We start from the raw sequence: 72,089 nt of genomic DNA on the forward strand, positions 1-72,089 counted from the left end.
AACATTATTGGGTAAGCTTTTGCTATTTCATGATCCATGCATCCACTTGGCCATTGTTTTCATCCCGAATAAGTTGTAGATGTTTCTCAGTGTACCGTGACATCAACTCCACCTACTGCAGAACACTATAGTGTGCCATCTCCACTTCTTTGTAACTTACATCAATGAAGGTTTCCCTTCCCTCGTGCCTTTGCCTGCTAGCCTACCAGGATAACGAGAGGCAACTAGACCAATACCTTTCTTATCTCGTAAGTAACCCTGGCAATATTCCACGACTTCTTCAGTACAATATGCCTCTATCATGGAGCCTTCTAGACATGCATGATTCAAAACATAGAAGTTTAGAGTCGACATGAAATGCTCATATGTCCACATTTCATGAAGGCCTAATGCACAAATTCAATCAATCATGTGTACTATTATATGTGGCATTATGTCAAAAAAGGATGGAGGAAAGCACATCTCAAGTTGGGCCATAGTCTCTATTATGTACTCTTGTGGCAAATCTAATTCATCTCTATTGATCACCTTGTGTGAGATCCTGTTGAAGAAGTAACTCATCTGAGTTATGATCATCCTCACGTATACTAGCTTGATACATCTCATTGCAATTGTCAGGTACACCGTCAACATCATATGGAAATCGTGAGAGTTGGTCCAATTAATCGTCAAATCTTTCAAGGACACAATCCTCTTCATGTTAGATGGGAACCCATTTGGCACTTTCAATGCTCGTGAGGACTGGCATATGCCTTTTCTTTCTGCAAGTGTCTAGTTGTAGCTAGCTGCTAGAAGACGAAGTTTACCGTTGCCATATTCTATCGAATGCAGTTTATCCCTAATTCCAAGTTTAACCAGACCTAGTCGATACTTAAGACCATCATTTGTCTTTCCCAGCATGTCCATGATTAGACCAATAGTGCTTTGACAAACATTTGTGTTCACGTGCATTAGATCGATGGCATGTGGATCCTCAAAATCCTTCCAATATGGTAGGTACTTATACAAGATTGACATCTTTTTGAATGGCACGCCTTCTATGTTTCTCTTGTTCTTGCTAGACTTACTGTAAAAGACCCCTTATGGTTTTAACCATTTCAAAAATGTGTTGGCCATCATATCTTCTCCACGGTGCTGATTCCAACTCTGCCTTCCCATCAAAGTGGGTGCTAAACTTAGGCTTACAGTAACAATGTCCTTTTTCCTTGTAGTGTCTTTACCTTAGGTAGACGACCATTCTTAATCCATCGATGAATAGATAGGGTGTGCCATCCACACATACTAACATCATGTCTTACCCTTGATCTATCCATTTAACAAGGAGGTAGCTAGGTAATCGCTACTAGTTGTGATGATGATTCCTCGAAGATAGAAGGATTGCTTCATGTACTCATCCCATATCCATTGACCCTCCCAAATCTTCGCCAAGCCTTCCATCAATGGCTCAAGAAAGACATATATATCTATGTCAAGTTGTTTAGGGCCTTGTATTAAGAACCATAATAAAAGGTACTTCCGCTATTGGCTTAACCATGTTGGAAGGTTGTATATGGTCAACAACATGGGCCATGCACTATGTGTGTTGAACCGCTAACCAAAAGCATTCATCCCGATAGTGCTGAGTGCAAACCTGTAGATCAATTTACCATCTAATTCTACCATGAAAGTCAAATTGGACATAGGGAAAGTGTAGGCCTTACCTCAAAGGTCTTGAATGTCCAAGGAAAATATGAGCAAAACGTTCCCTCCCATTTTTTCAATTTTGGGATACCATTCTTGGCCTTCAAGCCCCGCTCGAAGTACTATGTGATCAGTCCTGAGTAGGAAAAAGGCACATATAAAAGAATAGCACAAATACTAGCTAGGATCGACCCGAGGCTTGAGCCGGACCTAGAAATAACTTAACAAAAGCGGTATTATAACTAGTTGCCTCTGAAAATAACTTAACAGATGTGGCTCATATAATCCACTACCTATGGTAAAATCCATTTTTATAGGTGGTGGATTATATGAGCTACTTCTGATAATATCCATTTTAAGGTGATGGATTATATGAGCTGCCGCTGAAATTACCAGAGGTGGCTCATATAGTCCACCGCCTCTGAAAATGGATTTCCAGAAGCGACGTAATATGTGGGATCCACACTCAAATGGTTAGAGGTGGGTGCAAAATATTCATCGCTTCTGAATCAAAATACGGAGGCGTTTGTAAAAACCGTTTCTGTATTGGTGCCCCCAAACATGTGATGAGTAATGTGGCATAGTGACTTGGCTGGGTGACATATAGCAATACACGATGGTTTTGACTTAGGGTTGTAAGCTATCAGGTTTAGTTAGATCGATAGCCTTGGATGCCAGATCTCATATATAATATGGCGTCCAAGACAGAACAACCCATAGAGTTCAAAGTTGTAAATATATTTTTTGGCCCACTGGCCTAGCTACTAGTTACTCCCAAATAATAGCAGAAGATGTTGAAAATCAAAGCAAGAGGCTCACTGATGAAATACTGATTTAATTTCCTAGCGTCAAGACTTATAAAGTGACTACAAAGTAAAGCGCCTAACTATACTAGCTTTGACAGATAAGAGATAAGAACCAAGGTGCCGTTTGGTTCCCAAAATGTAACGTAAATGGTAACGGTAATGGTTTGCATTCGATTACCAGCGGTAACAAATTTAAATAGGCTGATATCAATTTCTAGTGTGGTATCCGATTACGGTTGGACTTAAACAAACATGATTTAACGTTATTTGTTACCTATTACATTACAAACATATAAACCAAACAATACCCAAGATGTTAGCAATGAGGCGCCAATACAGAAGTCTCAATAAGTGGATCGTGCGCATGAAGATGTAGATGGGCCAAGGAAGGAGAAAAGGGTGCACAAACCAAGTGTGCGTGTGTTAGGCCCTGAGTGGCTCAAGGCCTAGCAAGGGTCCATGTTGTGAGTGTGTGTCTGGGTGGTTGGCTCTTGCACGAGTCCAGTGAATAAGTATCATAGAGAGCAAGATGAGGGGGTATCCAATCTGTAATAGAAATATTTTTCCATTACATAATACTGAACCACATCGTCTTCCTCAATCCTTTGTTGTTCATCCTATCTTCTACTCTCTATTCTCCTAATTGTTGTTAACAACTTGATTGCGTGATCTCTAGCACTACACGACGGTTGATCTTTAGCGACCCTTATTAGGTACCAACTGTTGGTTGCTAAAGGTTAGGGACCGACGGTCAGTCGCTAAATCCTTTTGTAGCAACGGTCGATTGGTCGCTAAAAGTCTAGAAATGTAACAACTTATGGTTGGTCGCTATAGATATTGTCGGGGACTAGCGGTGGGTCGCTATAGAGCAAGGATCACTATCAAATCTTATAGCCTGAACGTACCTGTAGATGTTAGTGACTAAAAATTAATTAAAACAAGTAAACATTGATAGCTAAATTGTAGTAAAGAAAAAAAAGAATTGTAGAAAAGAAAAAAAGAATTATGGAAAAGAAAACTGTAACACCATAAAATCATAAAATAAAAATAATGCATTTAGTTATTAATGATATTTATGGTAATGAATTTTCTTTTAAGTGTTTGTTATGTATTTGCATTTGGAATAATTTTTTTATTGCGCATGATTGATTTTTGGTTATTGAATAACATTTCTTCTTAAATGAAAATCCTAGTAAATAAAAAATATAATAATTATTAGCCCAAAAATTAATATTTTATTTATAAATAATTTTGGTTTAATTACTATGAATTTTAGGGTTATTTAAAAATATATTTCAAATTTAGAAAAAGGATTGTGGATTCGGCTTGGGCCTACTTCCTATTGGGCTGCTTGATCGGCCGACCCATCAAGTAAACCTAAGGAGTCCTGGCCGCACAGCACAGCTACCCTACCCACAGCCAGCCGCCCAGCCACACGCACACCCCGCAGTCCCGTGCTCCCGGCCGCCGCCGCACACCCGCACAGGCCACAGGCGCACCGCGCAGCGCACACAGCATAGCAGCCGAGCAGCGCCTGGATGAGCACGAACACCGGTCACCTGATTTCGTGCCCTTTTTTAAGTCAACTGGCACCTGCTTCAGATTATGCCCTTTTTTAGCTCTCCTCTGATTTGGTGCTGTTTGGTTATTCTTCTATTTGTCAATGGCACCCTTTCTATATGACTTGTTCAACAACAAAGTGGCGGTGCTAACTTTTACCATGCTCTGTTAATACGCTGTTGTTGATTCATTACAGTTCAATGTCTTCTTGTAGCTACACATATTGCTGCCTGCCTTCATGGCTGCATTTTGGGCTTTCTATGCCATGTTGCTGATTAAGGTTGCTCTGACAGGTGTTCCTTGGACTGAAGAAGAACACCGGAGGTTTTTGCTGGGATTACAAAAGCTCGGGAAAGGGGATTGGCGAGGAATTTCTCATAATTTTGTGGTCTCAAGAACACCTACTCAAGTAGCAAGTCACGCTCAAAAATATTTTATACGTCAATCAAGCACGATGATTTTTTCTCGTAATTTTTTACTTGCCATTTTCTCCCGTCTTTATTTGTTTTAGCTTGTTCCTGTTAGTTAATGATCACTCACTCATCTCACAAGCACGATGAGAGCAGTAATACCAACAAGTTTGCCTGGTACGAAGTGTTTGCTTTGAAACCCAAAACGACCCCTAGTTGCAAGCCAAAACCAGCTTCCCAAGAAGGCATTTACTTGTAGATGATTATGTATTGCCGATTTTTTTTAATATTTTGTTGTTGGTTCCACATTTGATCCGGCAGCTCCTCAGCCTCAGGCAGCGTCCATTTCTGCGTCTCGGCGTCAAAGCGCGAGGTTGCAACGGCCTCTCGTACACGCTCAACTATGCCGGTATACTTACCGCTTCCTTATCACACGGATCAACTTCCTGCACCAATTTTCATTGTTTCACTTTAACAACATCCTATTTCATCCACAACAGAAAGAGACGGAGATGGATTAAGTGATAAGCTTATGTTATGTTACACATCTTGCTTAATATTGCCCCGGTCATCTAATATGCAGAATTATATATAAGATCCTTCATTGCGAATTGTTACTTTTGTTGGATCATGATGTTCAGTTCAGTCATGTACCATGTTTAGTGTTCTTACCATTTCGCTTTTATTTTCGTTACTGTTCAGTTGTATGTCGGTGTGCCAGTTTAATTACCAGAATATTCACAATACCCTTTGACGGATCTATAAGTGGATCAAAGGGGGGCTAAATAATTAAAAGGTAGAAATTTTTATCAGTCATAAACTAAATAAACAACTTGATAGATGTAATGATGAATAGAAATAATAGGATACATTTAAAATGATCGGGATGACATATAACATAGTGTTTCTTGTGGACAAAAGGCACTTTAGTATTTTTTTTATCTTCCATGGATGTAAACAAATGCCACTCTATGTAGCAATTTAGAATCAATTATTCATGCCAAAAAATTGGAATTGGCAATCAAAATGGGATGAACATGAACTGAAGTTCTAGACCATAGAACATCCTGTACCTCATTGGCTCACTGCAGCAGCTAGCATACCAAGCTGTTCGTTAGTCTACTATATGTCTATATGTAGCTGTTTGGTAGTCTAGATTATATAAATGTAGATTATAATTTACTTATTGCAATTATCACTTGTCTTGTAGACATGCAATTGAAAATGATAATTGATCTTTTTTATGGGCGAAGTGTTGAAGATGGCTTTGGTGAAGGAAATGTCTTGTTAGCATCAAGTAAGTGGCGACATCACAACCCCTACAAGCTTGTGCCTTAAAACAAGAGGTTACAAGAAGTTGGAGTGCTTTTGTGAAGGCTTTTGCGAATCACTTGAACCGTTAGTACTTTTGTGAATGATTTTGTAAAGTGTTTGCAAATATGTGCGAAACATAATAACATGTGTAGGTTTTGTGAATGATTTTGTTGTGGTGCTTGTTGATGGTTTATGTGATGTGGATCTATCATTGTGCAATACTAATTAAATTTGTATATATATGTGATTATGTGTATAAAAATTGGTGATTTGTGATGCTTTTGTATATATAACAGTTGTTGAATGCTAATTAATGGTATATTATCATTATTAACGACTATAACTAGGGGCAACTTTCTGTTGGTTGCTAAATGTATAGTATAACGACTCACGATTGGTTGTTAAATCTATAGTACAACAACTCACAGTTGGTCGCTAAATATACAATATTAGCAACGGACGGTCGGTCGCTAAAGAGATGTCGGTCGCTAAAGCCTTTAGCGACGACACTTACAGCGACCATCCTTATGGGTCGCTAAAAGTTTTTAGCGACCAACCGTACGTCGCTGAAGGCCGTTTTAGCAACCAACCGTAGGTCGCTGTAAGTGAACCGTCGTGTAGTGTAGGGAAGTTATCGTTCCCTACATTTGAGGGTGATAATCCTCGTTTATGGATTTCCCGGTGTGAGGCTTATTTTGACATGTATGAAGTGGAATCTGAGGCCTGGATTAGGGTGGCTTCCATGCATTTTTTTCTCCCATTCCTTGCTGGTTTCAAATGCAGCGCCGATATGTAGAGTTCCATTGGCCATTGTTCTGCAAATTGCTATTGAATAGGTTCGACAAGGATCAACATCAGTACCTACTTAGGAAACTTTTTCGGATCTGGCAAACTAGAGTTGTGTCTGAATATATTTCCCATTTTTCTACATTGATGGATCAGTTATATGCATATGAATCGGTGTCTGATCCCCTGTACTTTACAACCCAATTCATTGATGGACTGAGAGATGATGTTTGAGTTGTGGTCATGGTTCATAGACCTGGGGGATCTTGACACAACTTGTACACTTGCACTTTTGCAGGAGGAGGTGGTTGAACCAACCAAACATAGAGAGTTTCCGAGGTTGGGTTCTAGCCCATGGAGCAAAACTGAGGTGAAAGGTCCTTTTCTTTTACCATCCCCACCATCTACTGAGAAAACTAGTGCTGCAACTTTTGATCGTAAACCCACATAGCCATGTAAGAACGTTGAAGAGCGCGTGACAACTTTACGTGTGTTCCGGAGAGCAAAAGGGTTGTGTGACAATCGTGTAGAAAATTAGTATCGAGTGCATACATATAGCACGACAATACAGTTGCAGGCTATGCAGGAGGTCTGGGATTTGTTTTCTGTGGAGGAGAACCCTTCTCCTACCCCTTATGAAGCAGCCCCTAAAGAACACCTCTTCACACTTATGATCTTATTCTCGACATGGACTGGTTGGAGACACAGTCGCATGAAGGTGCATTGGAGACAGAAGTGGATGTCCATCACTTATCAGGGTACATCAGTGCTCCTGTATGGTGAAGGATACAATCAATGTGAAGATCTACTGATCCATATAAATTCAGTGGCATTACTGGACTCCATAGCAATAATTTCTCCAGTGTTACCTGAGATAGCAGCCTTATTAGAGCAGTTTTAGACATTGGTATCTCCTCCTGTTACATTGCTACCCTATCAACCTTGTGACCATTCCATCCCTCTGATAGAAGGTGCTAAACCTGTGTCTGTAAGGCCATATACGTATCCTCTAGCCTTAAAAGATGAGATTGAACGCCTGGTCAACTCTATGTTGCAACAGTGCCTTATTAGACCTAGCTCATCCTCTTTCAGCTATTCTGTTGGTTCACAAGAAGGATGGCTCTTACAGATTTTGTGTTGGCTATAGATATTTGAATGCAATTACCATCAAAAGCAAATTTCCTAGTCCAATCTTTGACCAGTTAATTGATGAATTGGCTGGAGCTAGCTGGTTTTCAACACTGGATCTCATAGCTAGGTATCATCAAGTAAGGCTGCAACCAGGAGAAGAGTTTAAGACAACATTTCAAAAACATGCATGACATTTTGAGTTTGTGGTTATGCCATTTGGACTCTTAGGGGCACCTGGAACTTTTCAAGGGGCCATGAATACCACCTTTCTCCTTTGTTGAGAATGTGTGTGTTAGTCCTCTTTGATGATATCCTAGTCTATAGTAAATCTTATCGGGATCACCTGCACCACTTGCAAGAGGTTTTTCAGTTACTGCAGCAAGGTCATTGGCACACTAAATGTCATTTTGCCCAAAGAACCATTACCTATTTGGGTCATGTTATTAGCCAACATGGGGTAGCTACTGATGAATCCAAGGTGGAGGCTATGAAGAATTGGCCACGTCCTATTAATGTGAAGGAACTAAGGAGCTTTTTAGGTTTAGCTGGCTACTTAAGCCCTACGTGCAATCCTCACTGGCTCCTCGCGCCAACCAAAAGCTTGCCTTTCGATTTTTTGGGCCGTTTGTGTAACACCCGTCCAATCCCTGGACCAGTAGTACTTACTCCTGGCAGCTCTCTAGGATCATATATTGTCCTCACAGACCAACACGAGTCTTTTGTGCGCACTTTGTCCTTATGCACACCCGAGAAAACTTCCCAGTCAGTCACCCATCCCAAATAGCTCCAAGCCAAGCACGCTTAACCTGGAGATTCTTTCGAGATAGACTTCCGAAAAAGAAGATGCACCACCCCGTCCAATCCCTAGACCGACAGTACTTACTCCTGGCAGCTCTCTAGGATCATATATTGTCTTCACAGACCAACACGAGTCTTTTGTGCGCACATTGTCCTTATGCACACCCGAGAAAACTTCTCAGTCAGTCACTCATCCCAAATTGCTCCAAGCCAAGCATGCTTAACCTAGAGATTCTTTCGAGATAGACTTCCGAAAAAGAAGATGCACCACCCCGTCCAATCCTTGGACCGGCAGTACTTACTCCTGGCAGCTCTCTAGGATCATATATTGTCCTCACAGACCAACACGAGTCTTTTGTGCGCACTTTGTCCTTATGCACACCCGAGAAAACTTCCCAGTCAGTCACCCATCTCAAATTGCTCCAAGCCAAGCACGCTTAACCTGGAGATTCTTTCGAGATAGACTTCTGAAAAAGAAGATGCACCTTATTGGTATGGATACTCTATTAATTCTATGAAGCCTTGGACTAGGATATCCCATCCTAGGGGCTAGGATATCACAATCCACCCCCTTAGAAGACTGACGTCCTCGTCGGTCAACCCCAATCCAGGAACCTCCCCTCTTAGCCACGTCTGTGTGTCTAGTGTCGTCATATGCCATGTCATGTGACCACTCTGGGCCTACATGCGCCATGCACCATATACGTGAACCCCTAACCCACACACGTCCGTGAAACCGTGAGGGTCGGCTCTGATACCACTTGTAACACCCCGTCCAATCCTTGTACCGGTTGTACTTATTCCTGGTAGCTCTCTAGGATCATATATTGTCTCCACAGACCAACACGAGTCTTTTGTGCGCACTTAAACCTCACTCATGCGCACCGAGAAAACTTACCAATCGGTCACCCATCCCAAATTGCTACAAGTCAAGCACGCTTAACCTAGAGGTTTTTTCGAGATAGACTTCCAAAAAAGAAGATGCATCTTATTGGTATGAATACTCTATTAATTCTATTAAGCCTTGAGCCAGGATATCCCATCCCAGAGGTCAGGATATCACAGTTTGCTGTATTGGCCAAAGTGGGATCAATGGCATATAACCTCGATTTACCGTCTACCACTAGTATTCTTCCAATTTTCCATTTCTCACAGCTAAAGAAAACTAATCCATCATCTGTTCCAGTTGCCTAGCTACCCATGTCATTGACAGGTTTGCATGTACTAGAACAGGTGCTCCAGCGCAGACTCAACTCGGATGGACATTATCAAGTGTTGGTGAAATGGTCGGGCATGACCAGCTCCTTGGATACATGGGAGGACTTCTCAAATCTGAAGCAAGCTTTCCCATAGTCACTTGCTTGGGGCAAACATGTTTTCATGCGCCGGGGGGACTGTCAGCAATGAGGCACCAATACAAAAGTCTAAAGAACTGGATCCTACACATGAAGATGCAGATGGGCCAAGGAAGAAGAAAAGGGTGCGCAATCCAAGTGTGCGTGTGTCAGGCCCTGAGTGGGTCAAGGCCTAGCAAGGATCCATGTTGTGCGTGTGTATCTGGGTGGTTGGCTCTTGCACGAGTCCCGTGAATAAGTACCGTGAAGAGCAAGAAGAGAGGGTATCAAATCTTTAATCCATTACCTAATACTGAACCAATTCGTCCTCCTCAATGCTCTTGTTCATCCCATGTTGTTCATCCCATCTTCTACTCTCAGTTCTCCTGATTGTTGTTAACACAAGAACAATCATCAGGCATAAATAAAGGTAACACCAGAACAATCATCAGGCATAAATAAAGATTATTTGCAAAAGCCTAGCCAGCAGGTACACACTCCAATATAATGAGGTCTCGATAGAGCAAAGATCAGTAGCGGCAAGAGTGCGATGGCCATATGCTCCCCGCGAACGCTTCCACAGCTAAACACAGCAATTTTTTAGGAATAGGGCCAACCTTTGCATTTTTAAAAAGCTTCTTGCATTGCGCTGGTTAAATCATCAACAGACGATAGAAAAAGGTCTACTTTGTTACCGGTCATTGAAAAATGATTTGCAAGGGTGCGCTAGGACATCCATTTATATTTCTAAATAGATACTTCTCATGCGTTGCTCGGTTCTTTAAATTGATTTCCATGACTAGCTCTCAAGCTGACGATTGAAATTGCCATTTGTCACGACTCACGACTGAAAGCTGGGTAGCAGCAGTGAGGAAACGAACTGCCCATACAAATGGCTAAGAGAACGTATCTGGTGCACATGAAAGTTTAGTGCACATGGTGCACATATTAAATCATCACCACTCATTATAAATCTAATGTCTCTAGTTGTTTGATATATTTTGTTAAGGATATCCTCTTACATGGTGGATATAGTGGTGGAAAGTGTTATTTGTAAATTGCAATAATCAATCAAAGACATTATATCTAAAATAGATAGTGATAATTTAATATGTACACTATATGCACTAAGCTTTCATATGCACCAAATATGTTCTCAATGGCCAAATGAGGCCCGTCCCTGCAAATCTTTTCCGTGGTAGCATGGGACCAAAGGAACTAATTGCTACACTGATTGAGTGTTCCTATTCGCAAGTAAAGCGTCCACTGCCTTTTGCCGACTAGCGATAAGCATTAGGAATCGAGAACAAAATGACGAGGCGTTCAGATCAGGCCCGTTTATTTATTTGCGAAAGCATAGGTGCGTGCGCACAGCACACCCCAAATGCTTATACCTGTCCTTGAGCTACTTACTAGCGAGGGACAGAGGAAAGATGAGAAGTAAGTGCGCCATGGCCATATCATCCTCCACCTCGCGAACACAAGATCTGGTGCCATTGCTGTGTCTGTTGCTAATGGCAGCAGCAGCACCACAGCATAGTTGTGCGTCGCCGCCGTTGCCTGTGACACTCCCAGGGTGCCCCGACAAGTGCGGCAACATAAGCATCCCCTACCCTTTCGGCACCAAGGAGGGATGCTTCAAACCCGACTTCGAGGTCCTCTGCAACGACAGCTTCCATCCGCCTCGCGCCTTCATCCAGATGGCGGGAGCGAAGATCACCGTCGACGACACGTACTACAAGACCAACGAGGACGGCATGCCGGACAATGATATCGGAAGTTCTGAATGGCCGATCGAGCTCGTCGACGTGTCGGTCTCGGAGGGGAAAGCGCGGGTGCTCGGCGCCTTCAGCTACGACTGCAAGATGAACGACACGTACCACGCGGTGAGGCGGCAGGAGATCGACTTGGGCTACTGGATGCCGTTCTCCATGTCGGACGCCGATGATGTGCTCATGGGCATCGGGAGCAACGTCGTCGCCAAGCAGACATCCGGACCGCAGTGCCAGTCCTACCTCTTATACCAGCTCTCCACCAGGAAGACCGACGACCCCGTCAACGGGTCTTGCTCTGGGCAGGGCTGCTGCAGCGCCAACCTTCGCTCTGGTGGCATGGCCGCCACCGAGGTGACAATCCAGAAGAACACCAAAGACGACGGCGGCTTCTACGGCGACGGTGTCTCCTGCTCGTACGCCATGATCGTGGACAAGTCCTGGTACAACTTCTCGTCGCCGGATGTCGACAGCGACGCTTTCCTACGGAGGAACGCCGCGGGGGTCCCCGTCGTCGTAAACTTCTCCTTCGGCGTAGATGGCTGTCCCAACGCCAGCGAACCAACGCCAGATGACTTCGCCTGCGTAAGCAACTACAGCACCTGCATCGAGCGACCACCCGTCCTCGACAATGTGTCCATACCGTACTTCTGCAGTTGCTCGGCTGGATACGAAGGGAATCCATACATCCATGGAGGTTGCCAAGGTATATATTATCGAATAATTAGGGAGTTTCTATATTAAATTATGCATATACACTATGAAAAACAACATATAAATTAGCATGTATCTCTCTGACATACTAGACTGTTAGCACTTCCACTGCGCAGATCGTAGGTGTGGAAGGTTGGTGGGCGAGGGCGGTACTCCCGTGACCTCTGGTCGCCGCCGTGGTTACCAGGGAGGTGGACAGGGTTCAGGGAAGCACGAGCAAATAGATGATTGGTGATTGCCTGCTTAATTCCTTTAATCGCACCTTGGGTAATTATATAACCGGTACATAATGGGCCTTAGTGGCACAAATAGACCTGACTAATCAAATACGTAATACAAATAACTGAAATAACCCAACTAATCACTCCTATTGCGCCTCAGGTAGCTAGGTAACGTCGGTCATAACATCTCTCCCTACTCCAAAACAGCTCGTCAGCGAGTTGTACGTTGAGATAGGAGGTCTTGAACTGCGCCAAGGGCTCCCAAGTGGCGTTGGCTTCATAGTCGCCAGTCCAATGCACGAGGACATGTTATACACCTCGGCGCAGCGGAGCCCGCAAGACCTTGGCTGGCAGTGGCAGGAGACATAGATGCTCCATAGGTGGTAGGGGTGGTGGCCCGGCCGGGGAATCCTCATGGAACGGCTTGAGGAGGTCCACATGGAAGACATCGTGAATGTGGGCGTCGTCTGGCAGCTTTAGGCGACAGGCCACAACTCCCACACGCTCAATGATTTGGAAGGGTCGAGCATAGCACGGACCCAACTTGACATTAGATCGACGCACCAAGGATGCTACCTAGCGGTGTAGCAACCGGAGCTAGACCTAGGCGCCAACCTGGAACTCCAAATCTTGATGCTTGTTGTCGTAATGGCGCTTGGAATAGTTCTGAGCCGAGAGTAGACAATCACGCACCTCACCAAGGAAGGGGTCCCTGCTTGCGAAGCATGTCGTCCACTGTCTTTGTACGCGCTGAACCGTCGTTGTAAGCAGTCAGGGCCTACGGGTCCCTGCCATAGACCACCTGGAATGGCGTTGTGCGAAGAGCCATGTGATAGGATGTGTTGTAGCAGTATTCCGCCCAGGGCAGCCAATCCACCTAGGCGCATGGGCGGTCACCTGTGAACCAGTGTTGGTACATGGCGATTGTTCGGTTCGTCACCTCTAGTTGGCCGTTAGTCTGTGGATGAAAGGCGGTGCTCATGCGAAGCTTGATGCCAGCCATCTTGAACAAGTCACGCAAGACTACGCTGGTGAACACTGGATCCTTATCGCTGATGATGGAGGAAGGGAATTCGTGCAGGCGAACAACCTAAGTGAAGAAAGCGTGGGAGACTAAGGACGCCGAGTGCCCCAAAGTGACGAAGTGGGCGTACATGGAGAAACGATTCAAGACGGTCAAGATTACCAACTTGTCGTGAACTCGAGGTAGGCCCTCAACAAAATCCATGGAGATGTCTACCCAGACTTGGGAGGGTACCTCAAGCGGCTGTAGAAGGCCAACAAGTTGGAACAACTCAATCTTATTGTGCTGGAACGTAGGACATGCGCGGACAAAGTCCCGGACGAGGGCATGGTCACACTCGATGTAGAAATTGACACACAGGTGGTGGATTGTCTTCTAGATGCCCTCGTGTGCAGTGTGAGGAAGCTGCAGGACTTGTGGGAGGAACGCCAAGGATGGTGACACAAACACGCATGAGCCGTGCAGCAGCAAGCCCGGGTGCTTGCGCCACGGTGCGCTCTCGGTCGCTCTATGCCAGTTGCTCCCTGAGGCGGGCGCAAGCCAGGTCCGAGGTCACTTCCCTAGCTAGGTCATTGTAGAGCTAGATGGCGGGACCCGAGACGGACGTCAACGACGCAATGACGGCGATGGCAGCAGTCGCATCCGTAGTGGCCTCCATGCAGTCGGCGTCCTAGCGCGAGAGCGCATCAGCCATCGTGTTGATGCATCTGGGCCAGTATTTGACTATGAAGTCGTATCCGAACAACATCGATATGATGGAGATGATCCGACCATGAATCATTGTAGATTAGTATATCATCAATGAAAACTAGCATGAACCTGTAGAGAAAGGGGCACAGGGCGTCGTTCATGAGGCTTTGGAATGTCGCTGGTGCATTGGTGAGCCCGAACGCCATCAAACTCAAAGTGGCTGTGATGAGTGAGGAACGCCGTCTTCTTAATGTCATTCACATGCATGTGGACCTAATGATAGCCGGAGTGGAGGTCAAGCTTGGTGAAAAATCGAGTGTCGTGGGGCTCATCGAGGAGCTCGTCAACGATCGGGATGGGGAAGTTGTCTTTTGGCGTGGCATCATTAAGGGCACGATTTTCAATGCAGAAGCACCATGATGAGTCATGCTTCACTAATTTAATCGGTGAGTTTAAACTTCCTACATTCATCAACTCTGTCTGAAAAATTATATCTACACGTAAAAAAGTTGAGTTGCATCGTTGAGTGTTCCTCACTTATCCTCGGTTCATCTAGTGTGCTTCATCTGTTGGGCTTCATCTTCACCAAGTCTTTAATTGCATCAGTGAGTGCTATCTCACCATCATAGGTTCAACTGGTGCTCTAATCTTTCTCAGCCACTGAGTACTAGATGCACCACTGAGTATATTCTATATGTACTAGTTTAACTGTTGTATTGAATTTCTTGAGTTTGCTCCTCTCGACTTGGTTTCTTTATGTGATATTTGTTTCATTCATTGTACTCATAAACTGAGAATGTGCATCTAGACAAGCTTATTATTCTAAATTTTTTTATCAGCCAATAATCACCAAAACAATTTAGCAAAATATGGCATGAGAGGCCATCTTCGCTACACTTGGAAAAGTGCAGAAGGTTACCACATGTGAGGCAATGTAAATCATCCATGTTCATCATCATCTCCTTGAAGTTGTAGGCTTGTTAGGTTTATTTTCTCCTTTATTCTTGCCGAATTTCCTATGACCAAGTTTGTAGTGAACTGGACTTAGCGTCCTTACCATTAGAATCTTGCCTTCTCTTCAACCTCAAGTGACACTATCAGACTGGCATACTAGTCCTCTTGTGTCTTGAGAAGTTTTGATATTCGTCGCTGAGGGAGGCTACTTTGCTATTACGCAACTGGCGACAAGGATCTAGTATGACACATTCTAGGATCTCAATGGCTTGACAATCCACTATATCTCATCGGCTTTCCACAACAAAGCGATTGTCCACCATCCTATTGTCATGCAAATTTTCCATGACATGCAGTTGACTACTTACATACGATGCACCAAATGTGACATTTGATGGATACCATAGCACCTTTGCATCTATTATTTGTATGTACACATGACATAAACAGACAACAATAATGCTAATGATGCATCCCACAAAGAGAATATTTAGTTACTATGTGAAACTCCTCTGGTGCTTAGCAATGAGATCACCTTCATGCTTGACTTTATTAACCCAAAATGCATTCATAGCCTTAACTTGCAACCACTTGAAATAATAATCGATATTAGACCCACAAACTTTTGGTACTTACCCATCCACTTTTGGTAACCCATTGATACTTATTACATGGTACTCCCTCCAAATTAAGTCATGTTGATTTTTTTTCAAAACTTTAACCATTCGTCTTATTTAAAAAAATCATAAGTTATCATTTATTTTGATATGGTTAGTTTTATCAACAAATGTAGCTTAAGCATGATTTAAATGTTTATATGTTTGCATAAATTTTTTGAGTAAGATGAATGGTCAAAGGTTTGTAAGAAGTCAACGTGACTTATATTAAAATCCGGAGGGAGTATTTCCTATTTTTACAACCGCTGGATTTTTCTGAATGAATGGCTTATATTCTTTTTAACTGTTGTAAAAGTTGTGTTTGATTTGTAGACATTGATGAGTGCGCTCGGCCACACATGTATCCGTGCTACGGTGGCAAATGCAAGAACACGCCAGGAGACTACGAATGCAGCTGCCCAGCCGGAACAAAAGGAAATGCAAAACAAGCGCCATGCACCGACTTGTTTCCTCTGCCTGCAAAGATATCCGTAGGTGAGATACTACAAAGAAAAGAAAAAAAACAAACTATCAAGGGGAAATGCAAAATTAATTGAAAATATTATTGTTGATGCAAAATTAATTGAAAATATTTATCGTTGATTCTTTGGCGGCGGGAAAAGCACGCCGTAGGCGAGTACTCCTAAAAAACAATAACCAAACCTGTTTCTGGCTGAAGAAATATGTTCAGCACTCTTAAAAAACGATAACAGCCAAATAAACTTGTTTCTAGCTTATAAACATTGGGTGAGTACTCTTATAAAACAATGACAACAAAACTTCTTTCTATCTGTATAAACATTTGTTGTTGGAAAGTGTACTTTTTTCAAAAAGGAAAAAATGTTCAAAATTACATCATGTACTGTGTTTTTGGAACCATATAAGAAATTCGTTTAAATTTTAACCATAGGGGCATGGGGGGGGGGGGGGGGGGGGAGGGGGGGAGGCGATTAATAAAAGTTGTCTCCCACGTTTATTTATTGTTTCGCTCCATTTGAGATAACAAACTGATCTATTCACCATGTTTTTAAATAAGGACCAATAGAAGCTGTGTTTGGCAAACCACACTTTTTGTTCGCTGTGTTTGGCAAAAGAGGTAGAAGCTGTTTCTTGCCTCTTATTTACATGGCTTTAGCCAAGCCACAACAAAAGCCACGCTGGTTTCGAGCCATACAAAGAGGCCCTATATCTCATAGATTTTTGCTTATAACCATGGGGATAAGCCTTTATCTCCTATGGTTCTAAGGGGGTGTTTGGTTTCTAGGGATTAATGTTTAGTCCCTACATTTTATTCCATTTTAGTTCTAAAATTGCTAAATATAGAAACTAAAACTTTATTTTAGTTTCTATATTTAGCAATTTATAGACAAAAAAGGAATAAAATGAAGAGACTAAACATTAGTCCCTACAAACCAAACACCCCCTAAACAGCAAGCCTCATCAATCTGAAAGGGTTTTGGTTTGAACCATCCAAGATAACATAAATTTAAACGTTTCTAAAAAATCCATGAAAGATGAGATGATATGGGAGTTCTTCAACAGTGATACTGCATCTATCACTCTGTTTATTTTACTATCTAGATCTAACCATTGATTTGAGCACTACACCCCACCCCGCCCCTCCCTTGACTTAGGGTGCGTTTGGTTGGGGAGCCAACTAGAACGGAACTATTCTGTTCTAATTTCTAAGAATAGAGCCGCTCCATTCTCTGTTTGGTAGGTAGAATAGAATCATTCTCTGTTTTGTTTGGTTGGAGAGCACATCAGAGCGGAGTCGTTCTGTTCCGTGTTTGGTTGGAGAATACAGAACGACATGATCCGAATGCAAAACTGCACACAACTCATGCAAACGTCTCATTCAAACCAAACAAAACTGCAAACCGCTCGTGCAAACCTATAATGCATGGACCAAAGTTCATCACCACGAAATTTTCATAATGCATGAGTTCATATCACCATGATACATAACTATAGTTCAACCATACGAATAAAAGATACATGTCCAAATAAAAGATACATATTTCATCACCAGTGTAACCATATTTCATCCAATCACCATGATACATGAGTTCATAACGCCATGACAAAACATAGTTCATATAACCATAATTCTAATCATGACGCACAAACTAGAAGTTCTCACTAACGAAACTCGAAAACCATGATAGCTTCCAATCGAATGGTAGATTCACGAAAGCATGAGCATCATTAGGATGTCTAACCAAGTGCTGATAGTACTAAGACTTGTGGTTAAGCTGAAAACCTGGGAGACTGTCCACTGCTTCAAACAAACCATCTGGTAAAGCACTGCTTGCTTTCTCGATTGCCTTTGTAGCCTTTCGCTGCCATGATCAAATGCTTCAACCAAGCAATCAGTCTTTCTTCTACTATCATCAATAGTCTTGTCTCTCTTAGCTGGCCTAGCTAAAGAAGATATATCATCATTGACAACACTTTTATCAATCCCATGGTTCATCCCCTCACTTTCTGCATTGCCATCAGCCCCATTGTTCACCCCATCAATCCCAAGTGGTTCATTAGAGCTCTTTGCATACTGACCAGTAGCAAAACTATTGCCAAATATTGTAGCTAGAAAACCATAGTATGGAAGAGGCTTGTTCAAATATTCATCATCAGCCTTGTTTTTTTGGATCCTAACAGTGAGTGCAACACTTATTAAAAATAAAAGGATATAAGTTCTTTCTATGTTTAAGACAATACTATAATAAAAGCATATAAAGAACATATAAACTATTTAGACTATGTACACACTAAAATATCAAATACAAAGGGATAGTAAACCTCATACCGCCATATGTTCTTTGTAGTGCTCATGATCTAGAGAAACAATGAATTCATTTTCATCCCAAAGTGCAGCACTCAAATTCTTAAGATACTTGATCCTAGTGTACTTCTTCTTCCATGTCTTCAAGTGATTAGCAACTTGATCACATGTCCTCATGAGCTTAAAATGGTCATTGAGAGCCTTAGCACAAGCATTGAGATAAACTTTCTTGAACCCAGTGGAGGTCTTAGTGCCTTCAGCAACAATGTTGCTAAGAATGGTGAGCACAAATGTGGATTGAGTTGGTGTCCATTGACATAGTCCACCACCAACTTTTGCACTGCTTACCTCCTTGTCCATGACCTACACATCCATACAAATAAAAGATACATGTCCATACAAAATAAAAGATACATTCCAACTTTTAGCAACTTACATGTCCATACGAATAAAATGTTCATGTCCATACAAATAAAAGATACATGTCCATACAAATAAATGCTACATGTCCATACAAATGATAGAGACATTGGAAAATACATAGCAACAAATGGTGTTTGTATGATAGTCTTCCCACATAGCATTGGCAAGTTCCTGCCTGAAGTTAACCTTAATACCATGCTCTATTGCTTGTCCATGCGAAGATATTTGATGATTAATGGTAGGCAATTCCTCATTCTCAGGAATGATAAAGTCATCACCTCCATCTTGTATAACCCAGTTGTGAATAATACAACAAGCAACCACAATTTCTACTTGTGTAGAGAAGGGGAAGAACATTGTAGCATCATCAAGAATTTTAAATCTTCTTTTCAATGAACCAAATGCCCGCTCTACTGAAACTCTTAGAGATGAATGCCTATGATTGAATAATTCTTTCTCATTTTGCACAGGATTAGTTCCCCACTTGTTCAAGTGGTATCATACACCACGAAAAGGGGCATAAATCCAGGTTTGGCTCCATATCCAGCATCGACTAGGTAGAACTTGCCTAACATACAAGGGATATGTATGTGAGCTACACTAGGTATTATATTTCATGACTAAAGTAATGAGCTACACAAGTTGTATTTACCTTCAGGCACACGAAGACCATTTTCTCTTTCTAAAGCATCACGTAAGACTAGTGCATCATGAGCTATCCCCTCCCAACCGGCCAAGACAAATGTGAATCGAAGATTAAAATCTACTGCTGCCATGACATTTTGAGTAGCATAACTCTTTCTACCACGAAAGGAAGCCTCCATGTGTTTAGGAACAGATGCTCGCACATGTGTGCCATCTATTGCACCAATACAATCCTATTATTCAATTAGAATGCAAAAAAATATAAGCAATTATAATCTGAATTCCACCCTTAAAATGAAGGGAAGATACAATAGCCTCACACCTTAAAGTAAGGATCCCATCTTGGGTTTCCTGCAATTTTAGCTGGAGTTGATGTAGATGGTGGCCTAATAAACTCCTTTTGTAGCTCTCCAATAGCGTGGAGTACTTTGTTGAAATAGCGACTAACAGTTTCACCAGACCTATCAAAATTGGTGCCAACTAACCTATTCCTAACATTGTGACCCACAATGTTTAAAAACATTGCAACCTGCTGCTCAACACACAAATGTATGGTGTCTTTTAAAAGGCCACGATCCCTAAATAGTTTACAAAATTGGAAGAAGGATGCTCTATTGAGTCTAAGCATACTAACACATGTTACATCATTTTTCCATATCTTATTATTAAGATATTCAAATCTCATTCTATCTCTCCCCTCAATTGGAGCATATGTAATTGTTTCTACAGATTCACGATGCTTTCTTTTTCTAGATTGAATAACCATGGCCATCATGGAAAGCAACATATGCGCTGCAGCTGTGTAAACTAAAATTTGTTACTTCTTATCCATCTATATTATACACAACAAGGTTAAAGTTAATAGTTGCTAACAAATCACATAATCACACAAGGCACATAGTCAATAGTTGCAACAATATTATACCTTCTATCGGCCTATGTTGCATGTGCTTCTCTTCTCAAAGTGTTGCTGCAATAATAGGACAGAGCCTCGGCTGGCCCTATAGGCAATAATAGACCGGAGCAAGCAAGCAATCAGTCAGAGCTCAGTCCAATGTGCAGAGTAAGCAACTCGGTAATAATAGACATGCACCATGATAATAATCGGTTGCACCCACCGGTAGAGCAAGCAAGTTGCTACCTAATCCTAATAATCAGCTGGAGCCACCGTACCTAATGACACCCTGCAGCAAAGGCAAGCATGCACGCAGCAGCAACCAGCAGGACGTGTACCATCACTGAGACCTGCTACGCGTTGCCGAGTATCATTGAGCCAGCAGCCAGCAGCCAGCAGGATAGACGCCGCTGGACTGGGAGACGCGGTTGGCCAGATCCAGCGACGAACGGGCACAAAGACGTACACAGGACCTAGCTACTGGGTCTTTTCTGCCATTTCCCCCTCCTATTCAAATCCATCTTCAGATCCATCACTGTGAAGCTCCCTGCACCCAGCAGATCTGGTGAAGGGTTGCTGACGACGTGGACGAAGGGGGTGGTGGTAGAAGTAGAAACAGCAGAGGAGGAAAGGCCGGTGGGGAAAGAGAAGAGGGGGCTGGAAGGAGAAGAAGTGGTGGCAGATTCACCTAATTTGACAGATGACGGCGGACGGGCGGAGCTCCTCACGGCGGCGGCTCAAAGTGCACTGCTCGCGTGAGAGAGAACGAAGGAGTAGAGAGAACCAGAGCACTCAGGTCCGGTCGATTTGGCCGAGCAGACTCATTCTGGATATCAGTTGTATAATGCAATAGAGCCACTCCCAGAGCCGCTCCGCTCTTTCTTACTGCGTAACCAAACACTAGACAATAGGAATGGAGCCACTCCATTCTCTACCGCTCCCAAACCAAACACACCCTTAGTATCTCATTGTGTTCAATCCATCCATTCGACTGGCAATGGACAATTATGAAAACTTCGCACTTGCATCAGTTCACTTAACCATTTCTAATGTTTTATGAACTATCAATAAATTAGGATAATAAGTTTATTTGTACTTTGTATAGGTGGCATAGGTGGACTTTTCTTAATAGCACTAATGGTATTCGTAGTTCTTATTCGTAACGAGAAAAGGAAGATGGCAGAATTTTTCAAAAAGAATGGAGGCCCTACATTAGAGAAAGCAAAAATAATAAAGATTTACAGAAAGGAGGAGCTGACCCCAATCTTGACACGAAGTAATTTTATTGGACGTGGTGCTTTTGGTGAAGTTTACAAGGGCCTGCTTGACAATCAGTTAGTTGCAGTAAAGAAGCCAATTGATGGCAATGTAGCACAGAATGATCAATTTGCCAATGAAGTCATTATTCAATCACAAGTGATCCACAAAAACATTGTTAAGCTAATAGGTTGTTGCCTAGAAGTTGATAAACCAATGCTTGTGTATGAGTATCTCTCCAAAGGGAGCCTGGATGATATTCTTCACGGAAGCAGTGGCGTTCTATTAACTTTGGAGCAACGTTTAAATATTGCTGCAGAATCAGCGGAAGGTCTAGCTTATATGCATTCGAAAACAGGAAAAATAATATTGCATGGTGATGTTAAACCGGCCAATATACTTTTGAACGATTGCTTCACACCAAAGATCTCTGACTTTGGCATATCAAGGCTAATTGTTATAGATAAAGAACAAACAGATCATATCATTGGTGACAGGACTTATATGGATCCAGTATATCTACGAGATGGCATACTAACTGATAAAAGTGATGTCTACAGTTTTGGGGTTGTGCTCTTGGAGCTCATAAGCAGGAAGAAGGCCACGTATTCTGACAACAATAGCTTGGTAAGGAGTTTTCTCGATGCTCACAAAAATCAAAAGGAGGCAACAGAGCTATTTGATAAAGAAATTGCAAAACCAGATGTTTTAAAGATTCTTGCAAGTGTTTATGAGATTGCAGTGAGTTGTCTAAATCTTGATGCGGACGAAAGACCAAACATGGCACAGGTAGAAGCAAGTCTTCTGAAGTTGAAGGCAGATCTTGGTATGATAAATTGATAAATCTCATCTACCAGTGGTTAGATTTATATATATGTTACAGTTTGAGGTTGCATTATAATATTATATTGTATTTCTCAAATAAGTAACTATTAGTGTGATCTGCCACTATTGGACTTATATATATTAGAGATTGAGGCTGAGTTAGTGTAATAAGGTAAATGGTACTACTTATTAGTGTGATTGTGTCTACATCTACTGTTAAAACAAAATTTCTTAAGCAAGGGAGATCTCATCCTGGTAGAAAATAAATGTGTTGTAAGTGATAACTTGTAACTCGTCAGTACAGTTGCGAAAACAGTGTGCAATAGTATTCATCATCGTCTACTCTTGTGCACTATTTTAGGAGAGTTATTAAAATTGTCACAAACTGAACGAAGTCTTGTAGGGTCCTCTTGACCTATGGGCAAACAGATCAGGTAAGTCAATGTCTTGAAGCTTTCCTTCGTTCATCGGTACATTCTTGTTGCGGCAAATTTATTTCAATGGCCATCACTCGTTGAATCCTAGTACAACGCAGATCTTGTGATACATCTCTGAGTGCCATTCGTCTCCTTTCCATGTGCTTTGTGGCTATATGTAGCCTTGTTAAAACAATAGGATCCAGATCTACTCTCTTTCACTACAAGAAAACGTTGAAGGGGTGTCGGTAAATTTAAGAGTGTCGGCCCAGACACTCTTAATATTGTAAAAGTCTGGGTTTTAACTGTATTAAGAGTGTCGGAGTGCCGCGGAAACACACACTCTTAATTTAAGAGTGTCGGCTGGCCACTAGCCGCACACTGTTGTTTTTTAACCCTAACAGCCCACGCACATCAGCCGTGCGCGCGCTCTGTCTCCCTCCAGCATCCCCCATCCGCCGCCCTTCAGCGTCGCCCCCATCCACCGCGCGCCTAACTCCCTCCAGAGGCCGCCCTGTGCTCCCCCGCGTCCTCCCGCGTCGACCTGCGCCCCACGCCGCGCCTCTCTGCGCGTAGTGCCGCTCACGCCACGCTGCCCTACCCTCCCGCGCCGCTCCGCTCTGCGCCCCGCGCTGCGCTGCCCTGCCCTCCAAGCACGTCGTCTCCGCCGCTCCGCCCTGCGACCTCGCCACCGCCACGCCGCACGCCCCTGCACCAGCCTCGCCATCGCCGCGTCGCGCCGCCCCTACACTAGCCGCGTCGCGCCGCCGCCTAGCCGCCCCACTACATCTTCACGGGGAGCACCAAGCTGCTGGACGAGGCGCTGCTCGAGTGCTTTAGCGCTGCGTCGCCCCTGCACCAGCACCGCCGCGCCGCGCCACCGCCTACACTAGCACCAGGGGCACCACACGCTCAGGTAATCAGCAATTAGTCTCTCAATCTAGATGTGCAATATAGATATATATTTTATTACTGATTGTTGATTATTGTCTTGTATATTTTTCGAATGGGAATGATGTTACTCATGGGCACTGAATTAAGTAGCTGTATTAAGTAACTGAATTAAGTAATTGTACTTGGTACAATGCTAAAATAGATGTAACTAAACTCGGAACAATTGCTTTAGTGTTTAACTGTTTATAAATGACCTTTTCATACCTAAGTGTATATATGTTGTTAAATATGTGTCTTTTCTTTAGCTTTGAATATGAGTGATGATCGAAGAAGGGCGATGTACGATAGATTCAACAGTGTCACTCATGGGCACTCTGATGCATGGGTGAGAGTTGCAGATGAATTCGTAGCACTCGCATTTGCTGGTGATGCTCGTTCAGCGAGGTGCCCGTGTATAAAATGTCGGAACTTGGTTTGGTTGAAAAAGTGGAGCTCTCGTATCATGTTTTCAAACATGGCTTTATGCCGAACTATCTGGTATGGCATGAGCATAGAGAGGTGGACCATACTACTGAGTCGGAAGGGGACTAGGATGTAGACCGAATGGAAGAGATGTTGGATGATATTAGGAATGAGTACCCAGAACTACAGAATAATCAAGCTTTTCCAGAGGATGTGAGAGAGTTCTACAAGCGTCTTGAAGCCTCGAAGGCTTAAGTGCATGAAGGAACCAATGTGAGCGTACTGCAGGTGGTAACACGTCTCATGGCGATGAAGTCAAAGTACACCTTCTCCAATAATTGTTACAATGATTTTGTGAAACTGATTATTGATATCACCCCACCGAATCATAACATGCCGAAGGACTTGTACCATTGTAAGAAGCTCGTAGCTGGTCTTGGCATGAACTATCAAAAGATTGATGCTTGCGAGGACAATTGCATGTTGTTCTGGAAGGAGCATGAAAATACCACACATTGCATCCACTGCAGTAAGTCAAGATATGCAGTGGTGCTAGATGAGGATGGAAACGAGGTTATGACAAAGGTGCCGATCAAGCAATTTCGGTACATGCCTATCACTCCACGGCTTAAGCGTCTCTTTCTAAATCAAGAGACAGCAAAGAAAATGAGGTGGCATAAGGAAGGAGATCGTCAGGGTCAATGTCACACCCGGATTTCGGGGCACCAAGACCCGGGCGCGAACAATCACCAGGTGTGCTGGGACCAAGTCTCACACATATGATGAATCATGGCACAGGATCGAATGTCACATCTTTACTACATAACAGGAGTTCTATACAAAATAAATAAATAATTACATTATAAGGAGACAACGGTCCAGCAACCCAAAGTTGACTGGGAGACGACGGTCTAGACCTCTCACGAACTCGTCACAGCATCCTCCATGCGCCTCATCCTGTGGTACCTATTCTTGACCTGTGGGGGGGTGCGAGACAGCAAGAGTGAGCTCACATACGTTCATCGTTCAACAAGTTGTGGGGAATAATGTGCATGAACTCGCCAAAGGTGGGAGCTCACGTGAAGTGTAAGGCTTACCAAAGAGAATGGTTAGAGCTGAGCATTGCTTTTAAAGTTGGTCAAAATTTTTTTAGCAATTATTAAGTATAAGAAATACCAAACCAAACCTAATTAAGTAGTAGAACAAAAGTAACAACATCACCTGCGATGCAATGCATATGACAAATTGAATTTAGTTCCATAAATTAATCATGTGAGGGTCCGAGCTGCTCATGACCGTGAGCACGGCTGATATACCAGTTTTACACTCTGCAGAGGTTGCACATCTTTACCCACAAGTCATGTTATCCATCTGCCAAGGGATCGCGACTTCCCATACACCTCTACCGAGGAGGCGAGGCAGGGTAACACTACGAGGCCTTTACAAAGTTCCACTAGCTTCAGAAAACCCGCTACAATTTATAGGAAGCTCCAATGCAGGGATCCCCCGCATGATCGCCATCGCAGCAAAATCATCCCAAGGACCTCCCTACACTGACCACTCCCCTACTGCCCTTGCCCCTTTCGGGTAAGGTAGCCTTCCACTAGCTTTCCTAATTAATCAGCCAAGGGCGTCCCATTAAACCCTTGTGGTAGCACTGTTTTCCCGGGTGGTCGCTCCATGTTCCAATTAACATAATGATCTTATCATGAACAGTAATAATAAATAGATAATAAAAGTGTGATCATGAATAATGTATCTTCATACCAAAAACCACATAAAGCACTATCAAGTACTACCCAAAAAGTTCAGTGGTAAACAAGGTATAAAGATAATCAAACTAGGGTAACCTATTGGGTCCCATCAAAATTAACCTATGCAGATCATTATGATTAATTAGAACATGAGCAGGTAAAAAGAAGTGATCAAGGGCACAACTTGCCTGGGACTTGAGATTCCAGGTACCAGGATGATCTTCATATGACACGTGTCCTCACTGCTAAACGTAGCAATACAGACATACATGGCATAGGCAAAATTAACATTACACCAAACATATATGCAAAATACATATTAATAATCTACATATCGAAATAAGATCACAGGAACAGAAATTATTAATTTTGGAGTTATAGATTTTAAGTTATGGATTTCTAAAGATTTTATGTGCTTTGTACAAGATTACTTAAGATAACATTTTTAATGTGGCTTTTATGTCAAAACAGTGGCACTAAATGATAAACAATAATATTATAAAATTATAGGAACTGGAATAGATTAATTTTGACTTCATATGAATTTTCTATGGATTATACAAGTTTTACAATTATTTTTATACTCAAAAACAATTTCTAAATCTCTTTTTTCCTATTTTCATTAGTTCCTGGACTGAGCGCAATATTATCAGGGAACACAAGGGCTACTCTATAAAAATGCTTTAGACTCAGAAGTATCCCGCAGGGGACGGCGGGTTCATATGCTAAAAGATCAGGGGCTTTTTAAGAAGAGGGGCGCGGCGAAGGGAAACCGATCAGATCTGGCTGTCCGATCCTTGGCTGATGGCGCAGATTAGATCAGACATATGCTGAATCGGTACGCGATCCTGGCCCTTGGATCAGAGATCCATGACTACGGTTTAATGGGTCGAAGGGGTACGTGATGATCTAATCCTGGCCATCCGTTAGCCGATCGATGGCTAGAATGCTTCTTCTTTCTCTAGACCCAAGGGACACCCTGGGGCATTCTAGTCCGGCGGCCTTCCTACCGTCGAGCTGCATCCCGGCGTCCTAGAGCTTCCACGGATACCGAACGGCGCCACACCACACCGGGATGGAGTAATCCCCGGCGAGATGGCGGGCAAAGCCCCAGCGTGTGGATCAAGGCGTGAGCAGAAACTGCGCTTAGCGAAGCCAATGGCAAACTACAGGAACATGCTCGTACCGGTGATTGAGGCATAGGTCAGCCGCCTCGCGTGATGGTGCTTCTTCATCACCGCCGGTGAGGTTCTGCATCTTCGTCTCCGTGACGTCGCGGATTATTCCCCCTCACTCTAGACAGGGAGACGTCGTGGGCCTTCCCCCCATGCTTCAACGTCGAAGAACCCGCACCCTCCTCTCGGTTTCCTGTGTTCACCCTCTCTCTCCAAAGGCCATGGCACACGGTGGCGATCACGCGCTGCTTTCCTTCTGGTCGACCGAGGCGGTGAGTTCCAGGGCCAATGAATTTATAGGCCAGGCAAAGGTGGTCGGAGTTTGAGCAACGGAATTCCCATGTCCGCGGAAGATCCGGCCATGGCGCGCGCGCGGCAAAGGCGGCCAGGTTTGTTCCGCCGCCAGATTCTGTCCCGAGGGAGGAGCTGATAGCGGGGGTCCCACAGACAGTGAGAAGAAAGCGCGAGCACACGGCTGAGGGCTGGACAGTGGGGACCCGATGTCAGTGGCCCAGTGACTAGAGAGCGCGAGGCCATGGTGGCTGGTAGGTGGACCCGGGTTAGCAGTACCGAGCGGGCTGTACGGGGCACAAGTGGGCTGGCGCGTGATGTGAGGAAGTCGGGAGCTAGGCCGGCGCGCGTTTGAGGGGGAAGAGAAGAGATGGGCCGAGACAGGTGAGATTTGGCCCAGGCGCAGGTTTCCTTGTCCTTTTTCCTTTTCTAATTTAAATTTTTATTTGTTTTAACTATTTTAAATTTAAATGAGTCACTAATTCAAACCTGTTTTGAATTTCAAAGTCCAGTTTATATGAAACAACCAAAATAGTCCCAGAATGATGCAAAGATTTATTTTATTTATTTTGATAAGATGCTTCACATCCACTTATTCCAAAGAAGTCATTATATTGAATGTATATCTAATTAAAAGTATCTCCAATAATTCCATATGCCTTACCCTTTTAATTTAGGAAGAATTTAATATGTATTCTTTAACAAAAGTGACTTTAACTCAAAAGAGAATAGTACATATATTTCTTGAAGGGGATAATAAATTGTAACTCTTCTATTATATATATGTATATTAACTCTCATTGCTTTAAATTTTACTATTTATTTTAGAAAGGGCGAATTCCAAAGTATAATTATCCATTAGTGATATTTTACTTTGATTTCTTCTACTAATCCCCAAAACAAGATTTCGGGTGTTACAAATCCTACCCCCCTTAAAAATAATCTCGTCCTCGAGATTAGTTAGAAAAGGAATATAGAGAAATTTATGTGTAAATTAGCTTTTAGTTCCCATTATTTAAAAATTTAAGAATGTCCCTTTTTTAATAGTCCTTAATGGGTGATAGGTATCTAGCTACTTATTAGGTAGGATATAAGAGATGGATAGGTTAGGGCAAGAATAGCTTGGGGTAAGGAAGTTTATGGTGAGAAAGAACTCCATGTTGGGTGGTAATGCATCTAAAGATCGAGTTTGACTTCTCTCCTTCCTTGACGAGGTTGATCTTGTCCTTTTCGGGTCTTAGTCTCATTGATTCAAGGTTAGTGTATTTTATCGGAGTTGGGGGAATAAAGTTAAGATAGATGTGGATGAGATAGACGACATGATGTAGGTCAAGATCTTGTTTGATATTTGGTGGGCATAGATAGATTATGCAATCCATCATAACTCTATTGGTTGGATCAGATCTCATGCATGTGGCTGAGTTGGTTTAAGGCACTAGTTTAGTTTTAAGTGCATGAGGGGTATGGCCTTATCTTTTGTACCATCATTAAGTAACTTACTCTAGATTAGATCATAATAGATTAGATAGAATCTAGATTAGGTTGGATATGACTAGATTAGACTAGTTAAGATCTAAATAAATTTTTGGATTAACTCATGGTTGTTATTCTAGAGTGGGATAAATATGCTAATTAGGGCAAGATGAATCCATAACGATAAGGTAGAATCTTTTGAGGTCAGTTAGATCTATTAGGATAAGATAAAATCTTTTCAAGATAAGATGAGTATCTTTTAAGATAAGATGGATCTATGGGTGTAGGATAGAGTCTTTCAAGATTAGATGGATATTGTTAGGCTAGATACTTTAATGGGGGATAATCTAGTTTGTCTGTTTATCATTTTTATAAGCATTTTTTCTATATGCATATGCAGATGTAATTGTGGACATTACTCCACAATTAATCACACTCAATCAAAGATCCAAATCATACAAATATCATAAGAAAAAACATTCAAGTGCATAGATACATATATAAAAAAATAGTTTTTTTTTGTTCCTAAGAGTAGATCTCCTATTCCTAAAGGTTACTCTAGGCACAGGATTTCAAAGTGTGAAATCCACTTTTGTCTTTAGAAGGAAAAAGGTAAGAATAATCAGAGTAAAGCGGAAATAGATGAGAAAAGATTAAGAAAAGTCTATAAAGAATCAGAGTAGCAGAGGTAAGTAAGTAATGGTTGTCCAGTTCTATCTAGGATTCGTCCTACAGTCAACATCCCTCTGATACCACTTCTGTCACACCCGGATTTCGGGGCACCAAGACCCGGGCGCGAACAATCACCAGGTGTGCTGGGACCAAGCCTCACACATATGATGAATCATGGCATAGGATCGAATGTCACATCTTTACTACATAACAGGAGTTCTATACAAAATAAATAAATAATTACATTATAAGGAGACAACGGTCAAGCAACCCAAAGTTGACTGGGAGACGACGGCCTAGACCTCTCACGAACTCGTCACAGCATCCTCCATGCGCCTCATTTAGTGGTACCTATTCTTGACCTGTGGGGGGTGGGAGACAGCAAGAGTGAGCTCACATACGTTCATCGCTCAACAAGTTGTGGGGAATAATGTGCATGAACTCGCCAAAGGTGGGAGCTCACGTGAAGTGTAAGGCTTACCAAAGAGAATGGTTAGAGCTGAGCATTGCTTTTAAAGTTGGTCAAAATTTTAATAGCAATTACTAAGTATAAGTAAATACCAAACCCAATTAAGTAGTAGAACAAAAGTAACAACATCACCTGCGATGCAATGCATATGACAAATTGAATTTAGTTCCATAAATTAGTCATGTGAGGGTCCGAGCTGCTCATGACAGTGAGCACGGCTGATATACCAGTTTTACACTCTGCAGAGGTTGCGCATCTTTACCCACAAGTCATGTTACCCATCTGCCAAGGGATCGCGACTTCCCATACACCTCTACTGAGGAGGCGAGGCAGGGTAACGCTACGAGGCCTTTACAAAGTTCCACTAGCTTCAGAAAACCCGCTACAGTTTATAGGAAGCTCCAATGCAGGGATCCCCCGCATGATCGCCATCGCAGCAAAATCATCCCAAGGACCTCCCTACACTGACCACTCCCCTACTTCCCTTGCCCCTTTCGGGTAAGGTAGTCTTCCACTAGCTTTCCTAATTAATCAGCCAAGGGCGTCCCATTAAACCCTTGTGGTAGCACTATTTTCCCGGGTGGTCGCTCCATGTTTCAATTAACATAATGATCTTATCATGAACAGTAATAATAAATAGATAATAAAAGTGTGATCATGAATAATGTATCTTCATACCCAAAACCACATAAAGCACTAGCAAGTACTACCCAAAAAGTTCAGTGGTAAATAAGGTATAAAGATAATCAAACTAGGGTAACATATTGGGTCCCATCAAAATTAACCTATGCAGATCATTATGATTAATTAGAACATGAGTAGGTAAAAAGAAGTGATCAAGGGCACAACTTGCCTGGGACTTGAGATTCCAGGTACCAGGATGATCTTCAGATGACACGTGTCCTCACTGCTAAACGTAGCAATACAGACATACATGGTATAGGCAAAATTAACATTACACCAAACATATATGCAAAATACATATTAATAATCTACATATCGAAATAAGATCACAGGAACAGAAATTATTAATTTTGGAGTTATAGATTTTAAGTTATGGATTTCTAAAGATTTTATGTGCTTTGTACAAGATTACTTAAGATAACATTTTTAATGTGGCTTTTATGTCAAAACAGTGGCACTAAATGATAAACAATAATATTATAAAATTATAGGAATTGGAATAGATTAATTTGGACTTCATATGAATTTTCTATGGATTATACAAGTTTTACAATTATTTTTATACTCAAAAACAATTTCTAAATCTCTTTTTTTCCTATTTTAATTAGTTCCTGGACTGAGCGCAATATTATCAGGGAACACAGGGGCTACTCTATAAAAATTCTTTAGACTTAGAAGTATCCCGCAGGGGACGGCGGGTTCATATGCTAAAAGATCAGTGACTTTTTAAGAAGAGGGGCGCGGCGAAGGGAAACCGATCAGATCTGGTCGTCCGATCATTGGCTGATGGCGCAGATTAGATTAGACATATGCTGAATCGGTACGCGATCCTGGCCCTTGGATCAAAGATCCATGGCTATGGTTTAATGGGTCGAAGGGGTACGTGATGATCTAATCCTGGCCATCCGTTAGCCGATCGATGGCTAGAATGCTTCTTCTTTCTCTAGACCCAAGGGACACCCTGGCGCATTCTAGTCCGGTGGCCTTCCTACTGTCGAGCTGCATCCCGGCGTCCTAGAGCTCCCACGGATACCGAACGGCGCCACACCACACCGGGATGGAGTAATCCCCGGCGAGATGGCGGGCAAAGCCCCAGCGTGTGGATCAAGGCGTGAGCAGAAACTGCGCTTAGCGAAGCCGATGGCAAACTACAGGAACATGCTTGTACCGGCGATTGAGGCATAGGTCGGCCGCCTGGCGTGATGGTGCTTCTTCATTACCGCCGGTGAGGTTCTGCATCTTCGTCTCCGTGACGTCGCGGACTATTCCCCCTCACTCTAGACAAGGAGACGTCGTGGGCCTTCCCCCCATGCTTCAACATCGAAGAACCCGCACCCTCCTCTCGGTTTCCTGTGTTCACCCTCTCTCTCCAGAGGCCATGGCACACGGTGGCGATCACGCGCTGCTTTCCTTCTGGTCGACCGAGGCAGTGAGTTCCAGGGCCAATGAATTTATAGGCCAGGCAAAGGCGGTCGGAGTTTGAGCAACGGAATTCCCAAGTCCGCGGGAGATCCGGCCATGGCGCGCGCGCGGCAAAGGTGGCCAGGTTTGTTCCGCCGCCAGATTCTGTCGCGAGGGAGGAGCTGACAGCGGGGGTCCCACCGACAGTGAGAAGAAAGCGCGAGCACACGGCTGAGGGCTGGACAGTGGGGACCCGGTGTCAGTGGCCCAGTGACTAGAGAGCGCGAGGCCATGGTGGCTGGTAGGTGGACCCGGGTTAGCAGTACCGAGCGGGCTATACGGGGCACAAGTGGGCCGGCGCGTGATGTGAGGAAGTGGGGAGCTGGGCCGGCGCGCATTTGAGGGGGAAGAGAAGAGATGGGCTGAGACAGGTGAGATTTGGCCCAGACGCAGGTTTCCTTGTCCTGTTTCCTTTTCTAATTTAAATTTTTATTTGTTTTAACTATTTTAAATTTAAATGAGTCACTAATTCAAACCTGTTTTGAATTTCAAAGTCCAGTTTATATGAAACAACCAAAATAGTCCCAGAATGATGCAAAGATTTATTTTATTTATTTTGATAAGATGCTTCACATCCACTTATTCCAAAGAAGTCATTATATTGAATGTATATCTAATTAAAAGTATCTCCAATAATTCCATATGCCTTACCCTTTTAATTTAGGAAGAATTTAATATGTATTCTTTAACAAAAGTGACTTTAACTCAAAAGAGAATAGTACATATATTTCTTGAAGGGGATAATAAATTGTAACTCTTCTATTATATATATGTATATTAACTCTCATTGCTTTAAATTTTACTATTTATTTTAGAAAGGGCGAATTCCAAAGTATAATTATCCATTAGTGATATTTTACTTTTGTTAAAATATCCGGATGTCATGGTGCATCCCTCAGATGGCGAGGCCTGGCAGGCTCTCGACCGTTTTGATCCAGAATTTGCAAGAGACCCTAGGAGTGTTCGTCTTGGTTTGTCGACGGACGGATTCACTCCTTACTCCAATAATTCCACTTCTTACTCATGTTGGCCAGTTTTTATGATGCCCTACAATCTCCCTCCTAACAAATGCATGAAGGAAGAGGTCATGTTTCTTGCCCTTATTGTTCCAGGTCCGAAGGATCCTGTAACGAAAATTAATGTATTTATGGAACCGTTGATCGAAGAACTAAAAATGTTGTGGCAGGGGGTTGAGGCATATGATAGTCATCTGAAATGTCGTTTTACTCTACACGCAGCATATCTATGGTCAATTCATGATCTGCTAGCATATGGCATTTTTTCTGGTTGGTGTGTCCACGGCATACTGCGTTGTCCGATATGTATGGGTGACTCACAAGCATATAGGTTAGAACATGGTAAGAAGGAAACATTTTTTGATGTTCACCGACGCCTCCTTCCCTATAACCATCCTTTTAGAAAGGATACAAAGTCATTCCGAAAAGGCAAGAGGGTTAGAGATGGGCCACCGAAGCGGCAAACTGGTGAAAATATCATGAGACAACATCGTGACCTAAAACCGGACGTAGGAGGTCGATTTCAAGGGTATGGTAAAGAACACAACTGGACGCACATCTCGTTTATCTGGGAGCTACCTTACACGAAGGCATTGCTGTTACCACATAATATAGATTTGATGCACCAAGAACGTAATGTTGCGGAAAGCATCATAAGCATGTGCTTCGACTTCACTGGTCAAACCAAAGATAACATGAATGCAAGAAGAGACTTAGCTGAACTTTGTGATCGTCCGCACCTTGAGATTAGAAAAAATCCAAGTGGATCTGAGAGTCGGCCACAAGCTCCTTATTGTCTGAAACGGCAAGAGTGAGAGGAGATATTTCAATGGTTGAAAAAGTTGAGGTTCCTAGATCGCTATGCGGCTAATATAAAACGGGCAGTTAACCTTGACACTAGTAAACTCGTTGAGTTGAAGAGTCACGACTATCACATTTTGATTGAAAGACTAGTGCTAGTAATGTTCCGTGGATACTTTAGTCCCGATGTGTGGAAAATATTTGAAGAACTCAATTATTTTTATAAGCAGATATGTGCTAAGGAAATCTCAAAGAAATTGATGCTGAGGTTTGAGAAGGAAATCGTTGTCCTTGTATGTAAGATGGAAAAAGTATTCCCACCTAGATTTTTTAATTGTATGCAACATTTGCTTGTGCATCTACCTTGGGAAGCATTGGTAGGAGGACCTGCACAGTTCAGGTGGATGTCTAGTTAAGAAAGAGAATTGAAAAAACTCAGAGGAATGGTGAGGAATAAGGCAAGGGTTGAGGGGTGTATTGCAGAGGCGTTCGCAGCCAGAGAGATCACATTATTCTCAAGCAAGTATTTTTCAGACACAAACAACGTGAATGTGCAAACGACACGGTACCATGTTGCCGAGCAAGCTCCAATCACTGATCTAAGTGCTTTTAAGTGGGACGGTAAAGGTGTCGGAGCTTACACATCACATCTTGTGGGAACGATAGAGCGTAACAAGACCTTGCTTTTCTTGTATGTCAATATGCCGGAACTTCATCCTTATTTCCAAATCTTTGATAGCATATATAAACCCAACAAACAACTTACTCAAAAGCAGTTGGATGACCTACGCTTGAAAGGGTTACACGGTGGCCCGTCCTTCGTGCAGTGGTTCCACAAGCATGTAATTTCCTCCATGCCTATCTTTTTTTCTAACTTAAGTTCAGATGTTGCATAGTATTTATTTTTATCCGTTCCTCATTTTTGCAGTGTAAGAAACCTGAAGCCAGTGTCTCCAAAGACTTGCTACAAATATCACATGGTCAATTGACCGCAAGAAAATTTGATCTCTATGATATTAATGGATACCGTTTTCGAACAGCAAAACTAGAAGCGAGTCGTCCACTTGCAGCTACAACAAACAGTAGAGTTTTAGCAAGTTCATATAGCGACGATGGACAATTGGAGGACTATTATGGTATTGTTCAAGACATAACCGAGTATACATTTGGAGGTCACAAACCTTTGAGACTTGTGAAGTTTGATTGTATATGGTTTGATCCACATGTTGGCACGCGAGTTGATGAATTCGGGATGGTGGAGGTAAAGCACGCATCAAGGTATAAAGGAAATGAGTACAACAATATCATCCTGGCACATCAAGCGCATCAGGTGTACTATTTGAGTTATCCTCATAAAAGTTTTAAAACCTGGTGGGTTGCATATAAAGTTAATCCAGAGGTTCACCCTTACCGATATCAAAACTACAATTTAAGCACCAACGATGATGATGATGATGTTGTCTTCCAAGAAGTCGGCAATCAAGCATACGATAGCGACAATCATAGTATTGTATTCGAAGGGGCAGGACTAAATGAGTTAGCTTCTCTTACCGTAGAGTTAATGGAGGAACCAGTTTCATCAAATTCAAAACGTCAAAGGTTTGAAGAAACAGTTCTTGAAACACAACAATGGGTTGAACAACTTAATACACGTGTCGCCGAAGAGGACTCTGATGCCGACGATTTTTTATACATAATTCGTAGATGTAATGGCACACTCTTGTTTTTGTTTATTTCATATGCATTACTTTGTGAAAAATTTATTCATACTTACTCCTTTGTGAATTTATTACAGTTGTTTAGGATGGATTCGTCTGGTAGGAGATCTAGACCACGAAGGTCAAGGGGTTCCAGTGGTACTCCTAACATGTTTGAGGTACTTGTTTTTTCTTAGTTCAATTACTAGGACCAGCTAGCAATCTAAATTTGTTTACATTTCAGGGCACCACAACAAGCAGGAGCAGGCAAGAGCAGTTGCTTGCCTCCCTAGAGCAGATGTGGGGTACCAGCGGACCCTCTAATACAGAAGGGGCTACTTTGCATGCAGCTGCTTCAGTGGCACCTACTGCGGAGGCGACTGTGGACGAGGAGGCTGAGGAAGCTGCCGCAGAACTGGAGGATGGAGAGGAGACTTCGGGAGCAGACGCTTCTACAGAGGAGGCTGCCACACAGGCTGCGCCACGGCGTGCCATCAGGTATTCTTATTATTGAGTTGAAGTTTTATTGTCAAGTTGAAGTTTTAAATAAATGATTTTCATTGTGAAATAACAAACTTTCATTTGCAGGTTTCGTCGGTCCCTCACATTGAAGCCTTCTAAACCCTTCACTACAATAGGAACACCCCTATAGCTACGCATGTTTAGCAACACATAGTTTTATGTGTTGCCGTGAAGCATATAGCAACATTTATTATGTGTTGCAGTTATTATACGTTACTGACAAGTATAGAGCAACACTAATTATGTGTTGCAAGTATCATCTGTATATTTATTTGATTTTTGGCCATGCTTGTGGTATGTTGCAATATCATCCTTATATTATAAAGTACCAGTTGGTCATCTATTTTACATGAAAGTCCCCCACGGTCCTTTGAAATAAACTCGTACGTCGTCCCTCTAGATCCAGCCCTCAATCCACGGTCATCTGTTGTCCCTTCCTCGAGCTAAACGACCACCCTTCCTGCGCTCTAAACCCTAGGTCCAGTCGCAACAGGTGGATCTTGGCCTCTCACGCTGCCATGGCCTGGCAGCACCCACAGCCGTAGTCCCTCTGCGCGTGCGTCCCCGATGCCACCCTCGCTTCCATCCCCACCTTCCACTATCCCCTTAGTACCATCGACCTCTCCCTCTTCCGTGGGTTCTGCCTCCACTGCGCCGGCTGTGTATAGAGCCGCCCCACCTGCCCCATGCCGCGTCGTCACCGCGTTGGGAGGGGGCATCCGTCACCTCTAATCCAAATAAGGTAACACCCTTGCGCCTTCTCATACAGAAACAATAGTGCATTGTCTCGATCAATCTCATTTAGCTGTTTCTTGCCTAGATGTTGTGTTTGTATCGATGTCTTCGTATTTTCTCCATCTCATCAGTAATCCCCATCCCCATACCAATCTGATCCTAAATAGGAGGAGGAGCTGCGGCCAGACGCGGGCAGCAGAGTAGTATCTGGATCCGCTGAACACCCACCGATGGTATCTAGCTTTCCTATCAATCATTAGCTTTCAAAGGTACACTCCTATTGTGTGTGTACTAATTTTTAATTTATTATTGTTCTCTCTTGCTTTGTTTACTTGTTGTTGATGCATCTCCTCTCGTACTCTACTACATTCATTGAATCACTTTGCACTTTCATTAGGACGACTCAGAGAGTGTCTCGCTCCTGTGTTTGTAATGGCCAAATAATCTCGAATGTTTGGCCATGTTTGACGCATTCATGTCTTTTGAGCATTTTGTCAAACGGTTTCACGTCGTTAGGCATTGTGTCGTGGGTATTACTCCATTATTAAATCGTGTTCATACTGAAAATTAAATTTTGTAGGCTGCATCATTTACTCATTTCTGGAGTGGGAACTTGTGAGAGTAATTTGTTCCACCAATGTTGCTATTCCTATTTGCTAATTAAGGCTACTGGGGTTAAAGATTATGGATCACATTTATTGTTCTTTTTTAGGTATCCTGAAGACTTCATTTATGTTTTTAATGAACGGTAACTAATTCACTGTGCCATCTGCACACAATGTTTTGCTATCATTGTCGCATACTAGCTCCCTGTTTTGGGATATTTCTAAAAACTTTTAGGTGTTAACATTTCTTCAACATATAAAAAGTTTTAGGTGTTAGCATTACCTAAATATGGATTTAGGTAATTCTTCATGTTTCTATTACAATCATTGGTCCAATTTATTGTTCTGAATTCCTCGTGAGTCATCTTTATCTACAGAAAAGTTCTGTCCATAGATGAATATGCATCATATTATAAAGATATAGACCCCAGGCTCTTTTCAAGACTTGGAAACTTGGGCAAACAGATAGTTACATGTTTACCAAAGTGCACCCATCATATGATGTTTATGTAGAGCGAGTTAACAGAGTATTTGTTGTCAACGATCCTGTTGACTTGGGAAGAGGTCTACATGTACTTCTTTCATGCCCGGGCCTCACTAATAGAAAACTTTCTTGGGTTGCATTTGTTTGATATTCATAGAATATCTTAATGAGTGACCCATAAACACCTTTTCCTCTAAAGTGCGTTTGTTTCATGTGAAATTGTGATTACTTCCTATTGATATACATAGTTCAATAATCTGATGTTTTAAAACAATACGAAAGGTACTCTATGACATCTCGTCTACTCATGAACTTCGTAGGACTGAAATAGTGGGTCATATTGATGCCTTTATTGCTGTGATGGCACATACACATGTAATTGCAAATGGGCCTATTAGCTGATGTTCTTCCTGCGACCAACACAACAACAGAAGTTGCAATGAGGCTTGTGAGACCTGAGACGAAGGTATAAGTGTTTTATAAGACCTTAAGTTTTTTCTTTCACAAGCTATATTTTATCTACCATTATTCCCTTCTCCCTAAGCATATATCTTTAAAATATATTTTAAGTGTCGACCTAACTAATTATTTCCTTTGTCATATTGTGGGCCATTCTTTAATGGAGACACATTCTTCTTTGAAGATGCATTCTCATTTATTTGTGCATCAGCATGATGAATCCACAACAATTATTTTTTCTGAAATATCTTCTTGTTGTTCATCAGTTTCAGTACCTAGGATGAAGTTTCAGAGCTGTCAGTTGATTTCAGTTTCAGAGCTGTAGATTTCAGTTTCAAAGCTGCAGATTCAGTATTACAGCTGCCATATTTTAGTTTTAGATTTGCAAATTCCATTTTTAGAGCTACGCTATGAATCCACACTTCATTCTATTTTCTTTTCAATTTCAGAGCTGCAAGATTTCTACATAATGTGAAGACTATGCTACCAAAAAAATCTTTACTAAATTACCTAGGATGAAGTTTAGGATTGTTTAGAATGAGTCATATGTTTATCTATCTTCAATAATATTTGTACACACATGAAGTGGTGATTATTTTATGTTGTGCTACTCTGTATATTGACTATTTTATTTGAATGAGAAATGGTTTGTCCAATGCAATCGTGTTTGTGCCATGGATGAATTGGCATCTCATTTACTAATGGCAAAATGCTGTTGTATATTAATTTTTATTCAATTAATGGCAATAAATGGTTTATTTCTTGCAACATATATATGTGCTCTCAAATCCATTCTAAATATTGCCATTGTTATACGGTTCAACAACATTGCAACACATAAATGTGTTACCATAAATTTAAGCAAAATGTTGCCAAATCCAATACGAGTCAACCCGTCTTTACCGGTACAAACACATGTAAGCGGTGCAATAGGTAATAGATATCCGTTGCGCCATAGCAACGCTTATGCCAATGCTTACCAACACATATATAAGTGTTGCAGTAGACCCTAGCAACAGCAGCATAGGCAACGCATAATTCTATGTTGGTATAAGCCTTAGCAACACTTTATCAACTTATAGCAACGCATAAATGCATTGCAATAGGGGTGTTCTTTGTGTAGTGCTTCGATCAGCGGAGGGTTATTGAACCGAAAGAGACCAGGGCGTGGAAGGAGGTTAGTTGGGACGGGACAGGGCATCGCACACCGGTCCTCACAGAGTTGGGGATTTGTTTGCGATTCGCCTACCCGGCGATGGTGACATAGGGCGGTCAAGAGATAACTACTCATTACTGGGCTCATTGGGACCTCAAGCCATATGGGAACGACGAGACACACACAAGCAAAGTGTGGGATTTTTTTTGGGTAAGTCTCTTGTGATATTCAAATTGAATTTAGATTTTGCATTTGTAAGTCTCTGGTGATCTTCAAATTTGCAGGGCCAATTTCGCATGTGCGACCCCTATACCTTGGATGATCCATATGTGCATGAGGTATTCAATGGCTCAGCAGATAGAGCAGCAAAGGGCATGATGTATAAAGCATGATGAAGGGCCGTCAAGGTGTACCTAAAGCGTCAGGGGAACTATTGTGACACGAATATGGCAAAGGAAATCCACCTGATGGCTCAGCAGTACAAAGAGAGTGAGGTGGATTGGTTGAGCCACCATTCGGATGCTTGGGCGTGGATGTGCGAGTATTGGGCTTCTGAGGAGTTCCTAGCCATATCTAATAGAAATCGTATGAATCGGTTGAGCAAGCCAGGGGTCCACTTCTTCGGGGCAGATGGACACGTTGGCAAGGCCGCACGTATGATGTGTGTCAAATTGCCTGGTCAATTGTTAATTGCATAGACTTGTCTAGACTTTCTAATCATGTGTTGCAGGAGGCTCGAAATGGAGTGGAGCCTACTTTGCTTCAAGTCTTTATCGAGGGACACAAGGGTCCCGATCCGAATCATCCGGAAATACTAAATGACAGTAATGCGACAGAGAAACTGGTAAGTATGAAAATTGACTCTAACATGAACATAATATACCTTTGTCTGTAACTTGGATGATTTTTTCACAGGCTCGCTACATTCAAAACGTCAGAGAGAAAAATGGTCCAGATGCGGACTGGCTCACTGGTGAGTTCGATACGGAGGCGGCTTATAAGGCTGGTGGAGGCGTACCGCATGGGAGGTATATGCGCTTGTCACATTGTTACCATTTAGTGATGTCTTGTCATTTACTATATATATATATATATATATATATATATATATATATATATATATATATATATATATATATATATATATATATATATATATATATATATATATATATATGATAGTCTTACAGGTTAGCAATCAGCGACGGTGTTGTCCCCCATCGGAGTTACACTAGACGGTCCAATTTCTCAGCTGGGTCGAATCGACCCCGACGATCATCTGCATGTGAAGGAGAGCTGCTTGAGAAGATGACTCAGACGGAGGAGAGTATGGTGCAATATAAGCAACAAGTGCAGCAATAGATGCAACAAATGCAAAATTGGATGCTACATCAGGTATCAATTTTTTGTTATTTCGTTGTTTCTCAAGTCCGATTAACTGAAAAACTGATGAATAATCTATTTGCAGATGTACGGAGGTGCCGGGACTCAGTTCGGCATGCCGCCTTATCAACAACCCCCTATCATCACACATCCAGTGTCTGGACAATCATCGGATCGCTCCCCTGCAGCGGTGGATGGATCACAGGTACAATCGTCTACTAAACATCATTTGTCTGATAATCATTGGTTGCTTGCTCTCTGTGTTTCTGCATGTTTGCTTGTACATGACCTATTTTAAACTTTTGTCATTCGCATGACCTATTTTAAACTTTTATTGTTGATCACCGTAACTTCTTAATCATAAACAAGAGTGTGTCTTCTGTTTCAGGGTTCTGCAACTTCTGTCCAAGACAATTGATGCCATCGGGTGTGATAGGAGGGCAAATGATGCAGTGGGTACCTTGCCAGCAAGGCATTTGGCCACCAACGCAAACACAGATGCCACCGCCAATGCCATGGGGATTTCCTCGTCGTGGGCAGTCACACTCACCAGGATCAGTACATTAATTTGATATCCTTTGCATCTCTATTTGCTTCGTTGTTTAAGCAGTTACTAGAAAACATGCATGCATATGTTGCAGTCTATGTATATGTTTAATTAGTTACTCGGTAAACTAACAAATGTTTGTTTCTTTTAAAGGGTTCGGGCTCACATCATGCTAGTCCGCCTCTGGATCAGAGCACGTTTATGGACTTATTGATGAACACAAGTGGCGGCTGTCGGTGTTTTGGGTCCGACCGCACACCCGGGGTTGCCCCTCAAGGTGTTTTTAGGAGTAGGACGGTGTCGACGACTGTAGCAAAATGGTTCGTGCCGATCGCACGAGGGACAATGGGCAAGATTTACAGGTTCGGGCCGCTTAGAAGTGCGTAACACCCTACGTCCTGGTGAGTATATGAGCGTGGTTACAAGAGGGCTCTCTGGATAGAGGGCGCAGAGAGTTTACGTGGGTGGCTAAGTAAAACAGGGTCGATCGTTCTGAAGGGGTGCCCCCTAGGCCTTATATACTCGACCGTGGGGCAATACACTTGGATATGATAACAACAAGTAACTAAAAGATAGAGAACCTCTCGAGTTTATCCTGCGTGATCCTCCCCGACTTATCCTCGCACGGCTTCGTTGCATGGGAGCTCCAGCGCGGGAAAGTCGGGTCTCCGTTGCAGCCGCTTGCTCGACGATGTGGGCCATCCGGGTTTGCACCAACCTGGCCTCATGTCGTTCTCCCTTGCTGGTTGTTCCCCCCCAGGCCCACGAAAGAACGACCACACGAATTATTGGGCCCTTGGGCCTTTTGTGTGGCCTTTTACTTCTTTAGTGGACCCAGGGGATATCTATCCCCCACAAGCCCCCGATCTTTGGGTTGATTTAGAGGTAATCAACTCAAAGATCCAAGGTCCAAGAAGTGATTCCCCGCTGTCTTCTCTTGCTCTGATCACTCGTCTGACCAAAGTTTAGCTTTGTGCTTGTGCCTTAGAGGTCGGCATTTTGGATCGTAAGATTCTGGACTTCATTGGGTGCACCGGAGGTGCACCCAATGGGTGTAGCCCCCGAGCTTCGAGTAGATTTTAGAAAACAATTTACTCGAAGGTCTTCCTCAAAGATTATCTCCATTGGTGCTCCTGCGTTTTGGTTGAGGGTTGGCCTTTTAATCTTGTCTCACGCCTTAGAGGTCGGTACTTTCTTGGTTTGGAATGGTAATCCATGGGGTGCACCGGAGGTGCACCCAATGGGTGTAGCCCCTGACCTTCAAATGGATTTTTTAAGGATAATCCATTCGAAGGTCTTCCTTTTGCTTGTAAAAATTGACATGAAGCTATTTGCATTATGCTTTGGAGGTCAGCATTATGTCATCAATATTTTGCTGCAGAGGTCAGCATCTATTTTGTCTTTAGCAGCCGAGTTTGCAATCCATCCATATCTTGCTAGGTGATGCAATTTATTTGCTTCTGCGACTTGATTGGACGTTTGATGGACGTTCTCTGTCTAGTCATTGTGTCGCTTCTGTCGGTCATATCTTGTACTTTGCTGGCTATATTTGGCTTTCCTCTGATCCTTACTAATATCTCATTTTTGTCTTGAGGTTTTTACTGCATGCCCTGCACGGATGTGACCGTTTTTGAAAAATATACTGATAATTCCTGGGCGTCCCCCCCCAATGGGTGTGGGCAAGGGACGTCTTGGTACGCTGAGTGTTTTTACCGGTCGCTTCTGAGTAGTAAAGTGACGGGACGGCGAGTGTAATCATATCCTTTGCACTGTTGACTGGAGTCCCAATGGGTGTAGAGTTGCATGAAACGGCGTCAGCCGCCTGACGTGTCTTCAGATGGGTGGAAGTGCTTATTGAATGCTTTGCGACTGTTCAGTGACCACGGTTGGAGGTGAGCGGTTGCCTTTCCTTTCTATAAATAACGCCCTTGCTCCCCTGGTTTTTTCGCATCCTTTGCTGTTCTCTGCTTCTTCCCTTTCTTCTCTCCCAAAGCTTCCACCATGGGCAAGAACAATAAACGCAAGCGTGAGCCGACTCCTCCGTCGGAGGATTTCGGCGACTCGGAATACTCGGAGGAGGAGTTCTCCTCCGAGTCCGAGGGATCTCCGGCTCCCGTCTCTCCCCCGGCGTCGTCTGATGATTCAGACGACTCCCAGGGGATTGCCGCGGAGGTCTGGACGTACATCCGGGCCGTCGAGCGATCCGGGCTCGAGGGCTCGGATGAGTCTGCGTTCTCCTCGGACGAGGAGGACTCGGACGGCGGCGAGGACGAAGATGACGATGACGACGACGGCGACGACGACGATGATGGCGACGACGACGGCAGCAACGGCGGCGGGGGCAGCGGCGGCAGGGGCGGCACCAGAGGCGGCAGCAGCACGGGCAGCACCAGAGGCGGCAGCAGCAAGGGCAGCACCAGGGGCGGCGGCGGCAAGGGCAGCAGCAGCAAGGCCAGTGGCTAAACGCCACTGGTCTTTAGATATTAGTATAGTGTAGTTAGAATAAAGTAGCAGTAATGTAGAGTAGTATAGTGTAATTTAGTAGTAGTAGTAATGTAGAGTAGTAGCAGGGAAGCACCAACTCGCAAAGAGTTGGTTTGTAATTTCATTAACTTCCCCTTAATGAAGAACTGTCGTTGACCCCCCCTTTTTGATGACTCGGCGTTGCTTTTTCTGACTGTTGAACTGTTTCTTTTGATATAGTAGAAACAACGCCGAGCGATGTGAAGGTCGACATCAGCGTTTTTAGAAGTAACACCAAACAATCGAACACAAGACCAGCGTTTTAGAGGCAACGCCGAATGATAGAAGGTCGGCGTCGGCATTTTAGAAGTAATGCCGAGCGACAGAATACGAGTTTGGCGTTTTAGAGGCAACGCCGAGTGTTTAAAGGTCTACATCGGTATTTTAGAAGTAACGCCGAGCGAGTGAGCACGTGGTCGGTGTGTTAGAGGCCACGCCGAGTGATTGGAGGTCGGCGTCGGCATTTTAGAAGTAACGCCGAGCGACAGAATTCGAGGTCGGCGTTTTAGAAGCATCGCCGAGTGATTGAAGGTTGACGCCGGCATTTTAGAAGTAATGTCGAGCGATTGAACACGAGGTCAGCGTTTTAGAGGCAACGCCGAGTGATAGCCAGCCTCACGAGTTATTTTGAGGATAATAACCGAGTGATGAAGTGGTACGTCGGCTTTCTTGGAAATAACTGTCGGATGTCCACGTGGCATGCTAGGATTTCGAAAATAACCGCCGGGTGATGACTGGGCACTTTTTGAATGGGTATCTGGCTCAAGAATATCTCATAAGAGTTGCGCTTTTAGCCGTCTTTGCTTTCCGTGCCCTAGTTCTTGCATTCCCGCATCTGAATCTCCTCTGCCCCTCGCCTCCTACTCTGTCCACCAGTGAGAAGCAAGATGGCGCCCAAGAGAAAAACTGCGAACTCGTCAGCTGCGGTGATCCCCGCAATCGACCCCAACAGTCAGTTACCTTTCGCAGGTAACCACATGTCCGTTATTTCCGAAACTGAGCTTCTCCGTCTTGTCTCCATCGGGGTTCTTCCTCCGCGGGAACTCTGTTCTTGGCGGATCTGCCACGGGACTACTGTCCCAACCGAAGATACCCACGGGTCAGTAGTTTATGCTCCTTTTCTTCTCCGCGGCCTCGGCCTTCCAATCTCTCCTTTTTTCCGTGGCCTTCTTGACTTTTATCATATCAACTTGACCCACTTGAACCCTAATTCCATTCTCCAAATCTCCATTTTCGTTCACCTATGCGAAGCCTACCTCGATGTGCTGCCACATTTTGGTTTATGGAAGTATCTGTATCATTGTCGCCCTGGAATGGCTGGGGGGCAACATCAGCTGGTCGGAGGTGCTAGTTTGGAGATGCGCCGTGGGCGGAAGACCGAGTATCTTGAGATTCCCCTCAAAGATAGCATTAAAGGGTGGCGCCTGGAGTGGTTTATAGTTGACAATTATGGAAATTCTCTCCCCTCCCGGTCGGGAAGACAGCCAGACGTTCGCACTCCGAGTTGGACTGAGTCTCCCACAGATCAGGAAGTTGCCGAGGCAGGCGTGTTGCTTACTGAAGTCGGATTACTGAAAGAGAGAGGTTTGACTGCCGAAGCCGTGGTCACTGATTTTGTTTTCAAGAACATTCAGCCACTGAAAGACAGGGCCTATCCAGCATATCTGTATCAAGGGTTAGCCAACTCAACTCGGGTTACCAACAAGAGAATCCCTTCAGCAGACTTGGTGAGCCGTCTAGAAATGATCCTTAGGGGCAAGGTGTCCAATGTTGGTGCTCCAGTGGCATACTCGGCCTGGAACCTGCCTCCTCCTAAAGCTTTCACCCTTTTTGTGTCAAATCCGCCTGCGACCGACAGCAATTTGGGCCTTAGAGTGCGACCCTCTGCTGAGGAAGTCAGTACTTTGGTTGCTTCGCTCGGGGCAATTCCTGATGATGAACGGCAGGTTTATTTCGAAGTGCCTCTGAACCCCAGTGATGCTGACATAAATGACATGCTTGATCTATTAGCCGAGGATTCGTCCGATGCTGCTCCTGATGGTACCTTGGCAGTGGTGCCTCTTCCAGAGATTGATACAACTTTGGATGTCCCGAAACCTGTCAGCACCCGTCCAAGGCGTCCTAGCCGGACCAGTCAGCCCGAGCCTTTTGCTGATGAGCAAAAGAAGAAGAGAAGACGCCTCCGGCGAGTATCCAGCTTTGATGAAGACGCTGGTACCTTAGCTCCTGCTGCTGAAGAAGTGACCGCAACTGGCCTTACTGACACTGAACCCAATGGGTGTGCCCAAACTGCTACTGATCCCAATGGGGGTGCTGCTTGCGTTGTCACTGTGGAGGATGAGGAGGAAGAGGATGAAGTTCCTTTGACTCGGAAAAACAGTCGGCAGCTCATCGCCGGCGGTGAGAGTAGTGGAGTTCCTTCTCCTGCATTGTCTGCCCTTATTGGTCTGCAAGAACTGTCCCTGGCCAACTTTGATCAAACTCTAGAGGATATGGTCCCAGAGGACTTGTTGTCAGAGCCTGTGGATGATGATGCGACAGGGGCTTGTGCTGCCGTGCCTGATGCTGGGTTGAGGTCATCCCGTGCCTCGTCGACCTTAGAGCGCGATCTCGAGGGTCGGGAGACTGATTTGGATCGTCCTGGTCGCATGGAAGTAATCGAAGGCCCATCAACCTTAGAAGTGGTTACTGCAGAGAGCCTGGACCCCAAGGATAGTGCCGACGCATGCTCAGCCCCCGAGGATGTCGCCGGGGATGACTTAGCTCGGATGAAGAGCATAAGCCACTGCCCAGCCCCCGAGGGTACTGCCGGGGATGATCCGGCTCAAGTGGGCAGCGCCAACTATGACCCAGCCCCCGAGGGTGTCCGAGCAGGGTCTCCTTCCTGTACTTCCATGGACGTTCACGTAGGATCTCCTCCACACTCTGGCTGCATGGTGGTAGCCCAAACTTTGGATCAGGGGGTCGCTTTAGAGGGCAGCATCCCCACTGGTCTGGCATTAAGCTCTGCTGAACGTACTGAGCTCGTTCCTGCTGGTCTGCTGCAAGCTGCTTCGGGTGGTGGTCTGGCACCTGGTTATCAGCTGATTTCTCCTGAATTGGGAATCCCTTCGCTCTTTTCCAACCTCCAGGTGCTGTGCTGTGCTTTAGTTTGATCTTTATGTTGCATGAATTGTTGTCATTATGTTCATCCGCTCTTCTTATCAGGCTTTGGTGGATGGAATGGTCAGCCAACTGAAATCACATGGTGCTTCCATCCCAGAAGTGGCTTCATCTCTTGAGCGTTGGAATCCGGTGTTGCTTCGTCGTCGTGTATCCGAGTTGGAGGCAACTAATGCTGGTTAGCGTCCTTTCTTCTTCTTCCTTGCCTTTGTTCGTGGAATGTTTTACCTTCTAACCTCATTTCGTTTGATTACCTCTTGATAGGAATGACTCGGCAGATTGCAGCTCTTGAGGAAAATCATTCCCGAGATCAAGCTGAGATGGCTCGACGGTGCGCTGACTTCGAGGAGAAGTACTTTTTGAGCCAAACTGAGTTGAATCAGGTCTCTGCTGCCTTGGATGACGCCAATGCTCTGAGTTCTTCTCTCCATGCTCGGCTTGACTCTGAAAAGGTGACTAACAAAACTGTGCCTTGCCTTGCTGTGCTCTTATCACTTGTTTAGTTTCTGAAGGGGTTGATTTTTGTTTGCAGGAAGAAAAACGTATCCTCGCTGCTTCTCGCGATAATCTGGATAGATTGTACCGAGATTCTAGCAATTCGCTGACCATCTTGGAGAGAAGCCACCATTTTACAATGGAAGAACTGGACAATCAGCGTTGCAAGCTGTAGGAATCTTTGGACGAAGTGACCCGCCTTACGCAGTTGCTATCAGCAAAGGATGCCACCATCAAGGAACTCCGAGCTTCTAAGAAATCCATTGCTCAGGAGTTAGAAGCTGCTCAGCTGGCTACTAGGGTTGCCGAAGAAACTGCTGTTACTCTCAAAGCCCAGCGCGACAAAGCCATGGACAAGGCTATTCGGGCAGGACGAATCTTGATGAGGAGACCCGGCGTGGTTGTTCCTGATGACATAAGGGCGGACGTGATCGCTGCCCCTGATTCCTCGAGTCGCCCTTCTTCGTCGGTCGCTCCTGAAAAAGACACTGCCAAATAGAAAACCTTTTGCGCGCTTTGAGCGCGTATTAGTATGGTCGAGTTAGAGGGCCTCAGTTTGGTATTCAGATGATATAACTGCTCTTTTATTGTATCGGAATTCATTAGTTCGTAATTTTGTAGTAATGAAACGACGCACGATGATTATGAAGTTTGTTTGTGGGATATGGAAGTCATCCCCTGAATTGTATGAGCGCAAATATGCTGTACCGACTTAAGCCATCAATGACTTTAGCCGATAACTCCGTTTGTAGGGCATAGTGGTCACCCCGAATTAAGTTAGCGTGAGCATGTTGCACCGCCTTAAGTCGTTGCCGACTTAAGTCGATTGCTCCGTTAGCAGGGCATAGTGGTCACCCCGGGTTAAGTAAGCGTGAGCATGTTGCACCGACTTAAGTCGTCGCCGACTTAAGTCGATTGCTCCGTTAGCAGGGCATAGTGGTCACCCCGGGTTAAGTAAGCGTGAGCATGTTGCACCGCCTTAAGTCGTTGCCGACTTAAGTCGATTGCTCCGTTAGCAGGGCATAGTGGTCACCCCAGGTTAAGTAAGCGTGAGCATGTTGCACCGCCTTAAGTCGTTGCCGACTTAAGTCGATTGCTCCGTTAGCAGGGCATAGTGGTCACCCCGAGTTAAGTGAGCGTGAGCATGTTGCACCGCCTTAAGTCGTTGCCGACTTAAGTCGATTGCTCTGTTAGCAGGGCATAGTGGTCACCCCGAGTTAAGTGAGCGTGAGCATGTTGCACCGCCTTAAGTCGTTGCCGACTTAAGTCGATTGCTCCGTTAGCAGGGCATAGTGGTCACCCCGAGTTAAGTAAGAATGCAAGTCAATCGTAGATGAACTGAGTATCTTTGAAAACCTCTTTTTTATTGATGACATATTTCCACTTTACAGATTACATCGTTGCCCCAGCAGTTTTGAGATACAGCTAGGGATAAAACTTTCTGAGGTATTCTATATTCCAGGAGTTCCCAACTTCTGTGCCATCCATCTGAGTGAGACGATACGATCCGGGCCGAGTGACCTCTGATACTATGAAAGGCCCTTCCCATAAGGGTGACAACTTGTGCCGTCCCTCCCCCGTTAGAATTCGGCGGAGGACGAGGTCCCCTATCGAAAAGGAACGTTGCCGCACAGCCTTGTCGTGATAGCGCCTCAGAGTCTGCTGGTACCGTGCAGATTGGATCACTGCATTCAGTCGTTCTTCCTCAAGTACATCAATATCCTCCAGCCTGGTGGCCTCGGCTTCTGCTATGCTTTCGAAGATCAATCTTGGCGCCCCGAATTTGAGATCAGCAGGCAGCACTGCCTCCGACCCATAGACCATGAAGAAAGGAGTGTTTCCATGCAGGGCTCGGCTAGGTTGAGTTCTCAGGCTCCAAACAACATAAGGCAGCTCTCTTATCCACTTTCCTGCGAATTTTTCATTCTTATCGAAGACTCTTTTCCTGAGTGCCTCCAGTATCATTCCGTTGGCTCGCTCAACCTGCCCGTTGGCTCTTGGATGTGCTACAGATGCGTATTTGATCTGAATGCTTTTTTGCTCGCAGAAGTCAAAGAATTCTGAGCTGGTGAAGTTGGATCCTAAGTCAGTGATGATGCTGTTTGGTATCCCGAATCTGAATATTATATCCTGTATGAATTCCACGGCCTTAGCAGAGGTTAAAGAAGCAATGGGCTTGAACTCTATCCATTTAGTGAATTTGTCAATCGCCACCAGTACATGAGTATATCCCCCTTGAGCTTTCTTGAAAGGTCCAATCATATCCAGTCCCCAGCATGCGAAAGGCCAGGTTACTGGTATGGTTTGCAGTTGCTGTGCAGGCATATGCTGTTGCTTTGACAAGTATTGGCAAGCTTCACACCTCTGAACTAGCTCGGCTGCATCATTCTTTGCTGTTGGCCAATAGAATCCTGACCTGAAGACCTTCCCGACTAGTGTTCTGGATGCTGCATGTATTCCACATTGCCCTGCATGGACTTCCTCCAGAAGTTGTTTCCCGGTGGACAGAAGAACGCACTTCATGAGAACTCCTGATGCTCCCCTTCTGTATAATATCTCCCCAATGAGTGTGTAGTGAGCCGACTGCCTGGCAATACGCTCTGCCAAGTTCTTGTCGTCTGGTTCTTCTTCGTTCTTTATATACTTAATGATCGGCCTTCTCCAGTCATCAGAGTCTGACTCGGGTTGATCTACGATGTTGCACTCTTCTGTTTGATCCATTGAGATACTCGGCTGCATAATTTCTTGCATGAAAACTCCGGGTGGGACCTGACTTCGACCGGATCCGAGTTTGGACAGTACATCGGCTGCCGTGTTCCGATCTCTTTCTACATGATGAAATTCCAGACCTTCGAATTTATCTTCCAGCTTTCGGACGGCAGCGCAGTATTTTCCCATTGAATCACTTGAGCAATCCCACTCCTTGTTTATCTGGCTGATAACTACCAGAGAATCTCCGTATACCATCAATCTCTTGACGCCCAGTGATATGGCAATGTTTAATCCATGGATCAGAGCTTCATACTCGGCTGCATTGTTGGAGGCCGGGAATAGCAACTGGAGGGCGTACTTGAGGTGTTCGCCTCCAGGTGCAGTGAAGAGAATCCCTGCCCCTGCTCCCTGCAACTTCAGCGAGCCATCAAAATACATTCGCCATACTTCTGCAGTCTCTGGATTATTCGGTACTTGATGTTCGGTCCATTCTGATACGAAATCGACTAGTGCTTGGGTTTTGATGGCGGTGCGAGGTCGGAACTCGATGTCGTGTGATCCCAACTCGCAAGCCCACTTGGCTATTCGGCCAATGGCTTCCTTGTTGCAAAGAATGTCCCCTATTGGAAAACCAGTGACTACTATGACTTTGTGGTCGTCAAAGTAGTGTCGCAACTTACGGGCAGTTAGAAGTACTGCATATAATAGCTTCTGAACCTGAGGATATTTTTTCTTCGAGGGACCTAGAACTTCACTGATGAAGTAAACAGGGTGTTGTACCGGATAGGCATGCTCTTCTTCTACTCGCTCGACTACCAACGCGGTGCTTACCACGTGAGTCGTGCAAGAGATGTACAACAGCAAATCTTCAGCCGGTTGAGTTGATGTAGCTCGCCGAGGTGGTTTCAGTACTGGTGGTGTTGTCAAGAATTTTTTCAATGCATCTAGAGCTTCTTGTGCTTCTGAAGTCCATTGAAACTTATCCACCTTCTTAAGCAGCTTGTAAAACGGCAAGCCTTTCTCCCCCAGCCTGGATATAAATCTGCTTAGAGCTGCCATACATCCGGTGAGTCGCTGAACCTTCTTTTGTGACCGAGGAGCTTCCATCTTCATGATAGCTTCAATCTTATCTGGATTAGCCTCAATTCCCCGGTGGCTGACGATAAATCCGAGCAACTTTCCTGCTGGTACCCCGAAAACGCATTTTTCAGGATTGAGCTTCCATCTATATCTTCTTAGGCTGTTGAAAACCAGCTGTAAATCTTCGATGAAGTTTTCCGAATTCTCAGTTTTGATCACCACGTCATCAACGTAAGCCTCCACACGCTTGCCCCAGTGATCGGCTAGGCATGTTTGAATGGCTCTCTGATAAGTCGCTCCAGCGTTTTTGAGGCCGAACGGCATGGAGGTATAACAGAAAGCACCAAACGGAGTGATGAATGCTGTTTTTTCCTCATCTTCTTTTGCCAGACTAATCTGGTGATACCCGGAATAGCAATCTAAGAAAGACAACACAGAACATCCAGCGGTGGAATCCACCACCTGATCTATCCTCGGGAGCCCGAAGGGATCCTTCGGACAGTGTTTGTTGAGATCGGTATAGTCGACGCACATGCGCCAATCCACTTTATTCTTTTTGAGTACAAGAACAGGATTGGCTAACCACTCAGGGTGTAATACTTCTCTAATAAATCCAGCCGCGACCAGGCGAGCTAATTCGGCATGAATGGCCTCTCTCTTGTCGGGCGTGAAGCGACGTAGCTTTTGTCGAATCGGCCTCGCCTGGGGGTAGACTTTCAGTTTGTGCTCGGCCAGTTCTCTTGGGACTCATGGCTTTGAGTCGGGAAGCCATGATCTCGGTCATACTCCTCCCGACGGCGAATTTCGTTCTCATGCCGCCGTTCGCGCGAAGCATTGATGGAGCTTCGCGCGTCTCGTCGACTGTTGATGGCATGTCGCAAATCGTTCGGCGGGTGAGCGAGCGGTAGAAGATGGTTGGCCGCCTGAGTGAACAGGCGTCGGTATCCCTCGGCGTCGGGAGTCCGAGGAAGTCCGTCAGCTATCCGAGCTAGAACGCCTCCGACTTCGCTCGGCGTGTTCATAGCTCGGGCGAAGTCGGGGTTCAGGTTGCGCCCGAAGAGCGGATTCTCCCGGCGTTGCCTTGCATCTTGCTCGGCTTGCTCCTGAGTCCGTCGGCGATCACGTCGTCGGGAGTTCCTTCGTTCCCTGAAGACGCGTTCTTCCGGAGTTTCCCCTATCTCTGAGACCTCGTCTCGCGAGACAGGCTGCTCCGGATCCCGTTCTCCGGCCGCGTGATGTCGTCGAACGTTCCTGCGTCGGTTCCTCCGTCGGCGGGATTCTCGTTGAGGTGGTTCTTCTCCAGGCGCGGTCGGTTCGTCATCAGAGATGGCGGGCGACTCCACTCTCCCGATGAAGAGGACGTCGGGGTAGAACGGTACTGCTGTCGTGGCGTCTTTCTTTCCGTTCTCCTTTGAGGTCGGAGGAACGGGAAGAACGACTTGCCTCTCCCTGGTCTCCTCCTTTCTCGCGACCCGTGTCCACTCTTTCGTCGGGGAAGTAGTACTCGGGGGCTTGTGGGTCAGCGAGCTTCTAGCTCCAGCCTCCCTGGAGACGATCTTTTTCTGAAGAGCCGGAGGTAGTGTCTTTCCAGCATTTTCGGAGTTTGTTGGAGGAAACTTCTTTTCCGGCAGATCCGCGATGCGGTGTAGAGTTCTCTCTTCATCCGCTACAGATGAGATTGTCCCGAAGCAGAATACAGATCCGGGACGCACGGTGATCTTGCTGCGGAAGGTGACGGTCATTGAGCTAGCTTGGATCGTCGACACACCCCCTACCTGGCGTGCCAGCTGTCGGTGTTTTGGGTCCGACCGCACACCCGGGGTTGCCCCTCAAGGTGTTTTTAGGAGTAGGACGGTGTCGACGACTGTAGCAAAATGGTTCGTGCCGATCGCACGAGGGACAATGGGCAAGATTTACAGGTTCGGGCCGCTTAGAAGTGCGTAACACCCTACGTCCTGGTGAGTATATGAGCGTGGTTACAAGAGGGCTCTCTGGATAGAGGGCATAGAGAGTTTACGTGGGTGGCTAAGTAAAACAGGGTCGATCGTTCTGAAGGGGTGCCCCCTAGGCCTTATATACTCGACCGTGGGGCAATACACTTGGATATGATAACAACAAGTAACTAAAAGATAGAGAACCTCTCGAGTTTATCCTGCGTGATCCTCCCCGACTTATCCTCGCACGGCTTCGTTGCATGGGAGCTCCAGCGCGGGAAAGTTGGGTCTCCGTTGCAGCCGCTTGCTCGACGATGTGGGCCATCCGGGTTTGCACCAACCTGGCCTCATGTCGTTCTCCCTTGCTGGTTGTTCCCCCCCAGGCCCACGAAAGAACGACCACACGAATTATTGGGCCCTTGGGCCTTTCGTGTGGCCTTTTACTTCTTTAGTGGACCCAGGGGATATCTATCCCCCACAGCGGCGGCTCCAATGACCCACCAACGGAATGAATTAATATGGAGACTTGTGTGGAACTTACTATCATTGCGTTTTGTATGGACTTAAACTTGTTTCAGATGGATTTGAACTTCTTTATTATGGACTTGAACCTGTATGAATATTTAATATGGTGCTTGTGTTATGATATATTGAATATGGTGCTTGTGTTGTGATATATTGAATATTGTGCTTGTATTGTGCTGTTATGGAGGCTTCTCATCTGGGGAGGGAGAAAAATAAAACTGGATATTAAAAAATAATTCAATAAGAGTGTCGGCCCCCACATTCTTATATGCGCCCAGGGAGGCTGGTGACCGCGCGCGCAGTAAGTGTGTCTGCCACGTCACTGGCCGACACTCTTAACATAAGACTGTCGATTGCGTGCGGAATCGACACTCTTAACATAAGAGTGTCGGTCCCCACACTTTTATACAAATAAGAGCGTCCATTTTAGAGTGTCGGATAAGGGTGTCGGTTGGCCGACACTCTTATACTAAGAGTGTCGGCTTATTTTAGTAAGAGTGTGGGTTTTTGGCCGACACTCTTTGCCTTGTTTCTTGTAGTGTTTATCTCTACATCTATAGTTATAGGTTTTGGAGTTGTCTTTGGATCTCTCTCTCTCTTTGTGTGTGTGTGAGAGAGAGATACAGGTGCATACCTACGGGGCCGAGGAGTTGCGTGGCCGGAAGGGGTGCATGCTGGAGGCTGCTGGCTACTAGTCTTAGGGTCGGTGCCAGTAGCGCCTTCATGCGGGCCACCATCAGTAGGCGGAGGCAAGAAGCATGAAGGCATGGACACGATGGTGGCAAGGTCATGGATGAATTGATTGCGAAGAACCAAAAGTGGTGGCGTGATGTGCGAATCTTCCAACCACTCTGCACTAACCCTAATTGATAGGTGCTTCTATAGGCGAGGGAGCTACAACGAGCCATTGCCAATAGAAACACCTAATAATTAGGGTTATTGGTTTGCCCTCGGTCTCTTGACCAATTGTTGGATAATTGATTTCAATCCCCTGAAGGTATTGAAAATCAAGGCAATACAAGTTAGGAATTAAGACCTTCGTCCTGAGTTTAACACTTCTTTAGAGTGTTAATACAAAGGACAAAGCTCTTCACATAGAATAGTAAATAGAGATGATGCATAATGAAATGATTCCATACGATTGAGAACTTATCTTTTTTGCCTTTGGCTCCTTAACAGAGGGAGGTGTCAAGGTTCTTTGAAGGCTAAGAGATATGAAGCTACGACCCTTGTAAAAGGTAACTTATGCAGGGCACTATTCATCTATGTATAGGGGAGACGTACCGCCTTTGTACAGATTTACAATAATGTCCATCAAGGTTTTACATATATTGTTTACAAATGATATAAGAACAATAACGTATTTTCTCCATCTTCGGCTTTGCGGGTCTCAGTCTTCATTGTTCAATAACCTTCTCTTTGGCTATCACACCCGAGTTTTAGGGGCACCTAACCCGGGCGCGAACTTCACCAAATGTACTAGGATCAAGTCTCACACATATGATGACTCATGGTACAGAAACGAATGTCACATCATTAATATATAACAGAGTTCTATACAAAATAGATAAATAATTACATCATATGAAGACAACGATCCGTCAACCATAGTTGACTAGGAGACGATGGCCTAGACCACTCACGAACTCATCACAACATCCTTCATGCGCCTCATCCTGTGGTACCTGTTCTTGACCTAGGGGATGTGAGTACATCAAGGGTGAGCTCACATACATTCATCGGTCAACAAGTTGTGGGAAAGAATGTGCATGAACTCACCAAAGGGGGGAGCTCATGTGAAGTGTAAGGCTTACCAAAGGAGATGGTTAAAGCTGAGCATTACTTTTAAAGTTGATCAAAATTTTATTAGCAGTTACTAAGTATAACTAGATACCAACCCAAATAAATAAGAGATGAAGATTAATAATAACACATGTGATGCAATGCATATGACAAATTAAGTTTAGTTCCATAAATTAATCATGCGAGAGTCCTGAGTCGCTCTTGACCGTGAGCACGACTGATATACCAGTTTTATACTCTGCAGAGGTGGCACCCTTTACCCACAAGTCGTGTATCCCGTCTAGCCAGGATTTGCAAGGCCCTTAGACACTTCTGAGGTGAATGGCTAGGGATCCACTATGAGGCCTTTACAAAGCTCCACTAACTTTAGAAAACCCGCTAGGGTTTTTGAGAAGGGCAAATAGGAATCCCTCGTCCGAAAAGCCACCGCAGCATGATCGACCCGAGAACCTCCCTATATGCAACTCCTCTACCGCCCTTGCCCCTTTCGGGTAAGGTAGTCCTCCACTAGCTTTCCTAATTAGTCAGCCAAAGGCATCCCATTCCATCCTGTGGTAGCATGGATATCTCAAGTTAAGCTCCATGTTCTAATTAACAAAATGATCTTGCCATGAACAATAATTATAATAACTGCATAACTGGAACATGATCATAATGTAACATTAATTTCCCAAAACCAGGTAGAGCAATAGCAAAACTACCCAATAGTTCTTTTGTCAGCAAGGTGTGGGATAAACAATGCTAGTGTTGGGGACTTGTTCTCAAATACTATGAGTTAAGAACAAGGCAACACACAATGTTAAATGTTAATGTCCTTCGTCCTTCGAAGCATTATTTCCATTAGGATATAATGACCTTTAGACAAAGGTTATGAAGGATATACCTTCATCAATGCGATATATGTTAATATAAGTAGAAGTATATAAAATATAAGAGGCAACATAAACAACCATATAACATTATTAATTTATTCTCAATATATTATTTTGGGAAGACAGAAACAATATTGAATTACAAAAGATACCTTCGGCTTGATAGAAGGTAAAAGTATAAGTGTGATGCAAAAGCGAATACCAGTCAGCGTGAACAGTACGGGGGCACTGTTCATCTATTTATAGGCACATGACGCAGCCTGTGAGAAATTACATTCATGCCCTTTACATTTATTATTGACTTATGGACAACTCTATGAGGACCAGATAGCCTTTTCCCCTTTAAGTCAGTTCCTTTTTTTGCCATTTAGCCGAAGCTCCCCTGCCCGTAGCTTCGGAACAACTCAGACCTTCATCACGATCATGCTTTCAGCCCGAGTCTGAAGGTACCTGTTCATATGTCACACTTGGAAGATTTTGTTAAATCACGTTTTTGAGGACCTTCGGGGGACGAAGGCCCCCAACAGTAGCCCCTTGCAGTATTAATTTGTTTAAGATAACGAATTCGGACTACGACATGGACGAAGGCCTTAAGCCGAAGGTCCGAAAAAACACCTTTCCTTTGCTAGAATAGCAACAGTCAATGACGGATGGGGCCCCCAATTTGGAGCGTGCTGAGCGTATAAATAAGAACTCGCACCAACCACATTTGATACGCTGCTTGTGCCATTTGCTTTATTTTCTCAATTTCATAGCTCTTGCTCACTAACGCTTGCTAGTTTCTCAAGCTTTCTGAGCTTTGGTTAAAAAGACACATTTTCGTCATCTCTGAAGGAGAAATGTCTAAAGACAAGAAGGTTGCTGCTGAGACGAAGCTAACTAAAGAGGAGAAGCTTTTTGAGGAGAAGGCTGTGAATCCTTACATTGCTGGATTTATCGAGTCAATGGCAAAAACAAATACAGAGAAGATTACTAAGGAGATACTGGAGGGCCTGTCTAAAGATACTGGTGACAGTGACAGTTATGATGCGGAAAGTGGGGGCGAAGATTCTGAGGATCGACCTTGGAGACCAAGTCATGCAATTTTCGGAAAATCGACCATCAAGCAAAGTCACCTCGAAAACATGAGGGGAAGGTATTTTTGGGATATGTCTATTGTGAGGGCTGGCGGGGACAACAATGTTTCTGCGCCTGAGGAGAACGAAGTTGTGATTTTCCGAAGCTTCTTCAAAGCTGGGCTTCGGTTCCCGCTGAGCAGGTTTGTAGTTGAAGTGCTGAAAATCTACCAAATCTTCCTTCATCTGTTGACCCCCGAAGCCATATTGAGGATGGGAGTCTTCGTCTGGGCAGTAAGAAGCCAAGGGATAGAGTCGAGCGCAAAGTGCTTCTACAACATGCACGAACTTCTGTATGAGACGAAGGCCATGGGTAAAGAACAGTATCACAACAACTTCGGTTGTTATGGATTCATCGCCCGTCCCAACGCAAGCCACCCAGTGCCAACATTTCGGAAGAGATGGCTCGGAAATTGGATGGAAGAATGGTTTTATGTGAAGAACAACTTGACAGCGAGGGAGAACATCAAGGAATTTATTATGCGCCCCATATGGTCCCGCTTCAGTCTCCGAAAGCCGAAGGTTGAAATTGATGGCGCCGCCGAAGCGTGTCAGAAGGTGTTTGGTACTGTCTGCTTCTTCATTGGTACAAGAGATTTAATTCAAGAGCATATAGCATTCAGAGTATGGCCGCTTGTAGAGAACTGGGAAATGCCGAAGGAGACCATCACCAAGTCTAGAGAAGGTGAACTGGTCCGGCTGAAGTATACATTCAGATATGGGGATAAATTCGATAAACCAAACGATGACTAGCTAAAATGCATCGAAGTTACAAGTGATGAGCTGCTTGGAGCTTATTCCAAGTCAGAAGATAATGCACTATCTGTAGCCTTCGGAGGTCAGGGAAAAAAGAGAATAAACAGAGTTTTTGACGCCATCGGCTTCGTCTACCCCGACTACCACTACCCGCTGTGGGGACAGGGGAAGAAGAGAAAAGCTGCTGCTTTGGCCGCCCCAGCTGAACCTGTGCCGAACGCTGCGGGCAAAAAGATGAAGGTACTTACCCATTGGCTGCGTTACATTGAACCGACTATGGTGCCTGAGTTTGGCAGGGAAGCCCCTTCAGCTGCTGAATTAAGAGAAATTGTTCCTCCCATGCAGAGGACTGAAGAGCCGGCTATAATGTCGAAGGCACCTTCGGTTGAGTTAGTTGAAACGAAGGTTAACAAAGATAAAGCTGAAAGGTCAAAAACTGAAGAAGTAACAAAGATGCCAGGGATTTTAAGTCCTTCAATAGAAGCAACAGCGCTGAAGGCACAAAAGAGTTCTGCCACAACTCCTAGGAGAAGGAGGATGGTAAATGTATTAGATGTATTGGAAACAACTGACTCCATAAGTCTCGCTCCCACAGGGAAGGTTGCCGAAGCTGACAAAACGCAACCCAAAGCTGATACTAAGCAAATAGAAGTTGAAGCTACAATAACTTAGGTTGAAACCGAGGCAGGGCCCTTAGTGCCTACTGAGACGAAGCTTGCCCCAACCGAATAGGGGGCCGAAGGAATAAGTCCAGATACTATTATTGCTTTTGAGAAAAATGTGGCCAAAGAAGCTGAATCCCTTACTCCTGAAGCACTCTCCGAAGGTTTTGATTATATCGTTAGACATGCTTCGGGAAAAAGACTATCCGAAGAAGAAATTTCTGAAGCCAAACATTATGCCCGGGAATTGCAGTATCCGAAGGGGGCCCTAGTGTTTAATGGTACAACCGAAGATGACTTTTTGTACTGCCTCCCGGACAACAAAGAATTATCCGTCTGTCGAGAGATGGCCAGAAGTATGGGCTTCCTGAAGCTCGAAGCTGGCCTTTGCGCCATGACGAAGGCTGATCTCGTAGATAGTCTTGCATACAACAGTCTGAAGGTACAAAAATTGTGAATTTTGAAGCTCATGAACTCTGGAATGAAGCCTTTTATTCTTATGTTAATCCTTTTATTCTTTCTTGCAGGGCTTAATAATTAGCAACGCCCTAAGGGCGCAAAAGAATGCTGAAGACGAGAGCTGCACTATAGCTCTCAACAACCTTCGAACAGAGGTTATCAGGCTGAGAAATGAAGCCACGGAAAAAGACAAAATTCTACTTTCATTGGTGGACAAAGTAAAAGAAGATGAAGCTAGTTTCAAGGCTCAAGCTGAAATTCAAAAGAATGAGATCGAGACCTTCGGAAATAACTGGCTGAAGCCAAAGAAAAATGTGGTCTCGCATAGGCCAACCGAGATATTAGTGAATACTGGAAAAATTATTTAGAAAAAACAGTTGAAGAACTTCGCGCATCCAAAGAAAGATGCTTCGAAAAATCCCTAGGCTGCGTGGAGAAGATAAAGGCTAGCTTCGCCAACGTGGGCGCCTATTCCAACAAAGATAACTTTATACGAGGCGACCCTGAAGGTGTTATCGAGTGGATAAGCGGAGAGGCCAAAGCTTTTGAAGAAATTTTAAATGATCGCGGGGATGTCTGCGCGTTCTCCGGTGCAAGAGGAATTTCAGCCATCCTGGAGAAGGCGGGTTGCGATGATGTCAAAACCCTGACCCAGGCCGAAGCTGCCTTCTTCGTGGATGATACAAAAGATCCCTCAGCCAAAGCAAGTTTAATGGGCGGAAAATTTTACACTGACATCTGGGAAAATGGTGGCCGAGAAATGGCTCACGAAATAATGAAGAAAAGTGAAAAAGATATTCATGACGCTCGAGAAGCAGCGAAAAAAGCTGAGGAAGCTGTAGAACACGAGAGACAGATAGGTATTGTTTTGTGGCCTTTAGCTTCGGCGTTTGTTTTCGTGACTTTGAACTGATTAATTTTTTCTACTGCAGCTGAACTACCTCCTCCACCGGAACCATTCAACCCCCTGGATGACCCAGAAACGAAGAAAGCAATAGAGATCATCAATATGGCTGAATCTATTGTTGACGAAGTTGTTACCAAGTTGTTAAATGAAGTTGCGGAGAAGGTCCTGAAAGAGGACTAGTACTCATTGTAAAAACATTTCTAGAAGATCAATGTAACTTTTGTTGTAACAATACTGTAATATTCGATGTGCATATTTTTGAATGTAATATGTAAATTATTTGTAATTCAGCTCTTTGCGATGCATGAAACTTTATATACATACCGTACCTTTTTTGAGCTTCCGGCGAAAAAACACCTTCCCTTCTTTTCATGCTTCGTAAAGAAAAAGATATGTGCTTCGTGAAAATATCCATGCTTCATAAAAGTAACGATGCTTCGTAGAAATTTCCAACCTTCATAAAAACATCCCTGCTTCATAAACAAGGAATCCTTCTTTTGCAACAGAGCTGACGAAGCTGTATTTTTCGACTTTGTGCCTTGGTATATTTTCATTTTTACAGAGCATTCTCCAAAGATCGACTTCGTAGTCAATTCGTGTCATAGGTGCGATATGATGTATGATGTGATGCTATGCGAGATGATGTGATGATATGATGCGAAGAATGATGCCAATGCCGAAGACTCACACCCACATGCCCACATTGAAACACACAATCTCTGCGTCCCCTTAGGAACGATCGAAATCTCTTTGCCGTTTATTTTTCGGCTTCACCGCTTATTTTTCGGTGTAAGTTCTGCATTCCTTTAGGAACGTCTTTTGAACTTTTTCGCCTTCTATTTCGGCGGTATAAGTTTTGCATCCCCTTAGGAACGTCTTTTGAACTTCTTCGCCTTATATTTCAGCGGTATTAGGCTCTGCATTCCATTAGGAACGCTTTTGAGCAGAAAACTTACACTGCGCTCCCTTAGGAACGACTTTTTGTAGCTTCGGCAAAACTTACGCTGTGCTCCTTTAGGAACAGCGTTTTGTAGCTTCGGCGAAACTTTGGCTGCGATTTTTAGCTCTGCATTCCCTTAGGAACGACTTTTGAGCTTCAGCAATTTTTGAGCTTCGTAAATATTTGAAGATATATTTCATTCTAATAAAAGTGAAACTACTACAAGAAATTAAAACTAGTTCTGCATTGTTTGTTCCTTATTGAAATACAAAATGGCATAGAACATAAAAGTACTTCAGAGGTAGGATATCGCTCAATAAATGTGCTTTGATTCTGGCACAGTACTGTTGACCATGTGAGCTTCGGATTCCTCCCTGACTTCACGTTGCTGCTGAGAATACTGGCGCCCTTCTGGCTGGCTTCGAGAATAGGTCGGCTGTAGCGGTGGTGGGGGTGGGAGTTGTGGCCAGGAAGCCTGTGAGTGGCTAGCCGAAGCAGCAGAAGCTGTGGGATGATTTCCCACATACTCTCGTATGTAGGGAGAGTGGCACGAAGCAATGTGCAAGACCTGCTTTGGCTGGTTCTGCCGAGCTTCGGCTTCAGCTATCTCCTTTTGCTTCTGAATGGTGATTTGGCACATTCTTGTAGTATGGCCCTTATCCTCACCACAGAATAAGCAGTAGATCTTTCTAGAATGATCCCCAAATCTTCCCCCGAAGCCCCTGGCACCTTTGCCCCTTGGAGCTGGTGGCCTGAAAGAGCTTTGTTGTTGCCCCGAAGATTGTGAGGTGTATTGCGACCTCTGAGGCTGACTTCCTTTGTCGTCACTCTGAGTGGAATTATGGATTGACCTAACATGCCTCAGGTGTATTCTTCCTCCGAAGCCCCTGGTCATTTCCGAGAATCTGTAAGCTTCCTCCCTTCTTTGGCGGAAGTCATTGTCAGCCTGGATGTACTCATCCATCTTTTGAAGCAGCTTCTCCAGAGTTTGTGGGGGCTTCCTGGTGAAGTATTGAGCAGTAGGTCCTGGCCTAAGACCCTTGATCATGGCTTCGATGACAATTTCATTGAGCATTGTAGGTGCTTGTGCCCTCAGTCGCAAGAACCTTCGTACATATGCCTGAAGGTATTCTTCATGGTCTTGCGTGCATTGGAATAGAGACTGAGTTGTGTCCGGCTTAGTTTGAAAGCCTTGGAAGCTGGTAACTAACATGTCCTTAAGCTTCTGCCACGACGTGATAGTCCCTGGCCGAAGAAAAGAATACCATGTTTGGGCTACATTTCGGACTGCCATGACGAAGGACTTCGCTATAACTGCAGTATTGTCTCCATACGAAGATATAGTTGCTTCGTAGCTCATCAGAAACTGCTTTGGATCTGAGTGCCCATCATACATGGGAAGCTGAGGTGCCTTGTATGACGGGGGCCATGGGGTAGCCTGCAGTTCTGCTGCCAAGGGAGAAGCATCATCAAAAGTAAAGGTATCATGGTTAAAATCATCATAGCATCCATCTTCGTTGAATAAGCCTTCTTGACGAAGCTCCCTGTGTTGGGGCCTTCGATCTTGTTCATCTTGAGCAAGATGACGCACTTCTTCAGTAGCTTCGTCGATCTTCCTTTGAAGATCAGCCAGCCGCGCCATCTTCTCCATCTTCCTTTGTACATGCTGATGGATTATTTCCATGTCCCTGATCTCTTGGTCCAACTCCTCCTCCTGGAGTATTGGACTGGTGGCTTTCCTCTTCTGGCTTCGAGCCTCTCAAAGAGAAAGAGTTTCCTGGTTTGGGTCCAGCGGCTGCAGTGCAACAGTCCCTGGCGCTGAAGCTTTCTTCGGCGGCATGATGAAGGTCAGTGCTTGCCGAAGGTGGTCGAAAGTGTTCACCGGAGGTGGGCGCCAATGTTGGGGACTTGTTCTCAAATACTATGAGTTAAGAACAAGGCAACACCCAATGTTAAATGTTAATGTCCTTCGTCCTTCGAAGCATTATTTCCCTTAGGATATAATGATCTTTAGACGAAGGTTATGAAGGATATACCTTTATCAATGCGATATATGTTAATATAAGTAGAAGTATATAAAATATAAGAGGCAACATAAACAACCATATAACATTATTAATCCATTCTCATTATATTATTTTGGAAAGACAGAAACAATATTGAATTACAAAAGATACCTTCGGCTTGATAGAAGGTAAAAGTACAAGCGTGACACAAAAGCGAATACCAGTCAGCGTGAACAGTACGAGGGCACTGTTCATCTATTTATAGGCACAAGACGTAGCCTGTGAGAAATTACATTCATGCCCTTTACATTTATTATTGACTTATGGACAACTCTATGAGGACCAGATAGCCTTTTGCCCTTTAAGTCAGTTCCTTTTTCCGCCATTTAGCCGAAGCTCCCCTACGCGTAGCTTCGGAACTACTCCGACCTTCGTCACGATCATGCTTTTAGCCCGAGTCCGAAAGTACCTATTCATATGTCACACTTGGAAGATTTTGTTAAATCACATTTTTGAGGACCTTCGGGGGACGAAGGCTCCCAATAGCTAGGGAATCCTATTAGGTTCCATCAAATTAACCAGAGCATGTCACAGTGATTAACAGGAACGTTATTGGGTAAAGAGAAAAGTGATCAAGGGCACAACTTGCCTTGGACTCGAGATTCCTAGGTACCAAGTTGGTCTTTAGATGACTCGTAACCTCGCTGCTAGTCGTAGAAATACAAACAAACATGGCATAAACAAAATTAAAATTACACCAAACATAAGAACAAACTGCATAATAATGTTCTACGCATTGTAACGAGATCCTAGGTTCGAGAATCACTAAATTCGGAGTAACGGTTATAAAGTTATGATTTTCCGAAGGTTTTAAGTGTTTATTATAAAACAAATAAGGTACAAGATTTTAACCAAAGGTTTCATGGTAATACAAGGTTACTAGATGATAAACAACATTAATATGAGACTAATGCAATTGGAATAGATCAAAAAGGAGTTAAAATGAATTAAATATGAATTAAACAAGTTTCTAGAATTATTTTTATACTAAAAATCCTTTTCTTTATTAATTTCACTCATTTTCTTTAAGCCTTGGGCTGCGGACACTATTTACCAGAAGCTTGGGGTATGTTCTGTAAAAACCCGAGGGCTTGGATTAAACTACTTTATACATAGTGTGGGTCGCGGGTTCATTCATATAAAGAGCAGGGGTTCTTATGCAATTGTTACCTGGCCGAAAGTGTATCGGCGAAGATCAGCCGTTGGATCCAAAATCGATGGAACAGATTAGATCCTCTCTTAAGTGAACCGGTACGCGTTCGCGAACCCTTGGATCTAGATCTAACGGACCACAGCCGATCAGGACACCAGCCATTCGATCCGATCCAACGGTCCCGATCCAATAAACAAAAAGGTATTCTCTGTCTAATCTCGATCGTTCGTTAGTGGATCAACGGCCAAAGGAATTCTTCCCCACCGCACACCAGGGTACGGCGGCGATCTGCCCTCACGGCGGCCGTGTACGCGGCGACGAGCGATTTCGACGACGGCGAGGCTCCCACCGGCTCAGTGATGCCACGGATCGATGCAGCGTGATTTGGCGACTCGCCCCGACTACCCACCAAGGACACATCACCGCCGCACTCTTGATTCTCTAGCAGCGGCACTTTCTATCTCTCTCTACCGGATGCTCTCGCCTTCCCGCGTGTTCTTCGCTTGGGTCGCTACAATGGTTAGATTCCAGGGACGAGGAGATTATGGAGGGGCAGTTTTATATTCCGTATCCAAGGAGAGGCCGATTGGTGTCGAACCGGATCGGGATCCCGTGAACTCTGGTGGCTGTTTCACAACAACCCAGAGCTGTCTTCGATTCAGACTTGAAGGAGACGACCGACGCGTTGGGCCCACATGGCAGTGACGCAGTGAGATCAGTAGGCGAACGGCTAGGCGCGGTCCGCACGCGCATCTGTTAAGCAGAAAAAACAGTACCAACGTCTCCCACGTCATTCGGCGCACGACTTTGGTTAAGCTGACAGGTTGGAACCATATGTCAGGAACCCAGTGCACATGCGCCCCGGACGGCACGGTCTGTGAGGCTGGCGCGCGGGTGAATCATGGAGTCTGGCCGAGCGGGCCTGCATGCTAGCTGTGTAGCATTGGGCCGACCGGAAGTAAGGTGAGGTTGGGCCGAAAGTGAGGTAGCAGGCCCAGCTAGGCTTTTATTTTTTTCTTTTTCCTTTTCTATTTTAATTTCCACATTCCAATTTCAAATTCAAATGAGTTTCAAATTCTATTCTAAATGCAACATCCAAAATATCAGCATGAATGTAAAATATATATTTTTATAAACTTATATATTTATATTAATTATTTTATTCCCTTGTTTAGTTAAAGGCTCAAAAGTGTGATGCACACATTCATTTCATTTTAGGAAAAATATTACTTTTGAATATGTGATCAAATTTTAAGTTAATAAAAATGAGTATCCTTTATTTCACTTATTTAGGGGAAAATAAAATATAATCTTTACTAGGAACCATTCTACTTAAAATTACTTTTAAAGAGTTATATAGTTTACAAAGGGAATAATAATAAAAATATTTCTTCTAATTATTGATTTCAACTTCCTCTTTTGGTTTCAAGGTTTAAATCTAAGTTTTGAACTACACAACTTTTAATAGCACTATTTATTTGCTTTAGGGGAATATACTTTATAAAGAATTATAATTACTATTTAGAAGAATTTTATCTCAAATCTTTTTGGAGAATTCTTTAAATCGTCAAAATGTGATTTTGAGTGTTACAAATTCTACCCCCTTAAAAATAATCTCGTCCTCGATATTACTAAGAAAAGGGATATAGAAGGTTTTGTTTGTATTTCGCTTCTAGTTTTCAATTGGTACCAAACCATAAAGTGTTTTTTAAGACTAACTAGTAGGTGACTAGGATATCATGGGTACCTGATAATCATGTTTTAGCTATTGGTAAGAAAGTTGGGGTAAGAAAGATCAAGATAAGTGTAAGAAAGAAAGATTTTGGCAATGGAAGACTCCATCATGCATAGTGGATGTTGACTCATCTCGTGATCCAGCTTGATCTTTGAAGACTTTAGTTGGTGCTTATCCTTCCTTGATGAGGTTGATCATCTTTGGTCTTCAATCTTGGAGTTACCTTATGAGTTTATGGACATGTAGATAGATGTGGGTAGGATAGGTTTTATGAGATATATCAAAATCTCGGATGCTTTTAATTTATGTCGATCTGTTTGTCACTTGTTCTGAAATGCTGTGAATCAAGAACAAGGCAATAAAATTGTTAAACATTAGGGACTTTCATCCTCTGAAACATTATCTCCCTTCGGATATAATGGTCTTCAGACGAAGGTTACGAAGGATATACCTTCATTGTCAGCAAGAATGAGAGTTTACAAAGATATTATGTATGACATTCATCCATATATTTATTTCATGATAAACATATGGATAAAATTCATGTTACATTGATACCTTTGGCTTGCTTGAAGGTGTTGATGCGAGAGCGATTACAATTCAGCGTGAACAATATGGTGGTACTATTCATCTATTTATAGGCATCGGATGCAGCCCGGGTAAAAATACATTTATGACCTTAACAGTTGTTCATAATTGTAACATAAATCATTAGGGACTAGCTAGTCTTTATCTCTTTGGCTTAGCAACATGCTTGATCTTCGACATTACTTCAAGTCGAAGCTATTAATCTTTGGCGATAGCTTCGGCGTTCATTGCTGTCATTTCCGGGTTATGTCTTTGTCTTGAAGACCTTCGACGGAAGAGAAAACTCCCATCATGAACCTTTGTTCTAGACAAATCTCCTGTAATAATCAACATTATGCTAGAAACAAATGGTTAGTCGTGTTTTTGAGGACCTTCGGAAGAGGAAGGCCCCGAACAGTAGCCCCTCGCAGTATTAGTTTGTTTCCTCGTAACAAATTCAGACTGCGATACGAATGAAGGCCTTTAGCCGAAGGTCCAAAAAAACACCTTCCCTTCGCTAGAATAGTGAATCGTTCTGAATCGTGGGTCCCACCGCTCAGTGGTGTTTTGTTTATATATACAAAGGCTTGCACCACAAATATTTTTCGTGCTATCTAGCTCTTTGTGCTGTGATTGCCATTTTAGCTTTCATCTTTTGCGAGCGCAATTGTTCTTTTGAGCTTCGGCTTTTGTTGCGGCCACCATCGGAATGGCCAAAGACAAGGAGACTGCAGATCCCACACTTGCTGGTTTTTACGAAGCTATGGAAAAAACCAACGTGGAAAAGATAACTGACGAAATGTTGGCTGGGCTATCTGGGGATTCCAGTGATAGTTTCGATGTAGTGAGTGGTAATGAAGATGCCGAAGATTGGCCTTGGAGGCCAAGCCATGTTGTCTTCGGGAAATCAACTATTAAGCAAGGGAAAATTGAAGCAATGAAGGGAAAATACTTCCACGACATATCCATAGTGAGGGCTGGAGGAGAGAACACTATTCCACTTCCTGAAACAGACGAGGTGGTGGTATTTAAAAGCTTTATGAAAGCTGGACTTCGTTTTCCATTGCACAAGATGCTAGTTGAAGTATTGAAGACATTTGAGATATACCTTCATCAACTTACTCCCGAAGATTTGATTATAGTGGGAGTTTTTATTTGGGCCATGAGAAGCCAAGGGCTGGAGCCGAATGCTAAATGCTTTTGCAACATTCAAGAATTATCCTTTCAGACAAAAGCAACTAGGAAGGAACAATATCACAATAACTTCGAGTGCTACAACTTTGTGCCCCGTTCTTATGCGAGGTACCCCGTGCCGACATTCCGAAAGAAATGGCTGGGTTGTTGGATGAAACAATGGTTCTATGTGAAGAATGATATGAGTGATATGGAAGATGTGGAGGGCATTATCCAACGTCCCATACGGTCACGCTTCGGCATTAGGAGGTCGTCCACTACAACTGGGAACGAAGTGCAAGCGTGTATGATGGCCTTTAACACTTTGTGCACCTATATTGGTACCAGGGATTTGGTAGAAGAGCATATTGCTTACAAAGTGTGGCCACTGGTGAATGACTAGGAAATGCTGAAGGAAACTGTTGTTGGCTCCAGCGAAGGTGGCCTAGTTTACTTAAGATACACCTATCCCTATAGAAGTCAATTTGACGAGCCGAATGATGACTGGCACTAGGCTGTTGATGCCACCAACGATGAGCTGTTAGGAGCTTATTCAAGGGCAGAAGACAAAGCCATGAAAACTGCCTTTGGTGCTCGTGACAAGAGGAGGCTGAATAGAGTTTTCGATGTGATTAGATTTTTTTCATCCTGACTATTCCTTTCCTGCCCGAAAACAAGGGTTAAAGAGAAAAATGGCAGCTTCATCCTCATCAGTTGTATCTAAACCGAAAAGAGCAAAGGTACTGACTCGTAGGCCGAAGCCACATCCTTTAGAGAAGACAACTGCAGAGCTTGATATAGAAAAGATAAAGAACACTGAACATGTCTAAGCTATCCCCTTAGCTCCAGAGACAATTCCTGCTGCGGCAGTTGAATCTAGTATTGGTCCGGCAAAAGAGCATCCAAAGCTGGTGAATCCCTCAACCGTAACTGAGTTGCCGAAGTTAACATCTGGTGCAACCACAACGACAATTCCTAAGAAAAGGAGAATGGCCAGCGTTTTGGATGCTGTTTTGAAATCCACGAAGTCGCCAACTCCTGCTTGTGTTGAAGCTTCTAACGAGAAAATTGAAGATGCAAGAGAAGTGGCCACTGCAAGCGCTTCTTCTATTCATGTTGAAGTAGGGCCTTCAGAAGCTGCGCTAGTAGAGCTGGTGGAAGAAAGTCTTCTAGAAAAGCCCACGTCACCTGTTCCTAAAGCACCTCCCTAGGGTGATTTGTACTATATTGTTCGACATGCTTCGAGAAAGCGACTATTAGAAGAGCAGATTGTCGAAGTGCAACAATATGCCAAGGACCTAAAATATGCTCGAGGATCCTTGGAATACGGAGGAAACGATGAAGATGTCTTCCTCTACTTTCTACTAGACAGTAAAGAGATTAATGTTTGTCGTGAGATGATGGACAACATGGGCTATCCAAAACTTGAGCTTGGTCTGTCTATGATGACGAAGGACCAGCTTGCAGATAGCCTCGCCTACAACAGCTTGAAGGTTTGTACACTTTGGCTTCGCATTTGGTAATTTTTGTTGTGGTGAACTATTTTTGTGGAATTCTCATCGTTATTATTTTGTACGTTCTTTGTTTGCAAGGGTCTAATTATTAGTGAAGCTTTAAAAGCTCAAAAATGTAGAAGATGAGAGCAGCCAAATAGCAATTGGAAACCTTCATTCGAAGGTCATAACTTTGAGAAACAAAGCTCTTGAAAAGGATAAGATCTTGCTCTCTTTGGTGGAGAGATTAAAATCTAGTGAAGCCAGGCTTTCTAGTTTTTCTGAAGCGGAGCAGAGGATGAATAAGGCTGAAGAGAGGCAATTGAAAGATGCGAAGCACATTGCTGACTTGGAGTATGCGCTGTCTACTCAAGTGGAATTGCACATAACTGAAGTGCAAGAATTAGAAAAGAAACTTGGCGAAGTAACTGAAAATTTCAATGTGGAACAAACAAAGCGTGAGATATCTAACATGGAACGGTTAAGGGTGCAGAAAAATATTGAGGAGCTTCGTCAGGCTAAAGAGGAATGCTACAATGTTGCTAAAGAATGTGCTAATAATTTGAAAAATAGTTTTACTAAGGTTGGCGCATTCTCCTCAGAGAAGAATTTTATCCGCGGTGATCCTGACGGGGTTATCCGGTGGATTAACGGCGAAGCCAAAGCTTTTGAGGAGATTCTCAGTGATAGAGGGGACTTTTGTGCTTTTGCTGGCGCCCCTGGAGCCGTGTCGGTCCTTGAAAAGCTTAGCTGCGAACATGCCAAGGTTGTGGTTCACCCAGGATTCTCGCTCTCAATCAACGATAATAGAAACCCTTTGGCTGAAGCCGCTGCTCTAAGTGGAAAGTTTTACTCCGAAGTTTGGCTGAAGGGCGGTCGAGATATAGCTGACGAAGCTATCAGAAAGAATGAGAAAGATTCTTATGATGCCTTAGAAGAGGCCAGAAAAAACTGAAGAAGCTGCAGAACGTGCAAGACTTATAGGTATATCTATTGTGACTTAGCTTCGTAAATTATTTTAGCTTCGCAACTAACAGACACTTGTACTGTGGTGCAGCTGAGCTCTCTCCCCCTCCAGAGCCATATGACCCTGAAGCTGATCCATCTCTGAAAGGGGTGCTTGATGTAATTAGGATTGCTAATGAAGCTGTTGACAAAGCTGTCAACAGACTACTGAACGAAGCTGCCGACAAAGGTTTGAAAGGGGATGACTAGAGATTATATATTGAGACTTTGGAATTTCTGTATACAACTTTGTTTTTGTAAGAAGCACTTATCAACTATTTGTATATTTAATGATGTAATATATTTCTTTGTGAGGCGTGAAATCTTCGTACGTACCATTTTTTGAGCTGTAGGCGAAAAAACACCTTCCCTTCTTTTCACGCTTCATAAAGAAGGAAAGAAATCCCCTTATTTGCCGAAGCGACTTTGAAGATCTCGCCATAAATGTTGCATAAGAATACCATTGTCGGGGGTATAAACCCCGTATGACAATGCCTCTGTCAAAGGCATGGATCTTGTATTATCGATACGTCCTTTCGTGACTCTTTGCCGAAGATAGACTTAACCTCATGGATTAGCCGATATGTTTGAAGGAGCAATTTTCCTTCTTTTTCTACTATTTCTGTCGATGCAAAATGATGTATGATGCAATGTCATGCAATATGATGTGATGGTATGATGCAAATGCCATTGATGCACAAAACATAAAAAATAAGACTCTGCATCCCCTTAGGAATGACTTTGGAGTCTCTTCACCTTTTACTTAGGTGGTATTTCAGCTTTGCATTCCCTTAGGAACAACTTTGGAGCTAAGCTCTGCATCCACTTAGGAACAACTTTGGAGCTTCTTAACCTTTTACTTAGGTGGTATTTCAGCTCTACATTCCCTTAGGAACAACTTTGGAGCTAAGCTCTGCATCCCCTTAGGAACGACTTTGGAGCTTCTTCACCTTTTACTTAGGTGGTATTTTAGCTCTGCATTCCCTTAGGAACGACTTTGGAGCTTCGTTACCCTTTCTGTTACACTCGATGGTGTAACCCCAGTTTCATTACAACAGGCCAAAGGATGAACCTTCTTATATTGTCTTCGGGGGAAAAGTATAAAGACAGAAAAGT

At 43.9% G+C, this 72,089-nt stretch overlaps 1 protein-coding gene across 2 annotated transcripts; it reads left to right on the forward strand.

Annotated features, from left to right (window-relative positions):
• The first annotated feature begins 11,213 nt into the window (after positions 1–11,213).
• On the forward strand, positions 11,214–22,897 carry LOC100193004 (uncharacterized). 2 transcript variants are annotated; one of them, NM_001349675.1, is made up of 3 exons: positions 11,214–12,297; positions 16,184–16,345; positions 21,704–22,897. In NM_001349675.1, exons 1-3 carry the CDS (start codon positions 11,253–11,255, stop codon positions 22,693–22,695), a joined length of 2,199 nt encoding a protein of 732 aa, NP_001336604.1. In that variant the 5' UTR covers positions 11,214–11,252; the 3' UTR covers positions 22,696–22,897. The 2 variants fall into 2 exon arrangements, with proteins under 2 accessions (NP_001336604.1, NP_001131645.1); NM_001138173.1 differs by having other exon boundaries at positions 11,254–12,297; positions 22,416–22,572.
• Positions 22,898–72,089: the final 49,192 nt, after the last annotated feature.

The sequence above is a fragment of the Zea mays genome, chromosome 4 (genome assembly GCF_902167145.1).
Source record: "Zea mays cultivar B73 chromosome 4, Zm-B73-REFERENCE-NAM-5.0, whole genome shotgun sequence".
Classification (NCBI taxonomy): Eukaryota; Viridiplantae; Streptophyta; class Magnoliopsida; order Poales; family Poaceae; genus Zea; species Zea mays.

Bases quoted from the DNA above. Each gene is read 5' to 3' on its own strand.
- LOC100193004 (NM_001349675.1), top strand. From the start codon at position 11,253: ATGAGAAGTAAGTGCGCCATGGCCATATCATCCTCCACCTCGCGAACA. The intron at 12,298-16,183 runs GTATATATTATC...TTTGATTTGTAG, and splicing joins CATCCATGGAGGTTGCCAAG to ACATTGATGAGTGCGCTCGG. The intron at 16,346-21,703 runs GTGAGATACTAC...TACTTTGTATAG, and splicing joins GCCTGCAAAGATATCCGTAG to GTGGCATAGGTGGACTTTTC.